The sequence below is a fragment of the Pseudoliparis swirei genome, chromosome 1 (assembly GCF_029220125.1).
Source record: "Pseudoliparis swirei isolate HS2019 ecotype Mariana Trench chromosome 1, NWPU_hadal_v1, whole genome shotgun sequence".
Taxonomy (NCBI): domain Eukaryota; kingdom Metazoa; phylum Chordata; class Actinopteri; order Perciformes; family Liparidae; genus Pseudoliparis; species Pseudoliparis swirei.
Genome location: NC_079388.1, coordinates 21,766,110 through 21,838,198, shown reverse-complemented (window position 1 = coordinate 21,838,198; position 72,089 = coordinate 21,766,110). Strand labels below are relative to the sequence as shown.

General features: G+C 43.3%; 3 protein-coding genes across 3 annotated transcripts; 1 reads left to right on the top strand and 2 right to left on the bottom strand.

Moving 5' to 3' along the window:
• Nucleotides 1-19,410: 19,410 nt before the first annotated feature.
• psmb4 (proteasome 20S subunit beta 4) lies at nt 19,411-24,331 on the bottom strand. The gene is made up of 8 exons (XM_056410841.1): nt 24,195-24,331; nt 23,582-23,708; nt 23,417-23,496; nt 22,495-22,641; nt 20,848-20,929; nt 20,599-20,715; nt 19,715-19,803; nt 19,411-19,550 (listed from the first exon to the last, which is right to left on the bottom strand). The coding sequence occupies exons 1-8, from the start codon at nt 24,314-24,316 to the stop codon at nt 19,538-19,540; spliced, it is 777 nt and encodes a 258-aa protein (XP_056266816.1). The 5' UTR covers nt 24,317-24,331; the 3' UTR covers nt 19,411-19,537.
• Nucleotides 24,332-55,260: 30,929 nt separating this feature from the next.
• LOC130191248 (saxitoxin and tetrodotoxin-binding protein 1-like) lies at nt 55,261-65,633 on the bottom strand. Its single transcript, XM_056410950.1, has 7 exons — nt 65,485-65,633; nt 61,591-61,711; nt 60,910-61,055; nt 60,748-60,827; nt 60,551-60,676; nt 59,259-59,378; nt 55,261-55,370 (listed from the first exon to the last, which is right to left on the bottom strand). Exons 1-7 carry the CDS (start codon nt 65,538-65,540, stop codon nt 55,306-55,308), a joined length of 714 nt encoding a protein of 237 aa, XP_056266925.1. The 5' UTR covers nt 65,541-65,633; the 3' UTR covers nt 55,261-55,305.
• LOC130188422 (involucrin-like) lies at nt 61,864-67,237 on the top strand. The gene is made up of 2 exons (XM_056406817.1): nt 61,864-64,258; nt 65,798-67,237. Exons 1-2 carry the CDS (start codon nt 64,066-64,068, stop codon nt 67,147-67,149), a joined length of 1,545 nt encoding a protein of 514 aa, XP_056262792.1. The 5' UTR covers nt 61,864-64,065; the 3' UTR covers nt 67,150-67,237.
• Nucleotides 67,238-72,089: the final 4,852 nt, after the last annotated feature.

The window sequence follows — 72,089 nt, the reverse complement described above, 5'->3', positions numbered from 1 at the left end:
TGACACACACACACCTGGGCACTGACACACACACAATCTGGGTACTGACACACACACACCTGGCCTGACACAATGGACACCTGGGTACCGACACACACAGCTAATTCTGGGTCCTGACAATAATAATACACCTATCACACACACACACACCTGTCCTGACACACACACACCTGGGTACTGTATTACACACACCTGGGTACTGACACACACACACCTGGGTCCTGACACACACACACATCTTATCCCGAACACACACCTGGGTACTGACACACAGACCTGGCACTGACACACACACACCCAATCCGACACACATACACCCAGCACTGACATACACACCTGTCCTGACACACACCCGTCCTGACACACACACCTGTACCACACACACACACCTGTACTGACACACACACACACACACACCCAATATCCTGACACACACACACCTGGTACTGACACACACACACAATAATAATAATCTGGGTACTGACACACACACACCTGGGTCCCATACACACCCAAGGTCCTGACACACACACACCTGTCCTGACAATAATAATCTGGGTACCGACAATAATAACACCTGGCACCGACAATAATACACACCAAGGCTGGACACACACACACCCAAGCAACACACACACACACCTGGGTCCTGACACACACACGTCTCACCAGGATCTGGTCCACTTTGGTCTGAACACTTTTCCTGCAGCAGAGAAAGACGTCGTCACGTAGATGACACCCACCGGGTGAGATGTGTGTACATCAATGATGTTAGTTTACATGTTTGTTTGTTTACGTGTTTGTTTGTTTACGTGTCCATGTTTGTTTACATGTTTGTTTGTTTACATTGTCCATGTTTGTTTGTTTACATTGTCCATGTTTGTTTGTTTACAGTATCCATGTTTATTTGTTTACATGTTTGTTTGTTTACAGTGTCCATGTTTGTTTACAGTGTCCATGTGTTTGTTTACATGTTTGTTTACAGTGTCCATGTGTGTTTGCTTACATGTTTGTTTGTTTACAGTGTTCTTGTTTGTTTACAGTGTCCATGTTTGTTTTTATACAGTGTCCATGTTTGTTTGTTTACAGTGTCCATGTTTGTTTGTTTACAGTGTCCATGTTTGTATGTTTGTGTGTTTACAGTGTCCATGTTTGTTTACAGTGTCCATGTTTGTTTGTTTACAGTGTCCATGTTTGTTTTTATACAGTGTCCATGTTTGTTTGTAATACAGTTTTTGTCCAATGTGATGTAATGTTTGTTTACAGTGTCCATGTTTGTATGTTTGTGTGTTTACAGTGTCCATGTTTGTTTACAGTGTCCATGTTTGTTTTTATACAGTGTCCATGTTTGTTTACAGTGTCCATGTTTGTTTTTATACAGTGTCCATGTTTGTTTACAGTGTCCATGTTTGTTTTTATTCAGTGTCCATGTTTGTTTGTTTACATGTTTGTACTCTCAGGACTTACGAGATGTTGCTCTTGAGTTTCTGCAGCAGCATGCTGGGCTCAGTGTCACCCTCCCCCCCCTCCAGAGAGCCGTCCCCCCTCCGGGAGGCCTCCACCCGCCGGTCCCAATCTGCTGGTGCGGACGCGCTGATCTCCAAACATCCGGAGCGACTGGTGCTAATCTGAAAGTGAGCGGTCGCGGCATCTGAGGAGAAAGGACAAATGTATATATATATATATATATATATATATATATATACATATACACACCATACTACTACCCAGGGGAGGGGGGCGCTCCCCGTTACTACTACTCGTACCCTGGGGCGCCATTAGCCGCAACTAGTACAAACCTGAGGGGGCGTTACACGTTACCACTACTCCCCGGGAGGGAGGCATGTTTTCTGGGGTGCGAAAGCCAGCCTGCCGCTCTGCCTCCGCAGCTCGTGACAGCCGCCCCCCTCCGCGCCTCATGACGGGCTCCAGCGGGGAGAGCCGGTGCTCATGTGTCACACACAAACACGTTGCTGCAGAGCTAACAGGTTAGCCGACCGACCAGCAGCGTTATGACCGAGCTTTGAATACGAACTGCTGTAACAACAACCGGAAGTGGTAGGAGCGAGAATACTGTGAATCCTGCTAGCTGCTAGCTAGTGTAGCTGGGCTGTTAGCTAGTTTCAGCTAGAAGCCGCCATTAAACGTGTTTTACGCGCTATTCTTGTTAAAAAAAAAATGTCCCGGTGATAGTTTATTTATTCTGTTATTAACGATTCATCAAGTCGGTGAGTCGCGTTTGAGTAATTATTTAAAAAAAGAAAAAGAAAGTACCTGAGCCAAGATACAGCGAAAATCCCCTTCAGATGTTTTTGTGATTGGCCGACTCCGTTATGTCTGCCTGACTACAAAGCTGACGTCTCTTCCGATTGGTCAGCCATCGCAAACCTACCCGGATACCAAAAACCGGTGAAAATCCATTCGCCGAGCGGAATTATTTATCTGACGGGGATTATTTTAATTGGACCCGGTTACGTGGTCTGCCCAGTTACAAAACAGATGAAGCGATTTCGCGTAATCTGCCCAGCAACAGCCACCTGTTCAGACTGCTAAAGCGAAAAGTACATTTCACAAACAAGCCTGTATATTAAATATTAAACATAATTGATATCTACTCTATAAACATATTTATTAAAGACCAATTTATTAATCCATATCATTAAAAAAAGAAGTGATATAACTTGTTCACTATGAGCTCATTTGACCAAATATACATGTCATAGGGTGAATTTAAATGAAAACATTGTGTAATCGCACTACTATGAGACCTGTTAAACCTCGAGCTAATACATAAAGACATGTACATCATTAATGTTTTATCTTGGAAAATTACTTTTTAAATCACAAGATTTTAAAGAGTGGACGACATTCATCTGAACAAAACAAATAAAAAGGAAAAGAAACCACGACATTTCAGGATTTTCCACATTTATTTTCCGTGATACAAAAGTTACAATGAACATCAGAAAAACTAAATAAACTGACAGATAAATTGGCAGGCGTCACTCTAGATGCTGCTCGCCTTCATCAGCTCGTTTCATTCAAACCTGCACAGAAACAAGAGCTCAGGGATTAGGATGCTCGTCAAGCTCGGCTCAGTAGAAATGAGTGTCGGGTTCATGATGCGTTCAAATGTTTCTGAATGAAATATAAACAGTGATATAAAATAGATGGCGCTGGCTGAAGCCCGCCCCCGTGACCTTTGACCTACCTGACCATGTGAGCGATGTCCCAGTTGGTCTCAGAGGACAGAGGACCAACGATCTCCACGCCCGCCTCCGTTACTATGGCGATCTCATGCTGAAATAAAATACGCTCAAGAGTTAGCGTTTAATAATCATGTTATTGATTCGGTGATGTAGTAATCATGTTATTGATCATGTGATGTAGTAATCATGTTTACACACACACATGAGTACTGACACACACACACATGAGTTCTGACACACACACACACACATGAGTACTGACACACACACACATGAGTTCTGACACACACACATGAGTTCTGACACACACACACACATGAGTACTGACACACACACACACATGAGTACTGACACACACACACATGAGTTCTGACACACACACACACACACACACACATGAGTACTGACACACACACACGAGTTCTGACACACACACACACACATGAGTACTGACACACACATGAGTTCTGACACACACACACACATGAGTACTGACACACACACACATGTATATCGACACACACACACATGAGTACTGACACACACACACATGAGTACACACACGTAGTACTGACACACACACCAACACATGAGTACTGACACACACACATGAGTTCTGACACACACACACACATGAGTACTGACACACCATACACATGAGTACTGACACACACACATGAGTACTGACACACACACATGAGTTCACACATGAGTTCTGACACACACACACGAGTACTGACACACACACACGAGTTCTGACACACACACACACACACATGAGTACTGACACACACATGAGTTCTGACACACACACACACATGAGTACTGACACACACACACGAGTTCTGACACACACACACACATGAGTACTGACACACACACACCTGGGTACTGACACACACACACATGAGTTCTGATGAGTACTGACACACGCGAGTGCTCACACACATGAGTACTGACACACACGCGGTGCTGACACACAATACGCGAGGTGCCCCGAGCACACACACATGAGTACTGACACACACACACATGAGCACTGACACACACACACACATGAGTTTGACTGACACACACACACATGAGTACTGACACACACGAGTACTGACATACAATAATATACATGAGTACTATATATTGCACACACGAAGTTCTGACACACACACACACAGCATGAGCATGACACACACACATGACACACACATGAGTGCTGGAGACACACACACACACACGTGACACACACACACACATGAGTACTCGACACACATGGAGACTGACACACACACACACATGAGTACTGACACACACACGCGGAGTTCTGGCACACATGAGGTTCCTGACACACATGAGTGCATGTCATTGCTGAGTATTGACACACACACACACACCTAAAATGGACACACACACACAGCACTGACACACACACACACATGAGCACTGACACACACACATGAGTTCTGACACACACAACATGAGTACTGACACACACACATGAGTACTGACACACACACATGAGTAATCGACACACACACACACACACAGTACTGACACACACACTTGCTCTATTATACACACACACACACACATATGAGTATTGACACACACACATGAGTATTTACACATGAGTACTGACACACACACATGAGTACTGACACACACACATGAGTTCTGACACACACACACACACATGAGTACTGACACACACACACACACATGAGTACTGACACACACATGAGTACTGACACACACACACATGAGTACTGACACACACACACATGAGTACTGACACACACACACACACACACACATGAGTACTGACACACACACATGAGTTCTGACACACACACACACATGAGTACTGACACACACACATGAGTACTGACACACACACACATGAGTTCTGACACACACACACACACATGAGTACTGACACACACACACACACATGAGTACTGACACACACACACATGAGTTCTGACACACACACACACACATGAGTACTGACACACATGAGTACTGACACACACACACACACACACACACACACACATGAGTACTGACACACACACATGAGTACTGACACACACACACACACACACATGAGTACTGACACACACACACACACATGAGTACTGACACACACACACACACACACACATGAGTACTGACACACACACACATGAGTACTGACACACACACACACATGAGTACTGACACACACACACACATGAGTACTGACACACACACATGAGTTCTGACACACACACACACATGAGTACTGACACACACACACATGAGTTCTGACACACACACATGAGTCAGCACACACACACACACACACATGAGTTCTGACACACACACACACACATGACTGACACACACATGAGTTCTGACACACACACACATGAGTACTGACACACACACGTACTGACACACACACACATGAGTACTGACACACACACACACATGAGTACTGACACACACACACACACACACATGAGTACTGACACACACACACACACATGAGTACTGACACACACACACACATGAGTACTGACACACACACACATGAGTTCTGACACACACACACACACACATGAGTACTGACACACACACACACACATGAGTACTGACACACACACACATGAGTACTGACACACACACATGAGTACTGACACACACACATGAGTACTGACACACACACACACATGAGTACTGACACACACACACACACACACATGAGTACTGACACACACACACACATGAGTACTGACACACACACACATGAGTACTGACACACACACACACATGAGTACTGACACACACACACACACATGAGTACTGACACACACACATGAGTACTGACACACACACACATGAGTACTGACACACACACACATGAGTACTGACACACACACACACACACACATGAGTACTGACACACACACACACATGAGTACTGACACACACACACATGAGTACTGACACACACACACACATGAGTACTGACACACACACATGAGTACTGACACACACACACATGAGTACTGACACACACACACATGAGTTCTGACACACACACACACACACATGAGTACTGACACACACACACGAGTTCTGACACACACACACACACACACACACATGAGTACTGACACACACACACACACACACACACACACACACACACACATGAGTACTGACACACACACACATGAGTACTGACACACACACACACATGAGTACTGACACACACACACATGAGTACTGACACACACACACATGAGTACTGACACACACACACATGAGTACTGACACACACACACATGAGTTCTGACACACACACACACATGAGTACTGACACACACACATGAGTTCTGACACACACACACACACACATGAGTACTGACACACACAATAATTGAGTTCTGACACACACACATGAACTGACACACACACACATGAGTACTGACACACACACATGAGTTCTGACACACACACACACATGAGTACTGACACACACACACATGAGTTCTGACACACACACACACACATGAGTACTGACACACACACACCTGGGTACTGACACACATGAGTACTGACACACACACATGAGTTCTGACACACACACACACATGAGTACTGACACACACACACACACATGAGTACTGACACACACACACACACACACACATGAGTTCTGACACACACACACACATGAGTACTGACACACACACACACACCTGGGTACTGACACACACACACACACACATGAGTACTGACACACACACACACACACATGAGTTCTGACACACACACACACACACATGAGTACTGACACACACACACATGAGTTCTGACACACACACACACACATGAGTACTGACACACACACACACATGAGTACTGACACACACACACACACATGAGTCAATACACATGACACACACACATGAGTACTGACACACACACACGAGTACTGACACACACACACATGAGTACTACACACATGAGTACTGACACACACACACACACACACATGAGTACTGACACACACACACATGAGTACTGACACACACACACATGAGTACTGACACACACACATGAGTACTGACACACACACACACACACATGAGTACTGGCCACACACACACACACTTGAGTACTGACACACATGAGTCCTGACACACATGAGTACTGCACGACACACACACACACATGAGTACTGACACACACACACACACACCCTGATGCATACTGACACACACACACTGAGCACTGCACTGACACACACACACATGAGTACTGACACACACACCTGGGTACTGACACACACACACATGAGTTCTGACACACACGAGTTCTGACACACACACATGAGTACTGACACACACACATGAGTACTGACACACACATGAGTTCTGACACACACACACACATGAGTACTGACACACACACACATGAGTACTGACACACACACACATGAGTACTGACACACACATGAGTACTGACACACACACACATGAGTTCTGACACACACACACACATGAGTACTGACACACACACACGAGTTCTGACACACACACACACACATGAGTACTGACACACACACACATGAGTTCTGACACACACACACACATGAGTACTGACACACACACATGAGTTCTGACACACACACATGAGTACTGACACACACACATGAGTTCTGACACACACACACACAGTGCTGACACACACACACGGTTCTGACACACACACACACACATGAGTTCTGACACACACACACATGAGTACTGACACACACGAGTTCTGACACACACACACACACATGAGTACTGACACACACACACCTGGGTACTGACACACATGAGTACTGACACACACACATGAGTTCTGACACACACACATGATCTGACACACACACATGAGTTCTGACACACACACACACATGAGTACTGACACACACACACACACACCTGGGTACTGACACACACACCTGGGTACTGACACACACACACCTGGGTCCTGACAACACACACCTGGGTCCTGACACACACACACACACCTGGTGACACACACACACACATGGGTGCGGTGATACACACACACCTGGGTACCACACACACACACACACACACACCTGGGTACTGACACACACACACCTGGGTCCTGACACACACACACACACACCTGGGTCCTGACACACACACACACACCTGGGTACTGACACACACACACCTGGGTACTGATACACACACACCTGGGTACTGACACACACACCTGGGTACTGACACACACACACACACACACACACCTGTCCTGACACACCTGGGTGCTGATACACACACACCTGGGTACTGACACACACACACACACACCTGGGTACTGACACACACACCTGGGTACTGACACACACACTGGGTACTGACACACACACACACACACACACACACCTGGGTCCTGACACACACACACCTGGGTCCTGACACACACACACGTGGGTACTGACACACACACACACTGGGTACTGACACACACACACCTGGGTACTGACACACACACACCTGGGTACTGACACACACACACACCTGGGTCCTGACACACACACACACATACACAGACACCCACACACACACACACACACACACCTGGGTACCTGACACACACGTACTGACACACACACACACACACACTCTGGGTCTGACACACACACACACACTGGGTCCTGACACACACACCTGGCCCCGACACACACACACCTGACTGCTGACACACACACCTGGGTACTGACACACACACACACACCTGGGTTGCGACACACACACACACACCTGCCCTGACACACACACACCTGTACTGACACACACACTGACACACACCTGGCACACACACACACCTGGGTACTGACACACACGTACTGACACACACACACACACCTGGGTACTGACACACACACACCTGGGTACTGACACACACACACACCTGGGTACTGACACACACACACCTGGGTACTGACACACACACACACCTGGGTACTGACACACACACACGTGCTGACACACACTGGGTGCTGACACACACACACCTGGGTACTGACACACACACACACACACTGACACACACACACCTGGGTCCTGACACACACACACCTGGGTACTGACACACTGGGTACTGACACACACACACACACGCTGGGTCCTGACCCACACACACCTGGGGCCTGACACACACACCTGGGTGCTGACACACACACACACCTGGGTACTGACACACACACACCTGGTGCTGACACACACACACACACACCTGGGTCCTGACACACACACACACAGGTCCTGACACACCTGGGTACACACACACCTGGGTACTGACACACACACACACCTGGGTACTGACACACACACACACCTGGGTCCTGACACACACACACACACCTGTACTGACACACACACCTGGGTGCTGACACACATCTGGTGCTGACACACACACACTGATGGTGCACACACACACACACACCTGGGTACCACACACACACGTTACACACACACACCTGGGTACTGACACACACACACACACCTGGGTACTGACACACACACACACATGAGTTCTGACACACACACACAGTTCTGAGTGCTGACACACACACACACACGAGTACTGACACTCACACACACCTGGGTACTGACACACACACACATGAGTTCTGACACACACACACACACATGAGTACTGACACACACACACACACCTGGGTTCTGACACACACACACACATGAGTACTGACACACACACACACATGAGTACTGACACACACATGAGTTCTGACACACACACACACACTGACACACACACACGGTACTGACACACACACACACTGGGTACTGACACACACACACACACCTGGGTCCAGCACACACACACACACCTGGGCCTGACACACACACACACACACACTGGGTGCTGACACACACCTGGGTACTGACACACACACACCTGGGTACTGACACACACACACACACACCTGGGTCCTGACACACACACACACACCTGGGTACACACACACACACACACTGACACACACACACACCTGGGTCCTGACACCTGACACACACACCTGGGTACTGACACACACACACCTGGGTGACACACACACCTGCACTGACACACACACACACCTGTACTGACACACACACACACCTGGGTCCTGACACACACACCTGGGTCCTGACACACACACACACACCTGGGTCCTGACACACACACACCTGGGTACTGACACACACACACACACACCTGGGTCCTGACACACACACACCTGGGTACTGACACACACACACACACACACCTGGGTCCTGACACACACACCTGGTCCTGACACACACACACCTGTACTGACACACACACACCTGGGTACTGACACACACACACCTGGGTGACACACACACCTGGGTACACACACACACACCTGGGTGACACACACACCTGGGTGCAGCACACACACACCTGGGTACTGACACACACACACACCTGGGTCCTGACACACACACCTGGGTACTGACACACACACACACACACACACCTGGGTCCTGACACACACACACACCTGGGTACTGACACACACACCTGGGTCCTGACACACACACACACCTGGGTCCTGACACACACACACCTGGGTACTGACACACACACACACACACCTGGGTACTGACACACACACACACACACACCTGGGTACTGACACACACACACCTGGGTACTGACACACACACACCTGGGTACTGACACACACACACACCTGGGTACTGACACACACACACACACACACACACCTGGGTCCTGACACACACACACACACACACACACCTGGGTACTGACACACACACACACCTGGGTACTGACACACACACACACACACACACACACACCTGGGTCCTGACACACACACACACACACACACCTGGGTCCTGACACACACACACCTGGGTACTGACACACACACACCTGGGTACTGACACACACACACACCTGGGTACTGACACACACACACCTGGGTACTGACACACACACACACACACCTGGGTCCTGACACACACACACCTGGGTACTGACACACACACACCTGGGTACTGACACACACACACACACACACACACCTGGGTCCTGACACACACACACCTGGGTTCTGACACACACACACACCTGGGTGCTGACACACACACACTGGGTGCTGACACACACACACCTGGTACTGACACACACACCTGGGTGACTGACACACCTGACACACACACACACACCTGGGTGACACACACACACCTGGGTCCTGACACACACACACCTGGGTCACACACACACACACACACACACCTGGGTACTGACACACACACACACACCTGGGTACACACACACACACACACCTGGGTCCTGACACACACACACCACACACACCTGGGTCTGACACACACACACCTGGGTACTGACACACACACACCTGGGTTCTGACACACACACACCACACACACCTGGGTACTGACACACACACACCTGGGTACACACACACACCTGGACACACACACCTGTACTGACACACACACACCTGGGTCCGACACACACACACACACACACACACACACCTGGGTGACACACACACCTGGGCACTGACACACACACACACACACACCTGGGTCTGACACACACACACACCTGGGTACTGACACACACACACCACACACACACACACCTGGGTACTGACACACACACACACACACCTGGGTCCTGACACACACACCTGGGTACTGACACACACACACCTGGGTACTGACACACACACACCTGGGTGACACACACACACACACACACACACACACACACCTGGGTACTGACACACACACCTGGGTACTGACACACACACCTGGGTACTGACACACACACACCTGGGTACTGACACACACACACACACACACACCTGGGTCCTGACACACACACACCTGGGTACTGACACACACACACACACACCTGACACACACACACACCTGGGTAGTACACACACACACACACACCTGGGTCCTGACACACACACACCTGGGTACTGACACACAACCTGGGTACTGACACACACACACCTGACACACACACACCTGGGTCCTGACACACACACACCTGGGTACTGACACACACACACCTGGGTACTGACACACACACCTGGGACACACACACACACACCTGGTGCTGACACACACACACACCACACACACACACACCACACACACACGGTCCTGACACACACCTGGGTCTGACACACACACCTGGGTACACACACACCTGGGTACTGACACACACACACACACACACACACACACCTGGGTGACACACACACCTGGGTACTGACACACACACACACACACCTGGGTCCTGACACACACACACCTGGGTCTGACACACACACCTGGGTCTGACACACACACCTGGGTACACACACACCTGGGTGACACACACACACCTGGGTACTGATACACACACACCTGGGTCCTGACACACACACACCTGGGTACACACACACACCTGGGTGACACACACACACCTGGGCTGACACACACACACACACACACCTGGGTGACACACACACACACCTGGTGACACACACACACCTGGGTACTGACACACACCTGTACTGACACACACACCACACACACACACACCTGGGTGCCTGACACACACACACACCTGGGTGACACACACACTTGGTACTGACACACACACACACACACACACCTGGGTACACACACACACACACCTGGGTACTGACACACACACCTGGGTACTGACACACACACACACCTGGGTACACACACACACCTGGGTGACACACACACACACACCTGGGTACTGACACACACACACACACACACCTGGGTGCTGACACACACACACACCTGGGTCCTGACACACACACCTGGGTCACACACACACCTGGGTACACACACACACACACCTGGGTGACACACACACACACACCTGGGTCACACACACACACACCTGGGTCTGACACACACCTGGGTACACACACACACACACACCTGGGTCCTGACACACACACACCTGGGTACTGACACACACACCTGGGTACACACACACACCTGGTGACACACACACACACACCTGGGTGACACACACACACACCTGGGTGACACACACACACACACTGACACACACACACACACCTGGGTACACACACACACACCTGGGTACTGACACACACACCTGGGTCTGACACACACACACACCTGGGTGCGACACACACACACACCTGGGTCCTGACACACACACACCTGGGTACTGACACACACACACCTGGGTACTGACACACACACACACACAGACACACACACACACACACACACACACACACACCTGGGTCCTGACACACACACACACACACACACACCTGGGTACTGACACACACACACACACACCTGGGTCCTGACACACACACACCTGGGTCCTGACACACACACACCTGGGTACTGACACACACACACACACCTGGGTCCTGACACACACACACCTGGGTACTGACACACACACACCTGGGTACTGACACACACACCTGGGTACTGATACACACACACCTGGGTCCTGACACACACACACCTGGGTGACACACACACACCTGGGTGACACACACACCTGGGTACTGACACACACACACACCTGGGTCCTGACACACACACACCTGGGTACTGACACACACACACCTGGGTACTGACACACACACACCTGGGTACTGACACACACACACACACACACACACCTGGGTCCTGACACACACACACACCTGGGTACTGACACACACACCTGGGTACTGACACACACACACACACCTGGGTCCTGACACACACACACCTGGGTACTGACACACACACACACACCTGGGTCCTGACACACACACACACACACACCTGGGTCCTGACACACACACACCTGGGTACTGACACACACACACACCTGGGTACTGACACACACACACACACCTGGGTACTGACACACACACACCTGGGTCCTGACACACACACACACACACCTGGGTCCTGACACACACACACCTGGGTACTGACACACACACACCTGGGTACTGACACACACACCTGGGTACTGACACACACACACCTGGGTACTGACACACACACACCTGGGTACTGACACACACACACACCTGGGTACTGACACACACACACACCTGGGTCCTGACACACACACACCTGGGTACTGACACACACACACCTGGGTACTGACACACACACACCTGGGTACTGACACACACACACACACACACCTGGGTCCTGACACACACACACCTGGGTACTGACACACACCTGGGTCCTGACACACACACACCTGGGTACTGACACACACACACACACACACACACACACACACACCTGGGTCCTGACACACACACACCTGGGTACTGACACACACACACCTGGGTACTGACACACACACACACACCTGGGTCCTGACACACACACACACACACACCTGGGTACTGACACACACACCTGGGTACTGACACACACACACCTGGGTCCTGACACACACACACCTGGGTACTGACACACACACACCTGGGTACTGACACACACACACACACCTGGGTACTGACACACACACACCTGGGTACTGACACACACACACACCTGGGTACTGACACACACACACCTGGGTACTGACACACACACACACACACACACCTGGGTCCTGACACACACACACCTGGGTACTGACACACACACACACACACACCTGGGTACTGACACACACACACCTGGGTACTGACACACACACACACACACACACACACACACCTGGGTCCTGACACACACACACACCTGGGTACTGACACACACACACCTGGGTCCTGACACACACACACCTGGGTACTGACACACACACACCTGGGTACTGACACACACACACCTGGGTACTGACACACACACACCTGGGTACTGACACACACACACACACCTGGGTCCTGACACACACACACCTGGGTCCTGACACACACACCTGGGTACTGACACACACACACACACACCTGGGTACTGACACACACACCTGGGTACTGACACACACACACCTGGGTACTGACACACACACACCTGGGTACTGACACACACACCTGGGTCCTGACACACACACACACACACCTGGGTACTGACACACACACACCTGGGTACTGACACACACACACCTGGGTACTGACACACACACACACACCTGGGTACTGACACACACACACCTGGGTACTGACACACACACCTGGGTACTGACACACACACACACCTGGGTCCTGACACACACACACCTGGGTACTGACACACACACACCTGGGTACTGACACACACACACCTGGGTACTGACACACACACACCTGGGTACTGACACACACACACACACACCTGGGTACTGACACACACACACCTGGGTACTGACACACACACCTGGGTCCTGACACACACACACCTGGGTACTGACACACACACACCTGGGTACTGACACACACACACACCTGGGTACTGACACACACACACCTGGGTCCTGACACACACACACCTGGGTACTGACACACACACCTGGGTACTGACACACACACACCTGGGTACTGACACACACACACCTGGGTACTGACACACACACACACCTGGGTACTGACACACACACACCTGGGTACTGACACACACACCTGGGTACTGACACACACACACACACACCTGGGTACTGACACACACACACACCTGGGTCCTGACACACACACACACACCTGGGTACTGACACACACACACCTGGGTACTGACACACACACACCTGGGTACTGACACACACACACCTGGGTACTGACACACACACACCTGGGTCCTGACACACACACACCTGGGTACTGACACACACACCTGGGTACTGACACACACACACACACACACACACCTGGGTCCTGACACACACACACCTGGGTACTGACACACACACACCTGGGTACTGACACACACACACACCTGGGTACTGACACACACACACCTGGGTACTGACACACACACACCTGGGTCCTGACACACACACCTGGGTACTGACACACACACACCTGGGTACTGACACACACACACACACACACCTGGGTCCTGACACACACACACCTGGGTACTGACACACACACACCTGGGTACTGACACACACCTGGGTCCTGACACACACACACACCTGGGTACTGACACACACACACCTGGGTACTGACACCTGACACACACACACCTGGGTACACACACACACCTGGCACACACACACACCTGGGTCCTGACACACACACACCTGGGTACTGACACACACACACCTGGGTACTGACACACACACACCTGGGTACTGACACACACACACCTGGGTCCTGACACACACACACACCTGGGTACTGACACACACACCCTGGGTCCTGACACACACACACCTGGGTACTGACACACACACACACACACACACACACCTGGGTCCTGACACACACACACCTGGGTACTGACACACACACACCTGGGTACTGACACACACACACCTGGGTACTGACACACACACACCTGGGTCCTGACACACACACACCTGGGTACTGACACACACACCTGGGTACTGACACACACACACACACCTGGGTACTGACACACACACACCTGGGTCCTGACACACACACACCTGGGTACTGACACACACACACCTGGGTCCTGACACACACACACCTGGGTACTGACACACACACACACACACACCTGGGTACTGACACACACACACACACACCTGGGTCCTGACACACACACACCTGGGTACTGACACACACACACACACACACCTGACACACCTGGGTCCTGACACACACACACCTGGTTTTGACACCTGTGCTGACACACACACACACACACCTGGGTACTGACACACACACACCTGGGTACTGACACACACACACCTGGGTACTGACACACACACACACACACACACCTGGGTCCTGACACACACACGTCTCACCAGGATCTGGTCCACTTTGGTCTGAACACTTTTCCTGCAGCAGAGAAAGACGTCGTCACGTAGATGACACCCACCGGGTGAGATGTGTGTACATCAATGATGTTAGTTTACATGTTTGTTTGTTTACGTGTTTGTTTGTTTACGTGTCCATGTTTGTTTACATGTTTGTTTGTTTACATTGTCCATGTTTGTTTGTTTACAGTATCCATGTTTATTTGTTTACATGTTTGTTTGTTTACAGTGTCCATGTTTGTTTACAGTGTCCATGTGTTTGTTTACATGTTTGTTTACAGTGTCCATGTTTGTTTGTTTACAGTGTCCATGTTTGTTTACAGTGTCCATGTTTGTTTGTTTACAGTGTCCATGTTTGTTTGTTTACAGTGTCCATGTTTGTATGTTTGTGTGTTTACAGTGTCCATGTTTGTTTACAGTGTCCATGTTTGTTTTTATACAGTGTCCATGTTTGTTTACAGTGTCCATGTTTGTTTGTTTGGTGTCCATGTTTGTTTACAGTGTCCATGTTTGTATGTTTGTGTGTTTACAGTGTCCATGTTTTACAGTGTCCATGTTTGTTTTTATACAGTGTCCATGTTTGTTTACAGTGTCCATGTTTGTTTTTATACAGTGTCCATGTTTGTTTACAGTGTCCATGTTTGTTTTTATTCAGTGTCCATGTTTGTTTGTTTACATGTTTGTACTCTCAGGACTTACGAGATGTTGCTCTTGAGTTTCTGCAGCAGCATGCTGGGCTCAGTGTCACCCTCCCCCCCCTCCAGAGAGCCGTCCCCCCTCCGGGAGGCCTCCACCCGCCGGTCCTGGACCCGCTGGTCCTGGACTTGCTGGTCCTCCGACATCTGGAGCGACTAACTGGTGCTGAGCGGTCGCGGCATCTGAGTAGAAAGGACAAATGTATATATATATATATATATATATATATATATATACATATACACACCATACTACTACCCAGGGGAGGGGGGCGCTCCCCGTTACTACTACTCGTACCCTGGGACGCCATTAGCCGCAACTAGTACAAACCTGAGGGGGCGTTACACGTTACCACTACTCCCCGGGAGGGAGGCATGTTTTCTGGGGTGCGAAAGCCAGCCTGCCGCTCTGCCTCCGCAGCTCGTGACAGCCGCCCCCCTCCGCGCCTCATGACGGGCTCCAGCGGGGAGAGCCGGTGCTCATGTGTCACACACAAACACGTTGCTGCAGAGCTAGCAGGTTAGCCGACCGACCAGCAGCGTTATGAGCGAGCTTTGAATACGAACTGCTGTAACAACAACCGGAAGTGGTAGGAGCGAGAATACTGTGAATCCTGCTAGCTGCTAGCTAGTGTAGCTGGGCTGTTAGCTAGTTTCAGCTAGAAGCCGCCATTAAACGTGTTTTACGCGCTATTCTTGTTAAAAAAAAATGTCGGTGATAGTTTATTTATTCTGTTATTAACGATTCATCAAGTCGGTGAGTCGCGTTTGAGTAATTATTTAAAAAAAGAAAAGAAAGTACCTGAGCCAAGATACAGCGAAAATCCTTCAGATGTTTTTGTGATTGGCCGACTCCGTTATGTCTGCCTGACTACAAAGCTGACGTCTCTTCCGATTGGTCAGCCATCGCAAACCTACCCGGATACCAAAAACCGGTGAAATCCATTCGCCGAGCGGAATTATTTATCTGACGGGGATTATTTTAATTGGACCCGGTTACGTGGTCTGCCCAGTTACAAAACAGATGAAGCGATTTCGCGTAATCTGCCCAGCAACAGCCACCTGTTCAGACTGCTAAAGCGAAAAGTACATTTCACAAACAAGCCTGTATATTAAATATTAAACATAATTGATATCTACTCTATAAACATATTTATTAAAGACCAATTTATTAATCCATATCATTAAAAAAAGAAGTGATATAACTTGCTCACTATGAGCTCATTTGACCAAATATACATGTCATAGGGTGAATTTAAATGAAAACATTGTGTAATCGCACTACTATGAGACCTGTTAAACCTCGAGCTAATACATAAAGACATGTACATCATTAATGTTTTATCTTGGAAAATTACTTTTTAAATCACAAGATTTTAAAGAGTGGACGACATTCATCTGAACAAAACAAATAAAAAGGAAAAGAAACCACGACATTTCAGGATTTTCCACATTTATTTTCCGTGATACAAAAGTTACAATGAACATCAGAAAAAACTAAATAAACTGACAGATAAATTGCAGGCGTCACCGTAGATGCCGCTCGTCTTCATCAGCTCGTCTTCATTCAAACCCGCTGCACAGAAACAAGAGCTCAGGGATTAGGATGCGTTCAAGCTCGGCTCAGTAGAAATGAGTGTCGGGTTCATGATGCGTTCAAATGTTTCTGAATGAAATATAAACAGTGATATAAAATAGATGGCGCTGAAGAAGCTCCGCCCCCGGTGACCTTTGACCTACCTGACCATGTGAGCGATGTCCCAGTTGGTCTCAGAGGACAGAGGACCAACGATCTCCACGCCCGCCTCCGTTACTATGGCGATCTCATGCTGAAATAAAATACGCTCAAGAGTTAGCGTTTAATAATCATGTTATTGATCATGTGATGTAGTAATCATGTTATTGATCATGTGATGTAGTAATCATGTTTTTGATCATGTGTAGTAATCATGTTATTGATCATATGTAGTAATAATCATGTTATTGATCATGTGATGTAGTTACTCATGTTTTTGATCATGTGATGTAGTAATCATGTTATTGATCATGTGTAGTAATAATCATGTTATTGATCATGTGATGTAGTGATCATGTTTTTGATCATGTGATGTAGTAATCATGTTATTGATCATGTGTAATAATCATGTTATTGATCATGTGATGTAGTAATCATGTTTTTGATCATGTGTAGTAATAATCATGTTATTGATCATGTGATGTAGTTACTCATGTTTTTGATCATGTGATGTAGTAATGTTATTGATCATGTGTAGTAATAATGATGTTATTGATCATGTGATGTAGTGATCATGTTTTTGATCGTGTAGTAATAATCATGTTATTGATCATGTGATGTAGTTATACTCGTGTTTTTGATCATGTGTAGTAATAATCACGTAATGTAATAATCATGTTATTGATCACGTAATGTAGTAATCATGTTATTGATCATGTGATGTAGTAATCATGTTATTGATCATGTGATGTAGTAATCATGTTTTTGATCATGTGATGTAGTAATCATGTTTTTGATCATGTGTAGTAATAATCACGTAATGTAATAATCATGTGATGTAGTTACTGATGTTGTTGATCATGTGATGTAATAATCATTGATCATGTACCTTGTTGTAGGAGCGAGCGTCTCTGTAGTACAGAACTTTGAGGCATCGCTCCACCAGCTCACGGGCCTCCTGCTGAGAGATCTCCTCCTTGTTCTCCACCACCTCCCTCATCAGAGGCTAGAGATATAGATGGAGGAGAGAGAGAAAGGAGAGACAAGAGAGAAAGAAGAGACAGAAAGGAGAGAGAGAAACATGAATCAGGATTAGTATTTCTTTTAATCTGTAAAGATTTGGATGGCCGGCGCTCACCTGGGCCAGGTACGCTCCAAAGCCCGTGGCCACGGTGGGCGCCTCATAGGCAACGCCCAGCTTGTCCACGTAACCCAGGAAACTAGAGGGAGGCGAGAAGGCACACTGCAGCTCACGACACAACAACAGTTCATTCAGAAAACACAAAATAAAACTCCTGACATCAAAATACAATTAATAAATGGCGTTACAAATAAGAAAAGGTTCAAAATCTTTAGAAATATAAAGTAGAAACGCTTCTCTTGAGGTTCTGGAGTGAAGCAGCGGGACCGAGTCCGTACTTTAATAACTTTAAAGACACGAAGCAGAAGAACGATGACTTCTGTTTGTATATATACGTGATGTTTGAGTAAACACATATATATGTGTACATGTATAACTATATACACATATATATATGTGTGTGTGTACATACAGGACTGTCTCAGAAAATTAGAATATTGTGATAAAGTTCTTTATTTTCTGTAATGCAATTAAAAAAACAAAAATGTCATGCATTCTGGATTCATTACAAATCAACTGAAATATTGCAAGCCTTTTATTCTTTTAATATTGCTGATTATGGCTTACAGCTTAAGAAAACTCAAATATCCTATTTCTAAATATTAGAATATCATGAAAAAGTATACTAGTAGGGTATTAAACAAATCACTTGAATCGTCTAACTCGAAACACCTGGAAACACATTTTCAAATGTTTGATTTTGTTTTGCTGTTATAAATCTTTTTTTTACTTGGTCTGAGGAAATATTCAAATTTTATGAGATAGGATTTTAGAGTTTTCTTAAGCTGTAAGCCATAATCAGCAATATTAAAAGAATAAAAGGCTTGCAATATTTCAGTTGATTTGTAATGAATCCAGAATGCATGACATTTTTGTTTTTTTAATTGCATTACAGAAAATAAATAACTTTATCACAATATTCTAATTTTCTGAGACAGTCCTGTATATATATACACTACCGTTCAAAAGTTTGGGGTCATCCAGACAATTTCGTGTCTTCCATGAAAACTCACTTTTATTTATAAATGAATTGAACATTTCATAGAACATATAATCAAGACATTGACAAGGTTAGAAATAATGATTAATATTTGAAATATTAATTTTGTTCTTCAAACTTCAAGCTCAAAGGAAGGCCAGTTGTAGCTTATATCACCAGCATAACTGTTTTCAGCTGTGCTAACATAATTGCACGGGTTTTCTAATCAGACATTAGTCTTCTAAGGCGATGACACAATGTACCATCAGAACACTGGAGTGATGATGAAATGGGCCTCTATACACCTCTGGAGACATGTCATTAGAAACCAGACGTTCCACCTAAAAGAGTCATTTACCACATTAACAATGTAGAGAGGGTGTTTATGATTAATGTTATCTTTATTGAAAAAACAGCTTTACTTTGAAGAATAAAGACATTTCTAAGTGACCCCAAACTTTTGAACGGTAGTGTACATATATATGCACATATATATATGTGTGTGTACATGTACATCTATAGATATGCACACATATATATATCTATACACATTTGTACACGTGCATACAGATTTATATATTTCACAGATTTCTTAGGAGTTCCGTAGTGATGGAGCTACCTCGCCGCTCAAAGACAGAAGAAGAGTGGCATGAAGCCCCGCCCACCTCGTGCCGCCGTACACGCCCCCGATGACCACGGTGTTCCACAGCGGGTTCATCTTGCTGCGCCGGTTGTACATCACCCTGGTGAGCCAGGAGTGCAGCGCCTTGGGGCTGCAGCTGTGGCCGTCGCCCAGCAGCTCCTCGTCGATGCTGCGCACAGGTATTGATCACACACAGGGTATTGATCACACACAGGTATTGATCACACACGCGTATTGATCACACACGCACAGGGTATTGATCACACACGCACAGGGTATTGATCACGCACAGGGTATTGATCACACACAGGGTATTGATCACACACAGGTATTGATCACACACACAGGGTATTGATCACACGCACAGGTATTGATCACACACAGGTATTGATCACACGCACAGGTATTGATCACACACAGGGTATTGATCACACACACAGGGTATTGATCACACACACAGGTATTGATCACACACAGGGTATTGATCACACACACAGGTATTGATCACACGCACAGGTATTGATCACACGCACAGGTATTGATCACACGCACAGGTATTGATCACACACAGGTATTGATCACACGCACAGGTATTGATCACACACAGGTATTGATCACACACACAGGGTATTGATCACACACACAGGTATTGATCACACACAGGGTATTGATCACACACAGGGTATTGATCACACACACAGGGTATTGATCACACACACAGGTATTGATCACACACAGGTATTGATCACACACACAGGTATTGATCACACGCACAGGTATTGATCACACACAGGGTATTGATCACACACACAGGTATTGATCACACGCACAGGTATTGATCACACACAGGGTATTGATCACACACACAGGTATTGATCACTGACCGATCACAAACACACCGGGTATTGATCACCGATCGCACTAACACGTCTCTGCCGGCTTACACCATCTGCTCGATGATATGCTTCAGGTGCTGGTAGTCGGCGTAGTCCCCCGAAGCTCCCAGGATGGTGTTGTCGTTCACCTGGAAGCACAAAGTAACGCTGTAAACAAACACATCAACAACAACAACACATCTCTAGTAAACAACAAGCACGCGTCCGCCTCACCTTCATGAGGCGCGAGATGTTCCTGAAGCGAGCCAGCGAGCCGTAGGAGCCCAACATGTCGGCCGCGAGGATGACGCCACCGCTGAACTTCACACCGAGCACCGAGGTGCCGGTGACCATGGGGTTCCTGGGGGAGACGGACACGTTTAATGGGCAGGTTATTCACCTGTTTTACATGTCAAATACACAACTGATATTTTATTTAGCTGATGATGAAGTAATCGATCAGTTAGCAGGCACGGCTTCACATGAAGGGATTGATTACGTTCTGCACTATTAAAGATCAATAAAAACGACATATTTTTCTTAAAATTAGCGCCTTCAAAAAAATAAGTCAGCCAACATAAATTCACTTTTAAATATATAAACTGATGTTTAAGTAAATCTTAAACAATAAACATCAATACACATGCTTATATCCACATTATACATCAGCATGTGTTCTTATTAATATAGAGTATACAGGTTGTATTACTCGTTTAATAACCTGCTCTGTTTTGGAGCCGTTCATCTGAAGCGGCAGTTAGCTTAGCAACAGTTAGCTCCTCCGTGATGATGCAGCACAAAACGGAATCTCCGGTCCGCGGACCCGGTTCCCGCTCGGAGGACTCACAGTGTGTGTTTGACCGGCCGGCAGGGGGCGGCCGGCCCGCTGCGGCCGCCGGCCAGCGAGTAGAGCTGCCCGGGCTTCGGTCCGTTCTCCCAGAAACTCAGCTTCAAGCCGCTCGACTCCATGTTGGAAGATGCTTTACCGGAAGTGACGTCCTTGTCTTCTTGTTCGGGTGAACCTGGCTGACGTCACGGAGCGGCACTTCACCGCCCCCTGCTGGCCGGCACGAGTTACACACTGCTGTGTACTCCCCCAGTATCTGAGTAATGTGTTGTATTAGGATACTTATGTATACTATATTACTATGTTGTATAAGTATTCATGAGATTAATATCCATCGATTAATATCCATTAATACGTTGTATTAGTATCTCTCCTCGTACCGCAGAGTAATATGTGGTATTAGTATATCTACTAGTACCCCTAGTACTAATATGTGGTATTAGTATATCTACTAGTACCACTAGTACTAATATGTGGTATGAGTGTACCTACTAGTACCACTAGTACTAATAGGTGGTATTAGTGTATCTACTAGTACCACTAGTACTAATAGGTGGTATTAGTGTATCTACTAGTACCACTAGTACTAATATGTGGTATTAGTGTACCTACTAGTACCACTAGTACTAATATGTGTGTGCCTACTAGTACCACTAGTACTAATAGTGGTATTAGTATCTACTAGTACCACTAGTACTAATAGGTGGTATTAGTGTACCACTAGTACTAATATGTGGTATGAGTGTACCTACTAGTACCACTAGTACTAATATGTGGTATGAGTGTACCTACTAGTACCACTAGTACTAATATGTGGTATTAGTGTATCTACTAGTACCACTAGTACTAATATGTGGTATTAGTGTATCTACTAGTACCACTAGTACTAATATGTGGTATGAGTGTATCTACTAGTACCACTAGTACTAATATGTGGTATTAGTGTATCTACTAGTACCACTAGTACTAATATGTGGTATTAGTGTATCTACTAGTACCACTAGTACTAATATGTGGTATTAGTGTATCTACTAGTACCACTAGTACTAATATGTGGTTTGAGTGTATCTACTAGTACCAATAGTACTAATGTGGTATGAGTGTCTACTAGTACCACTAGTACTAATATGTGGTATTAGTGTACTAGTACCACTAGTACTAATATGTGGTATGTATCTACTAGTACCACTAGTACTAATATGTGGTATTAGTGTATCTACTAGTACCACTAGTACTAATATGTGGTATGAGTGTATCTACTAGTACCACTAGTACTAATATGTGGTATGAGTGTATCTACTAGTACCACTAGTACTAATATGTGGTGTATCTACTAGCACCACTAGTACTAATATGTGGTATTAGTGCCTACTAGTACCAGTACTAATATGTGGTATGAGTGTACCTACTAGTACCACTAGTACTAATATGTGGTATGAGTGTACTAGTACCACTAGTACTAATATGTGGTATGAGTGTATCTACTAGTACCACTAGTACTAATATGTGGTATTGGTATATCTACTAGTACCACTAGTACTAATATGTGGTATGAGTGTATCTACTAGTACCAGTACTAATATGTGGTATTAGTGTATCTACTAGTACCACTAGTACTAATATGTGGTATGAGTGTATCTACTAGTACCACTAGTACTAATATGTGGTATTAGTGTATCTACTAGTACCACTAGTACTAATATGTGGTATTAGTATATCTACTAGTACCACTAGTACTAATATGTGGTATTAGTGTATCTACTAGTACCACTAGTACTAATATGTGGTATGAGTATCTACTAGTACCACTAGTACTAATATGTGGTATTAGTGAATCTACTAGTACCACTAGTACTAATATGTGGTATGAGTGTATCTACTAGTACCACTAGTACTAATATGTGGTAGGTATCTACTAGTACTAGTACTAATATGTGGTATTAGTATCTACTAGTACCACTAGTACTAATATGTGGTATGAGTGTATCTACTAGTACCACTAGTACTAATATGTGGTAGTGTATCTACTAGTACCACTAGTACTATTAGTGTATCTACTAGTACCACTAGTACTAATATGTGGTATGAGTGTATCTACTAGCACCACTAGTACTAATATGGCAGTGTATTCACTAGTACCACTAGTACTAATATGTGGTATTAATGTATCTACTAGTACCACTAGTACTAATATGTGGTATTAGTGTCTACTAGTACCACTACTAATATGGTATGGTATCTACTAGTACCACTAGTACTAATATGTGGTATAGTCTACTAGTACCACTAGTACTAATATGTGGTATTAGTGTATCTACTAGTACCACTAGTACTAATATGTGGCATTAGTATCTACTAGTACCACTAGTACTAATATGTGGTATTAGTGTATCTACTAGTACCACTAGTACTAATATGTGGTATTAGTGTATCTACTAGTACCACTAGTACTAATATGTGGTGGTATTAGTGTATCTACTAGTACCACTAGTACTAATATGTGGTATTAGTGTACCTACTAGTACCACTAGTACTAATATGTGGTATTAGTGTATCTACTAGTACCACTAGTACTAATATGTGGTATTAGTGTATCTACTAGTACCACTAGTACTAATATGTGGTATTAGTGTATCTACTAGTACCACTAGTACTAATATGTGGTATTAGGTGCTACTAGTACCACTAGTACTAATATGTGGTATGAGTGTACCTACTAGTACCACTAGTACTAATATGTGGTATGAGTGTATCTACTAGTACCACTAGTACTAATATGTGGTATTAGTGCCACTAGTACCACTAGTACTAATGTGGTATTAGTGTATCTACTAGCACCACTAGTACTAATATGTGTGGTAGTGGTATCTACTAGCACCACTAGTACTAATATGTGGTATTAGTGAATCTAGTACCACTAGTACTAATATGTGGTATGAGTGTATCTACTAGTACCACTAGTACTAATATGTGGTATTAGTGTATCTACTAGTACCACTAGTACTATTAGTGTATCTACTAGTACCACTAGTACTAATATGTGGTATTAGTGTATCTACTAGTACCACTAGTACTATTAGTGTATCTACTAGTACCACTAGTACTAATATGTGGTATTAGTGTATCTACTAGTACCACTAGTACTAATATGTGGTATTAGTGTATCTACTAGTACCACTAGTACTAATATGTGGTATGAGTGTATCTACTAGTACCACTAGTACTAATATGTGGTATTAGTGTACCTACTAGTACCACTAGTACTAATATGTGGTATTAGTGTACCTACTAGTATATCTACTAGTACCACTAGTACTAATATGTGGTATTAGTGTATCTACTAGTACCACTAGTACTAATATGTGGTATTAGTGTACCTACTAGTACCACTAGTACTAATATGTGGTATTAGTGTATCTACTAGTACCACTAGTACTAATATGTGGTATTAGTGTATCTACTAGTACCACTAGTACTAATATGTGGTATTAGTGTATCTACTAGTACCACTAGTACTATTAGTGTATCTACTAGTACCACTAGTACTAATATGTGGTATTAGTGTATCTACTAGTACCACTAGTACTCAATGTGGTATTAGTGCATCTACTAGTACCACTAGTACTAATATGTGGTATTAGTGTATCTACTAGCACCACTAGTACTAATATGTGGTATTAGTGTATCTACTAGTACCACTAGTACCATGTGGCATAGTGTATCTACTAGTACCACTAGTACTAATATGTGGTATTAGTGTATCACTAGCACCACTAGTACTAATATGTGGTATTAGTGTATCTACTAGTACCACTAGTACTAATACGTGAGTGTATCTACTAGTACCACTAGTACTAATATGTGGTATTAGTGTATCTACTGGTACCACTAGTACCAATATGTGGTATTAGTGTATCTACTAGTACCACTAGTACTAATATGTGGTACTAGTGTGCACCACCAGTACTAATATGTGGTATGAGTGTACTAGTACCACTGGTACTAATATGTGGTATTAGTATCTACTAGCACCACTAGTATTAATATGTGGTATGAGTGTATCTACTAGTACCACTAGTACTAATATGTGGTATGAGTGTGCCTACTAGTACCACTAGTACTAATATGTGCATGAGTGTACCTACTACCACTAGTACTAATATGTGGTATTAGTGTATCTACTAGTACCACTAGTACTAATATTATGTGGTATTAGTGTATCCACTAGTACCACTAGTACTAATATGTGGTATTAGGTATCTACTAGCACCACTAGTACTAATATGTGGTATGAGTGTATCTACTATTACCACTAGTACTAACATGTGGTATTAGTGTCCTACTGGTACCACTAGTACTAATATGGTATGAGTGCATCTACTAGTACCACTAGTACTAATATGTGGCATTAGTGTACCTACTAGTACCACTAGTACCAATATGTGGTATTAGTGTGCCTACTAGTACCACTAGTACTAATATGGTATTAGTGTACCTACTAGTACCACTAGTACTAATATGTGGTATTAGTGTATCTACTAGTACCACTAGTACTAATATGTGGTATTAGTGTATCTACTAGTACCACTAGTACTAATATGTGGTATGAGTGTACCTACTAGTACCACTAGTACTAATATGTGGTATTAGTATCTACTAGTACCACTAGTACTAATATGTGGTATTAGTGTATCTACTAGTACCACTAGTACTAATATGTGGTATGAGTGTATCTACTAGTACCACTAGTACTAATATGTGGTATTAGTGTACCTACTAGTACCACTAGTACTAATATGTGTGTATCTACTAGTACCACTAGTACTAATATGTGGTATTAGTGTACCTACTAGTACCACTAGTACTAATATGTGGTATTAGTGTATCTACTAGTACCACTAGTACTAATATGTGGTATTAGTGTATCTACTAGTACCACTAGTACTAATATGTGGTATTAGTGTCTACTGGCACTAGTACTAATATGTGGTATGAGTGTACCTACTAGTACCACTAGTACTAATATGTGGTATTAGTGTATCTACTAGTACCACTAGTACTAATATGTGGTATGAGTGTATCTACTAGTACCACTAGTACTAATATGTGGTATGAGTGTATCTACTAGTACCACTAGTACTAATATGTGGTATTAGTGTATCTACTAGTACCACTAGTACTAATATGTGGTATTAGTGGTCTACTAGTACCACTAGTACTAATATGTGGTATTAGTCTACTAGTACCACTAGTACTAATAGGTGGTATTAGTGTACCTACTAGTACCACGTACTAATATGTGGTATTAGTGTATCTACTAGTACCACTAGTACTAATATGTGGTATTAGTGTATCTACTAGTACCACTAGTACTAATATGTGGTATGAGTGTATCTACTAGTACCACTAGTACTAATATGTGGTATTAGTATATCTACTAGTACCACTAGTACTAATATGTGCATTAGTGTATCTACTAGTACCACTAGTACTAATATGTGGTATTAGTATATCTACTAGTACCACTAGTACTAATATGTGGTATGAGTGTACCTACTAGTACCACTAGTACTAATATGTGGTATTAGTGTATCTACTAGTACCACTAGTACTAATATGTGGTATGGTATCTACTAGTACCACTAGTACTAATATGTGGTATTAGTGTACCTACTAGTACCACTAGTACTAATATGTGGTATGAGTGTACCTACTAGTACCACTAGTACTAATATGTGGTATTAGTGTATCTACTAGTACCACTAGTACTAATATGTGGTATTAGTGTATCTACTAGTACCACTAGTACTAATATGTGGTATTAGTGTACCTACTAGTACCACTAGTACTAATATGTGGTATTAGTGTATCTACTAGTACCACTAGTACTAATATGTGGTATTAGTGTATCTACTAGTGCCACTAGTACTAATATGTGGTATTAGTGTCTACTAGTACCACTAGTACTAATGTGGTATTAGTGTGCCTACTAGTACCACTAGTACTAATATGTGGTATTAGTGTATCTACTGGTACCACTAGTACTAATAGGTGGTATTAGTGTACCTACTAGTACCACTAGTACTAATATGTGGTATTAGTGTATCTACTAGTACCACTAGTACTAATATGTGGTATTAGTGTATCTACTAGTACCACTAGTACTAATATGTGGTATTAGTGTACCTACTAGTACCACTAGTACTAATATGTGGTATTAGTGTACCTACTAGTACCACTAGTACTAATATGTGGTATTAGTGTACCTACTAGTACCACTGGAACTAATATGTGGTATTAGTGTACCTACTAGTACCACTAGTACTAATATGTGGTATTGGTGTACCTACTAGTACCACTAGTACTAATATGTGGTATTAGTGCCTACTAGTACCACTAGTACTAATGTGGTATTAGTGTACCTACTAGTACCACTAGTACTAATATGTGGTATTAGTGTATCTACTAGTACCACTAGTACTAATATGTGGTATTAGTGTGCCTACTAGTACCACTAGTACTAATATGTGGTATGAGTGTATCTACTAGTACCACTAGTACAAATATGTGGTATTAGTGTACCTACTAGAACCACTAGTACTAATATGTGGTATTAGTGTGCCTACTAGTACCACTAGTACCAATATGTGGTATTAGTGTCTACTAGTACCACTAGTACGTGTGTGGTATTAGTGCCTACTAGTACCACTGGTACTATGTGGTATTAGTGTCTACTAGTACCACTAGTACTAATATGTATGGTGTGCCTACTAGTACCACTAGTACTAATATGTGGTATTGGTGCCTACTAGTACCACTAGTACTAATATGTGGTATTAGTGTATCTACTAGTACCACTAGTACTAATATGTGGTATTAGTGTCTACTAGTACCACTAGTACTAATATGTGGTATTAGTGCCTACTAGTACCACTAGTACTAATATGTGGTATTAGTGTAGTACCACTAGTATAGTACTAATATGTGGTATTAGTGTCTACTAGCACTAGTACTAATATGTGGTAATAGTATATCTACTAGTACCACTAGTACTAATAGGTGGTAGTGGTATATCTACTAGTATCACTAGTACTAATATGTGGTATTAGTGTCTACTAGTACTAGTACTAATGTGTGGTATGAGTGTGCCTACTAGTACCACTAGTACTAATATGTGAGTGTACTACTAGTACCACTAGTACTAATATGTGGTATGAGTGTATCTACTAGTACCACTAGTACTAATATGTGGTATGAGTGTACCTACTAGTACCACTAGTACTAATATGTGGTATTAGTGTATCTACTAGTACCACTAGTACTAATATGTGGTATTAGTGTATCTACTAGTACCACTAGTACTAATATGTGGTATTAGTGTATCTACTAGTACCACTAGTACTAATATGTGGTATGAGTGTATCTACTACTACCACTAGTACTAATATGTGGTATTAGTATATCTACTAGTACCACTAGTACTAATATGTGGTATGGTGTACCACTAGTACTAATATGTGGTGAGTGTCTACTGGTACCACTAGTACTAATATGTGGTATTGGTGTCTACTAGTACCACTAGCACTAATATGTGGTATTGGTATATCTACTAGTACCACTAGTACTAATATGTGGTATGAGTACTAGCACCACTAGTACTAATATGTGTGTGGTATTGGTGCCTACTGGTACCACTAGTGCTAATATGTGGTATTAGTATCTACTAGTACCACTAGTACTAATATGTGGTATGAGTGTATCTACTAGTACCACTAGTACTAATATGTGGTATTAGTATATCTACTAGTACCACTAGTACTAATATGTGGTATGAGTGTATCTACTAGTACCACTAGTACTAATATGTGGTATTAGTATATCTACTAGTACCACTAGTACTAATATGTGGTATGAGTGTATCTACTAGTACCACTAGTACTAATATGTGGTATTGGTATATCTACTAGTACCACTAGTACTAATATGTGGTATGAGTGTATCTACTAGTACCACTAGTACTAATATGTGGTATGAGTGTACCTACTAGTACTAATATGTGGTATTAGTATATCTACTAGTACCACTAGTACTAATAGTGTATCTACTAGTACCACTAGTACTAATATGTGGTATGAGTGTACCTACTAGTACCACTAGTACTAATATGTGGTATGAGTGTATCTACTAGTACCACTAGTACTAATATGTGGTATTAGTGAATCTACTAGTACCACTAGTACTAATATGTGGTATTGGTGCTACTAGTACCACTAGTACTAATATGGTATTAGTGTATCTACTAGTACCACTAGTACTAATATGTGGTATGGTGTGCCTACTAGCACCACTAGTACTACTATGTGGTATGAGTATATCTACTAGTACCAGTACTAATATGTGGTATTGGTGTGTCTACTAGTACCACTAGTACTAATATCTAATATGTGGTATTAGTATATCTACTAGTACCACTAGTACTAATATGTGGTATTAGTGTATCTACTAGTACCACTAGTACTAATATGTGGTATTAGTGTATCTACTAGTACCACTAGTACTAATATGTGGTTGTATCTACTAGTACCACTAGTACTAATATGTGGTATGAGTGTACCTACTAGTACCACTAGTACTAATAGATGGTATGAGTGTACCTACTAGTACCACTAGTACTAATATGTGGTATTAGTGTATCTACTAGTACCACTAGTACTAATATGTGGTATTAGTGTACCTACTAGTACCACTAGTACTAATATGTGGTATCTACTAGTACCACTAGTACTAATAGTGTATCTACTAGTACCACTAGTACTAATATGTGGTATGAGTGTACCTACTAGTACCACTAGTACTAATATGTGGTATTAGTGTATCTACTAGTACCACTAGTACTAATATGTGGTATTAGTGTATCTACTAGTACCACTAGTACTAATATGTGGTATTAGTGTATCTACTAGTACCACTAGTACTAATATGTGGTCTGAGTCTACCTACTAGTACCACTAGTACTAATATGTGGTATGGTGTATCTACTAGTACCACTAGTACTAATATGTGGTATTAGTGTCTACTAGTACCACTAGTACTAATATGTGGTATGGTGTATCTACTAGTGCCACTGGTACTAATGTGGTATGGTGCCTACTAGTACCACTAGTACTAATATGTGGTATGGGTGTACCTACTACCACTAGTACTAATATGTGGTATGTGTGTGTCTACTGGTACCACTAGTACTAATATGTGGTATTAGTGTATCTACTAGTACCACTAGTACTAATATGTGGTATTAGTGTATCTACTAGTACCACTAGTACTAATATGTGGTATTAGTGTATCTACTAGTACCACTAGTACTAATATGTGGTATGAGTGTCTACTGGTACCACTAGTACTAATATGTGGTATTAGTGTACCTACTAGTACCACTAGTACTAATATGTGGTATGAGTGTATCTACTAGTACCACTAGTACTAATATGTGGTATTGGTATATCTACTAGTACCACTAGTACTAATATGTGGTATTGGTATATCTACTAGTACCACTAGTACTAATAGTGTATCTACTAGTACCACTAGTACTAATATGTGGTATTAGTGTACCTACTAGTACCACTAGTACTAATATGTGGTATTAGTGTACCTACTAGTACCACTAGTACTAATATGTGGTATTAGTACTAGTACCACTAGTACTAATATGTGGTATTAGTGTACCTACTAGTACCACTAGTACTAATATGTGGTATTGGTATATCTACTAGTACCACTAGTACTAATATGTGGTATTGGTGTACCTACTAGTACCACTAGTACTAATATGTGGTATTAGTGTACCTACTAGTACCACTAGTACTAATATGTGGTATTAGTGTATCTACTAGTACCACTAGTACTAATATGTGGTATGAGTGTACCTACTAGTACCACTAGTACTAATATGTGGTATTAGTGTATCTACTAGTACCACTAGTACTAATATGTGGTATAAGTGTATCTACTAGTACCACTAGTACTAATATGTGGTATTAGTGTCTACTAGTACCAATTATGTGGTATTAGTGTATCTACTAGTACCACTAGTACTAATATGTGGTATTAGTGTATCTACTAGTACCACTAGTACTAATATGTGGTATTAGTGTATCTACTAGTACCACTAGTACTATTAGTGTATCTACTAGTACCACTAGTACTAATATGTGGTATTAGTGTATCTACTGCCACTGGTACTAATATGTGGTATTGCTAATATGTGGTATGTGTATCTACTAGTACCACTAGTACTAATATGTGGTATTAGTGTACCTACTAGTACCACTAGTACTAATATGTGGTATGAGTGTACCTACTAGTACCACTAGTACTAATATGTGGTATTAGTGTATCTACTAGTACCACTAGTACTAATATGTATTAGTGTACCTACTAGTACCACTAGTACTAATATGTGGTATTAGTGTATCTACTACCACTAGTACTAATATGTGGTATTAGTGTCTACTAGTACCACTAGTACTAATATGTATTAGTGTGCCTACTAGTACCACTAGTACTAATATGTGGTGTGCATCTACTAGTACCACTAGTACTAATATGGTATTAGTATCTACTAGTGCCACTAGTACTAATATGTGGTATTAGTATATCTACTAGTACCACTAGTACTAATATGTGGTATTAGTGTACCACTAGTACCATCAGCTAATATGTGGTATGGTGTCCTACTAGTACCACTAGTACTAATATGTGGTATGAGTGTGCCTACTAGTACCACTAGTACTAATATGTGGTATGGTGTGTACTACTAGTACCATACCACTAGTACTAATATGTGTATTAGTGTACCTACTAGTACCACTAGTACTAATATGTGGTATTAGTACTAGTACCACTAGTACTAATATGTGGTATTAGTGTACCTACTAGTACCACTAGTACTAATATGTGGTATTAGTGTACCTACTAGTACCACTAGTACTAATATGTGGTATTAGTGTACCTACTAGTACCACTAGTACTAATATGTGGTATTAGTGTATCTACTAGTACCACTAGTACTAATATGTGGTATTAGTGTACCTACTAGTACCACTAGTACTAATATGTGTTAGTGTCTACTAGCACCACTAGTACTAATATGTGGTATTAGTGTACCTACTAGTACCACTAGTACTAATATGTGGTATGGTGCCTACTAGTGCCACCACTAGTGCTAATATGTGGTATTAGTGTGCCTACTAGTACCACTAGTACTAATATGTGGTATTAGTATACTGGTACCACTAGTACTAATATGTGGTATGAGTGTATCTACTAGTACCACCAGTACTAATATGTGGTATTAATGGTGCCACTAGTACTAATATGTGCTACTAGTACCACTAGTACTAATATGTGGTAGTGTACCTACTAGTACCACTAGTACTAATATGTGGTATGAGTGTGCCTAGTACCACTAGTACTAATATGTGGTATTAGTGCCTACTAGCACCACTAGTACTAATGTGGTATTAGTGTATCTACTAGTACCACTAGTACTAATATGTGGTATTAGTGTCTACTAGTACCACTAGTACTAATATGGTATGAGTGTATCTACTAGTACCACTAGTACTAATATGTGGTATGAGTGCCTACTAGTACCACTAGTACTAATATGTGGTATGAGTGTACTACTAGTACCAAGTGCTAATATGTGGTATGTGCCTACTAGTACCACTAGTACTAATATGTGGTATTAGTGTATCTACTAGTACCACTAGTACTAATATGTGGTATTAGTGTCTACTAACCACTAGTACTAATATGTGGTATGAGTGTCTACTAGTACCACTAGTACCAATATGTGGTATTAGTGTCTACTAGTGCCACTAGTAATATGTGGTGTACTAGTACCACTAGTACTAATATGTGGTATTAGTGTATCTACTAGTACCACTAGTACTAATATGTGGTATTAGTGTATCTACTAGTACCACTAGTACTAATATGTGGTACCACTAGTACTAATATGTGGAGTGTACTACTAGCCACTAGTACTAATATGTGGTATTAGTATATCTACTAGTACCACTAGTACTATGTGCTAGCACCACTAGTACTAATATGTGGTATTAGTGTATCTACTAGTACCACTAGTACTAATATGTGGTATTAGTGTATCTACTAGTACCACTAGTACTAATATGTGGTATTAGTGTATCTACTAGTACCACTAGTACTAATGTGGTATGAGGCATCTACTAGTACCACTAGTACTAATATGTGGTATTAGTGTATCTACTGGTACCACTAGTACTAATATGTGGTATGAGTGTTCTACTAGTACCACTCCACTAGTACTAATATGTGGTATGTATCTACTAGTACCACTAGTACTATTAGTGTATCTACTAGTACCACTAGTACTAATATGTGGTATTAGTGTATCTACTAGTACCACTAGTACTAATATGTGGTATTAGTGTATCTACTAGCACCAGTACTAATATGTGGTATTAGTGTATACTAGTACCACTAGTACTAATATGTGGTATTAGTGTATCTACTAGTACCACTAGTACTAATATGTGGTATTAGTGTATCTACTAGTACCACTAGTACTAATATGTGGTATTAGTGTACCTACTAGTACCACTAGTACTAATATGTGGCACCACTAGTACTAATATGTGGTAGTGTATCTACTAGCACCACTAGTACTAATATGTGGTAGTGTATCTACTAGTGCCACCAGTACTATGTGATGTGGTATTAGTGTCTACTAGCACCACTAGTACTAATATGTGGTATGAGTGTATCTACTAGTACCACTAGTACTAATATGTGGTGCCACTAGTACTAATATGTGGTATTGGTGTATCTACTAGCACCAGTACTAATATGTGGTATGGTGTATCTACTAGCACCACTAGTACTAATATGTGGTATTAGTGTATCTACTAGCACCACTAGTACTAATATGTGGTATTAGTGCATCTACTAGTACCACTAGTACTAATTATGGTGTACCTACTAGTGCCACTGGTACTAATATGTGGTAGTGTATCTACTAGTACCACTAGTACTAATATGTGGTATGAGTGTCCACTAGTACCACCAGTACTAATATGTGGCATTATCTACTAGTACCACTAGTACTAATATGTGGCATTAGTGCACCACTAGTACTATGTGGTATTAGTGCATCTACTAGCACCACTAGTACCAATATGTGGTGTGTATCTACTAGCACCACTAGTACTAATATGTGGTATGAGTATCTACTAGTACCACTGGTACTAATATGTGGTATTAGTGTATCTACTAGTACCACTAGTACTAATATGTGGTATGAGTGTCTACTAGTACCACTAGTACTAATATGTGGTATTGGAGTGTATCTACTAGTACCACTAGTACTAATATGTGGTATTGGTATCTACTAGTACCACTAGTACTTAATATGTGGTATTAGTGTACCTGCTAGTACCACTAGTACTATATGGTATGAGTGTGCCTAGTACCACTAGTACTAATGTGGTATTAGTGTATCTACTAGTACCACTAGTACTAATATGTGGTATTAGTGTATCTACTAGTACCACTTAGCTAATATGTGGTATTGGGTCTACTAGTACCACTAGTACTAATATGTATGTGGTATTAGTATCTACTAGTACCACTAGTACTAATATGTGGTATTAGTGTATCTACTGGTACCACTAGTACTAATATGTGGTATTAGTGTCTACTAGTACCACTAGTGCTATTGTGTTGTCTACTAGTACCACTAGTACTAATATGTGGTATTGTGCCTACTGGTGCCACTGGTACTAATATGTGGTATTGGTGCCTACTAGTACCACTAGTACTAATATGTGGTATTGCCTACTAGTACCACTAGTACTATTAGTGTACCTGAGTACCACTAGTACTAATATGTGCATGAGTGCATCTACTAGTACCACTAGTACTAATATGTGGTATGAGTGTCTCTAGCACCACTAGTACTAATATGTGGTATTAGTGTATCTACTAGTACCACTAGTACTAATATGTGGTATTAGTGTATCTACTAGTACCACTAGTACTAATATGTGGTATTAGTGTATCTACTAGTACCACTAGTACTAATATGTGGTATGAGTGTACCTACTAGTACCACTAGTACTAATATGTGGTATTAGTACATCTACTAGTACCACTAGTACTAATATGTGGTATTAGTGTATCTACTAGTACCACTAGTACTATTAGTGTATCTACTAGTACCACTAGTACTAATATGTGGTATTAGTGTATCTACTAGTACCACTAGTACTAATATGTGGTATTAGTGTATCTACTAGTACCACTAGTACTAATATGTGGTATTAGTGTATCTACTAGTACCACTAGTACTAATATGTGGTATTAGTGTATCTACTAGTACCACTAGTACTAATATGTGGTATTAGTACTAGTACCACTAGTACTAATATGTGGTATTAGTGTATCTACTAGTGCCACTAATTAATATGTGGTATGAGTGTGCCACTAGTACCACTAGTACTAATATGTGGTATTAGTGTATCTACTGGTATTGGTGTATCTACTAGTACCACTAGTACTAATATGGTATTAGTGTATCTACTAGTACCACTAGTACCAATATGTGGTATGGTGTGCCTACTAGTACCACTTAGTACTAATATGTGGTATTGGTGTGCCTACTAGCACCACTAGTACTAATATGTGGTATTAGTATCTACTAGCACCACTAGTACTAATATGTGGTATGGTGTATCTACTAGTACCACTAGTACTAATATGTGGTATTAGTGTGCTACTAGTACCACTAGTACTAATATGTATGAGTGTCTACTAGTACCACTAGTACTATGTGGTATTAGCATCTACTAGTACCACTAGTACTAATATGGTATTGTATCTACTAGTACCACTAGTACTAATATGGTATGAGTGTCTACTAGTACCACTAGTACTAATATGTGGTGGTGTATCTACTAGTACCACTAGTACTAATATGTGGTATTGGTGTATCTACTAGTGCACCACCAGTACCAGTACTAATATGTGGTATTAGTATCTACTAGTACCACTACTAATATGTATTAGTGTCTACTAGTACCACTAGTGCTAATATGGTATTAGTGTATCTACTAGTACCACTAGTACTAATATGTGGTATTAGTGTACCTACTAGCACTATACTAATATGTGGTATTAGTGTACACTAGTACTAATATGTACTAGTACCACTAGTACTAATATGTGGTATTAGTGTACTGTGTATCTGGTAGTGTGCCACTAGTACCACTAGTACCAATATGTGGTATTAGTGTACCTACTAGCACCACTAGTACTAATATGTGGTATTAGTTTATCTACTAGTACCACTAGTACCAATATGTGGTATTAGTGTATCTACTAGCACCACTAGTACTAATATGTGGTATTAGTGTCTACTAGTACCACTAGTACTAATATGTGGTATGAGTGTATCTACTAGTACCACTAGTACTAATATGTGGCATTGGTATATCTACTAGCACCACTAGTACTAGTATGTGGTATGGGTGTATCTACTAACCACCAGTACTAATATGTATTAGTTGTATCTACTAGCACCACTAGTACTAATATGTGGTATTAGTGTATCTACTAGCACCACTAGTACTAATATGGCATTAGTGTATCTACTAGTACCACTAGTACTAATATGTGGCATGAGTGTCTACTAGTACCACTAGTACATATGTGGTATTAGTGTATCTACTAGTACCACTAGTACCAATATGTGGCATTAGTGTACCTACTAGTACCACTAGTACTAATATGTGGTATTAGTGTATCTACTAGCACCACTAGTACTAATATGTGGTATGAGTATCTACTAGTACCACTAGTACTAATATGTGGTATTAGTGTATCTACTAGTACCACTAGTACCAATATGTGGTATTAGTGTATCTACTAGTACCACTAGTACCAATATGTGGTATTAGTGTATCTACTAGCACCACTACTAATGTGGTATTAGTGTACCTACTAGTACCACCAGTACCAATATGTGGTATGAGTGCACCTACTAGTACCACTAGTACCAATATGTGGTATTAGTATCCACTAGTACCACTAGTACTAATATGTGGTATTGGTGATCTACTAGTACCACTAGTACTAATATGTGGTATTAGTGCACTAGCACCACTAGTACTAATATTTGGTATGAGTGAATCTAGTAGTACCACTAGTACTAATATGTGGTATTAGTGTATCTACTAGCACCATTGGTACCAATATGTGCATTAGTGTCTACTAGCACCACTAGTACTAATATGGTATGAGTGTATCTACTAGCACCACTAGTACTAATATGTGGCATGAGTGCCTACTAGCACCACTAGTACTCATATGTGGTATGAGTGTATCTACTAGTACCACTAGTACTAATGTGTGGTATTAGTGTGTACCACTGTGTATCTACTAGTACCACTAGTACTAATATGTGGTATTAGTGCCTACTAGTACCACTAGTACCAATATGTGGTATTAGTGTACCTACTAGTACCACTAGTACTAATATGTGGTATTAGTGTATCTACTAGTACCACTAGTACTAATATGTGGTATTAGTGTATCTACTAGTACCACTAGTACTAATATGTGGTATTGGTATATCTACTAGTACCACTAGTACTAATATGTGGTATGAGTGTATCTACTAGTACCACTAGTACTAATATGTGGTATGAGTGTCCACTAGTACCACTAGTACTAATATGTGGTATTAGTATCTACTAGCACCACTAGTACTAATATGTGGTATGAGTGTATCTACTAGTACCACTGGTACTAATATGTGGTAGTGTATCTACTAGTACTAGTACTAATATGTGGTATTAGTATCTACTAGTACCACTAGTACTAATATGTGGTATTGGTGTATCTACTAGCACCACTAGTACTAATATGTGGTAGTGTGCCTACTAGCACCACTAGTACTAATATGTGGTATTAGTGTACCTACTAGTACCACTAGTACTAATATGTGGTATGGTGTATCTACTAGCACCACTAGTACTAATATGGCAGTGTATCTACTAGTACCACTAGTACTAATATGTGGTATTAGTGCATCTACTAGTACCACTAGTACCAATATGTGGTATTAGTGTATCTACTAGTACCACTTACTAGCACCACTAGTACTAATATGTGGTATTAGTGTACTAGTACCACTAGTACTAATATGTGGTATTAGTGCATCTACTAGCACCACTAGTACTAATATGTGGTATTAGTGTATCTACTAGTACCACTAGTACAATATGTGGTATTAGTGTATCTACTAGCACCACCAGTACCAATATGTGGTATTAGTGCATCTACTAGCCACTAGTACTAATATGACTAGTACCACTAGTACTAATATGTGGTATTAGTGCCTACTAGTACCACTAGTACTAATATGTGGTATTAGTGTATCTACTAGTACCACTAGTACTAATATGTGGTATTAGTGTATCTACTAGTACCACTAGTACTAATATGTGGTATTAGTGTACCTACTAGTACCACTAGTACTAATATGTGGTATTAGTACTAGTACCACTAGTACTAATATGTGGTATTAGTGTACCTACTAGTACCACTAGTACTAATATGTGGTATTGGTGTACCTACTAGTACCACTAGTACCAATATGTGGTATTAGTGTCTACTAGTACCACTAGTACTAATATGTGGTATTAGTGTATCTACTAGTACCACTAGTACTAATATGGTATTACTAGCACCACTAGTACTAATATGTGGTATGAGTGTATCTACTACCACTAGTACTAATATGTGGTATGAGTGTATCTACTAGTACCACTAGTACTAATATGTGGTATGAGTGTATCTACTAGTACCACTAGTACTAATATGTGGTATTGGTATATCTACTAGTACCACTAGTACTAATATGTGGTATGAGTGTATCTACTAGTACCACTAGTACTAATATGTGGTGTACCCACTAGCACCACCAGTACTAATATGTGGCATTAGTGTATCTACTAGTACCACTAGTACCAATATGTGGTATTAGTGTATCTACTAGCACCACTAGTACCAATATGTGGTATTAGTGTATCTACTAGTACCACTAGTACCAATATGTGGTATGAGATCTACTAGTACCACTAGTACTAATATGTGGCATAGTATCTACTAGCACCACTAGTACTAATATGTGGTATTAGTTACTAGTACCACTAGTACTAATATGGTATTAGTGTATCTACTAGTACCACTAGTACTAATATGTGGTATGAGTGTATCTACTAGTACCACTAGTACCAATATGTGGTATTGGTGTATCTACTAGCACCACTAGTACCAATATGTGGCATGAGTGTATCTACTAGCACCAGTACCAATATGTGTGAGTGCATCTACTAGTACCACTAGTACCAATATGTGGTATGGTGTATCTACTAGTACCACTAGTACTAATATGTGGTATTAGTCTACTAGTACCACTAGTACTAATATGTGGTATTAGTGTATCCACTAGCACCACTAGTGCGTACTAATATGTGGTATTAGTGTATCTACTAGCACCACTAGTACTAATATGTGGTATTAGTGTATCTACTAGCACCACTAGTACTAATATGTGTTAGGTGTATCTACTAGTACCACTAGTACTATTATGAGCACCACTAGTACTAATATGTGGTATTAGTGTATCTACTAGTACCACTAGTACTAATATGTGGTATTAGTGTATCTACTAGTACCACTAGTACTATTAGTGTATCTACTAGTACCACTAGTACTAATATGTGGTATTAGTATATCTACTAGTACCACTAGTACTAATATGTGGTATGTATCTACTAGTACCACTAGTACTAATATGTGGTATGAGTGCATACTAACTAGTACCACTAGTACCAATATGTGGTATTAGTACCACTAGTACTATGTGGCAGTGCACTAGTACCACTAGTACTAATATGTGGTATTAGTGTATCTACTAGTACCACTAGTACTAATATGTGGTATGAGTGTACCTACTAGTACCACTAGTACTAATATGTGGTATGAGTGTACCTACTAGTACCACTAGTACTAATATGTGGTATTAGTGAATCACTACCACTAGTACCAATATGTGGTATTAGTGCCTACTAGCACCACTAGTACCAATATGGCATTAGTGGCCTACTAGCACCACTCAGTACTAATATGTGGTATTAGTGTACCTACTAGCACCACTAGTACTAATATGTGGTATTAGTATCTACTAGCACCACTAGTACTAATATGTGGTATTAGTGTCTACTAGTACCACTAGTACTAATATGTGGTATTAGTGCCTACTAGTACCACTAGTACTAATATGTGGTATTAGTGTATCTACTAGCACCACTAGTACTAATATGGTATTAGTGTGCCACTAGCACCACCAGTGCTAATATGTGGTATTAGTGCACCTACTAGCACCACTAGTACTAATATGGTATTAGTGTATCTACTAGCACCACTAGTACTAATATGTGGTATGGTGTGCCTACTAGCACCACTAGTACTAATATGTGGTATTAGTGTACCTACTAGTACCACTAGTACTAATATGTGGTATGAGTGTACCTACTAGTACCACTAGTACTAATATGTGGTATTAGTGTACCTACTAGTACCACTAGTACTAATATGTGGTATTAGTGTACCTACTAGTACCACTAGTACTAATATGTGGTATGAGTGTACCTACTAGTACCACTAGTACTAATATGTGGTATTAGTGTACCTACTAGTACCACTAGTACTAATATGTGGTATGAGTGTATCTACTAGTACCACTAGTACTAATATGTGGTATGAGTGTACCTACTAGTACCACTAGTACTAATATGTGGTATTAGTGTATCTACTAGTACCACTAGTACTAATATGTGGTATTAGTGTATCTACTAGTACCACTAGTACTAATATGTGGTATTAGTGTATTCAGTACCACTAGTACTAATATGTGGTATGAGTGTACCTACTAGTACCACTAGTACTAATATGTGGTATTAGTGTACCTACTAGTACCACTAGTACTAATATGTGGTATTAGTGTACCTACTAGTACCACTAGTACTAATATGTGGTATTAGTATCTACTAGTACCACTAGTACTAATATGTGGTATGAGTGTACCTACTAGTACCACTAGTACTAATATGTGGTATTAGTGTATCCACTAGCACCACTAGTACCAATATGTGGTATTAGTGTATCTACTAGTACCACTAGTACCAATATGTGGTATTAGTGTGCTACTAGTACCACTAGTACTAATATGTGGTATTAGTGTATCTACTAGTACCACTAGTACTAATATGTGGTATTAGTGTACCTACTAGTACCACTAGTACTAATATGTGGCATTAGTGTATCTACTAGTACCACTAGTACCAATATGTGGTATTAGTATCTACTAGCACCACTAGTACTAATATGGTATTAGTGTACCACTACCACTAGTACCAATATGGTATTAGTGTCTACTAGTACCACTAGTACTAATATGTGGTATTAGTGTACCTACTAGCACCACTAGTACTAATATGTGGTATTAGTGTATCTACTAGTACCACTAGTACTAATATGTGGTAGTGTATCTACTAGTACCACTAGTACTAATATGTGGTATCTACTAGTACCACTAGTACCAATATGTGGTATGTGTATCCACTAGTACCACTAGTACTAATATGTGGTATTAGTGTATCCACTAGCACCACTAGTACTAATATGTGGTATTAGTGCATCTACTAGCACCACTAGTACCAATATGTGGTATTAGTGTACCTACTAGCACCACTAGTACTAATATGTGGTATTAGTGTATCTACTAGCACCACTAGTACTAATATGTGGCATTAGTGTATCTACTAGTACCACTAGTACTAATATGTGGCATTAGTATCTACTAGCACCACTAGTACTAATATGTGGTATGAGTGCATCCACTAGCACCACCAGTACTAATATGTGGTATGAGTGTACCCACCAGTACCACCAGTACCAACATGTGTATTAGTGCATCCACTAGCACCACTAGTACTAATATGTGGTATTAGTGTATCTACTAGCACCACCAGTACCAATATGTGGTATGAGTATCTACTAGCACCACTAGTACTAATATGTGGTATGAGTGTATCTACTAGTACCACTAGTACTAATATGTGGTATTAGTGTACCTACTAGCACCACTAGTACCAATATGTGTACTAGTACCAATATGTGGTATTACACTAGTACCACTAGTACCAATATGTGGCATTAGTGCACCCACTAGCACCACCAGTACCAATATGTGGTATTAGTGTCTACTAGTACCACTAGTACCAATATGTGGTATTAGTGTACCTACTAGTACCACTAGTACTAATATGTGGTATTAGTGTATCCACTAGCACCACTAGTACTAATATGTGGCATTAGTGCACCTACTAGCACCACTAGTACTAATATGTGGTAGTGTATCTACTAGCACCACTAGTACTAATATGGTATTAGTGTATCCACTAGCACCACTAGTACTAATATGTGGTATTAGTGTATCTACTAGCACCACTAGTAATATGTGGTATTAGTATCTACTAGCACCAATTAGTACCCACTAGTACCACTAGTACTATGTGGTATTAGTGCCACCAGTACCACTAGTACTAATATGTATTAGTGCATCTACTAGTACCACTAGTACCAATATGTGGCATGAGTGTATCTAGCACCACTAGTACTAATATGTGGCATTAGTGTACCTACTAGTACCACTAGTACTAATATGTGGTATTAGTATCTACTAGTACCACTAGTACTAATATGTGGTATTAGTATCTACTAGCACCACCAGTACCAATATGTGGCATTAGTGTACCTACTAGCACCACCAGTACCAATATGTGGTATTAGGCACCTACTAGCACCACTAGTACCAATATGTGGCATGAGTGCACCTACTAGCACCACTAGTACTAATATGTGCACTAGTACCACTAGTACTAATATGTGCCACTAGTACCAATATGTGGTATGAGTGTATCTACTATCACCACTAGTATTAATATGTGGTGTGTATCTACTAGTACCACTAGTACTAATATGTGGTATTAGTGTCTACTAGCACCACTAGTACTAATATGTGGCATGAGTATCTACTAGTACCACTAGTACCAATATGTGGTATTAGTGTATCTACTAGTACCACTAGTACTAATGTGGTATTAGTGTATCTACTAGCACCACTAGTACTAATATGTGGTATGAGTGTATCTACTAGTACCACTAGTACTAATATGTGGTATTAGTGTTCATCTACACCACTAGTACTAATATGTGGTATTAGTGTATCTACTAGCACCACTAGTACTAATATGTGGTATGAGTGGTGTATCTACTAGTACCACTAGTACCAATATGTGGTATTAGTATCTACTAGCACCACTAGTACCAATATGTGGTATGAGTGTATCTACTAGTACCACTAGTACTAATATGTGGTATTGTGCATCTACTAGTACCACCAGTACTAATATGCAGCACCAGTACCAATATGTGGTATTAGTGCCCACTAGCACCACTAGTACCAATATGTGGTATTAGTGTATCTACTAGCACCACTAGTACTAATATGTGGCATTAGTGCATCTACTAGTACCACTAGTCACTAGCACCACCAGTACCAATATGTGGTATTAGTGTATCTACTAGCACCACTAGTACCAATATGTGGTATTAGTGTACCTACTAGCACCACTAGTACTAATATGTGGCATTAGTGTCTACTAGCACCACTAGTACTAATATGTGGCATTAGTGTATCTACTAGCACCACTAGTACTAATATGTGGCATGAGTGTACCTACTAGCACCACTAGTACTAATATGTGGTATTAGTGTACCACTAGAGTACCACTAGAGTACTAATATGTGGCATTAGTGTATCTACTAGCACCACTAGTACTAATATGTGGTATGAGTGTATCTACTAGTACCACTAGTACCAATATGTGGTTACCACTAGTACCAATATGTGGTATGAGTGTATCACTAGCACCACTAGTACTAATGTGGCATTAGTGTCCACTAGCACCACTAGTACTAATATGGTATGAGTGCATCTACTAGCACCACTAGTACTAATATGTGGTATTAGTGTATCTACTAGCACCACTAGTACTAATATGTGGTATGAGTGTCTACTAGCACCAGTACTAATATGTGGTAGTGCATCTACTAGCACCACTAGTACTAATATATATGTGGCATTAGTGTATCTACCAGTACCACTAGTACCAATATGTGGTATTAGTGTCTACTAGTACCACTAGTACTAATATGTGGCATTAGTATCCACTAGTACCACTAGTACTAATATGTGGTATTAGTGTATCTACTAGCACCACTAGTACTAATATGTGGTATTAGTGCCTACTAGTACCACTAGTACTAATGTGGTCTAGTACCACTAGTACCAATATGTGGCATTAGTGTACCTACTAGCACCACTAGTACTAATATGGTATGAGTGTACCCACTAGTACCACTAGTACTAATATGTGGCATTAGTGTCTACTAGTACCACTAGTACTAATATGTATTAGTGTATCTACTAGTACCACTAGTACCAATATGTGGCATTAGTGTATCTACTAGTACCACTAGTACCAATATGTGGTATGAGTGTACCTACTAGTACCACTAGTACTAATATGAGTGCATCTACTAGCACCACTAGTACTAATATGTGGTATTAGTGTATCCACTAGCACCACTAGTACTAATATGTGGCATGAGTGCATCTACTAGCACCACTAGTACCAATATGTGCATTAGTGTACCCACTAGCACCAGTACCAATGTGGTATTAGTGTCTACTAGCACCACTAGTACTAATATGTGGCATTAGTGTACCTACTACCACTAGTACCAATATGTGGTATTAGTGCATCTACTAGCACCACTAGTACCAATATGTGGCATTAGTGCATCTACTAGCACCACTAGTACTAATATGTGGTATTAGTGTATCTACTAGCACCACTAGTACCAATATGTGGCATGAGTGCATCTACTAGCACCACTAGTACTAATATGTGGTATTAGTGTATCTACTAGTACCACTAGTACTAATATGTGGTATTAGTGTATCTACTAGTACCAATATTTGGTATTAGTGTATCTACTAGTACCACTAGTACTAATATGTGGTATTAGTATACCACTAGCACCACTAGTACTAATATGTGGTATTAGTGCATCTACTAGTACCACTAGTACCAATATGTGGTATTAGTGTATCTACTAGCACCACTAGTACCAATATGTGGTATGAGTGCACCACTAGCAATTAGTACTAATATGTGGTATTAGTGTACCACTAGCACCACTAGTACCAATATGTGGTATTAGTGTACTAGCACCACTAGTACTAATATGTGGTATTAGTGCATCTACCAGCACCACTAGTACTAATATGTGGTATTAGTGCATCTACTAGCACCACTAGTACTAATATGTGTATTAGTGTATCTACTAGTACCACTAGTACCAATATGTGGCATTAGTGCATCCACTAGCACCACTAGTACTAATATGTGGCATTAGTGTATCCACTAGCACCACTAGTACTAATATGTGGCATGGTGTATCTACTAGTACCACTAGTACCAATATGTGGTATTAGTGTATCCACTAGTACCACTAGTACTAATATGTGGCATTAGTGCACCTACTAGTACCACTAGCACTAACATGTGGTATTAGTGGCAACATGTGGCATTAGTACCCACTAGCACCACTAGTACCAATATGTGGTATTAGTGTATCTACTAGCACCACTAGTACTAATATGTGGTATTAGTGTACCACACCAGTACCAATATGTGGTATGCGTATCCACTAGCACCACTAGTACCAATATGTGGTACCAATAATTAGTACCAGTGGCATTAGTGCATCTACTAGCACCACCAGTACCAATATGTGGTATTAGTGCATCTACTAGCACCACTAGTACCAATATGTGGTATTAGTGCATCCACTAGCAATTAGTACTAATATGTGGCATTAGTGTATCTACCAGCACCACCAGTACCAATATGTATTAGTGTACCCACTAGCACCACTAGTACCAATATGTATTAGTGCACCTACCAGCACCATTAATATGTGGCATTAGTGCCTACTAGCACCACCAGTACCATTAGTGTATCCACTAGCACCACCAGTACCAATATGTGGTATTAGTGTACCACTAGCACCAATATGGCATTAGTGCACCCACTAGCACCACTAGTACCAATATGTATTAGTGCATCTACTAGCACCACTAGTACTAATATGTGGTATTAGTGTATCTACTAGCACCACTAGCACCAATATGGTATTAGTGTACCTACTAGCACCACCAGTACTAATATGTGGTATTAGTGTATCTACTAGCACCACTAGTACCAATATGTGGTATTAGTGCACCACTAGCACCAATATGTGGTATTAGTGCATCTACTAGCACCACTAGTACTAATATGTGGTATTAGTATCCACTAGCACCACTAGTACCAATATGTGGTATTAGTGTATCTACTAGCACCACTAGTACCAATATGTGGCATTAGTGTATCTACTAGCACCACTAGTACTAATATGTGGTATTAGTGTATCTACTAGCACCACTAGTACTAATATGTGGTATTAGTGTATCCACTAGCACCACTAGTACCAATATGTGGTATTAGTGTCTACTAGCACCAATTAGTACCAATATGTGGTATTAGTGTACACTAGCACCACTAGTACCAATATGGCATTAGTGCATCTACTAGCACCACTACTAGCACCACTAGTAATATGTGGCTACTAGCACCACTAGTACTCCACTAGTACCACCAGTACCAATATGTGGCATTAGTGTATCTACTAGCACCACCAGTACCAATATGTGGTATTAGTGCATCTACCAGTACCACCACTAGTACCAATATACTAGCACCACTAGTACTAATATGTGGTATTAGTACCCACTAGCACCACCAGTACCAATATGTGGTATGTGTATCCAGCACCACTAGTACCAATATGTGGCATTAGTGCATCCACTAGCACCACCAGTACCAATATGTGGCATTAGTGTATCTACTAGCACCACTAGTACTAATATGTGGCATTAGTATCCACTAGCACCACTAGTACTAATATGTGGTATTAGTGCATCTACTAGTACCACTAGTACTAATATGTGGTATTAGTGTATCCACTAGCACCACTAGTACCAATATGTGGTATTAGTGTATCTACTAGCACCAATTACCAATATGTGAGTACCACTAGTACTATTAGTGTATCCACTAGCACCACTAGTACCAATATGTGGTATTAGTGTATCTACTAGCACCACTAGTACCAATATGTGGTATTAGTGTATCTACTAGTACCACTAGTACTAATATGTGGTATTAGTATCCACTAGCACCACTACTAGCACCACTAGTACCAATATGTGGTATTAGTGTATCACTAGCACCACCAGTACTAATATGTGGTATTAGTGTACCCACTAGCACCACCAGTACTAATATGTGGTATTGTTCATCAGCACCACTAGTACCAATATGTGGTATTAGCCACCAGTACTAATATGTGGTCACCACTAGTACCAATATGTGGCATTAGTGCATCCACTAGCACCACCAGTACTATGTGGTATCACTAGCACCACTAGTACCAATATGTGGTATTAGTGTATCTACCAGCACCACCATTAGTGCATCTACTAGCACCACTTACTAATATGTGGTATTATATCTACTAGCACCACCAGTACCATATGTGGTATCTACTAGCACCACCAGTACCAATATGTGGCATTAGTGTACACTAGCACCACCAGTACCAATATGTGGTTAGGCATCTACTAGCACCACTAGTACCATGTGGTATGAGTACCACTAGTACAATATGTGGTATGTACCTACTAGTACCACTAGTACCAATATGTGGCATTAGTGTATCTACTAGCACCACTAGTACCAATATGTGGTATTAGTGTATCTACCAGTACCACTAGTACTAATATGTGGTATGAGTGCACTACTAGCACCACTAGTACCAATATGTGGTATGAGTGCATACTAGCACCACTAGTACCAATATGTGGTATTAGTGTATCTACTAGTACCACTAGTACTAATATGTGGTTAGTGTATCTACTAGCACCACTAGTACCAATATGTGGTATTAGTGCACCTACTAGCACCACTAGTACCAATATGTGGCATTAGTATATCTAGCACCACTAGTACCAATATGTGGCATTAGTGTCTACTAGCACCACTAGTACCAATATGTGGCATTAGTGCATCTACTAGCACCACTAGTACCAATATGTGGCATGAGTGTTCACTAGTACCACTAGCACTAATATGGTATTAGTATCTACTAGCACCACTAGTACTAATATGTGGTATTAGTGTATCTACTAGTACCACTAGTACTAATATGGTATTAGTGTACCACTACCACTAGTACTAATATGCATTAGTATACCACTAGCACCACTAGTACTAATATGTGGCATTAGTGTATCTACTAGCACCAGTACCAATATGTGGCATTAGTGTATCCACTAGCACCACTAGTACTAATATGTGGTATTAGTGCATCTACTAGCACCACTAGTACCAATATGGTATTAGTGTATCTACTAGCACCACTAGTACCAATATGTGGTAGTATCCACTAGCACCACTAGTACCAATATGTGGTATTAGTGCATCTACTAGCACCACCAGTACCAATATGTGGTATTAGTGCATCTACTAGCACCACTAGTACCAATATGTGAGTGCATCTACTAGCACCACCAGTACCAATATGTGGTATTAGTGTATCCACTAGCACCACTAGTAAATATGTGGCATTAGTGTATCCACTAGCACCACTAGTACCAATATGTATTAGTGTACCTACTAGCACCACTAGTACTAATATGTGGCATTAGTGCATCTACTAGCACCACTAGTACCAATATGTGGTATTAGTGTATCCACTAGCACCACCAGTACCAATATGTGGCATTAGTATCTACCAGCACCACTAGCACCAATATGTGGCATTAGTGCATCTACTAGCACCACTAGTACCAATATGTGGCATTAGTGCATCTACTAGCACCACTAGTACCAATATGTGGTATTAGTATCTACTAGCACCACTAGTACTAATATGTGGTATTAGTATCTACTAGCACCACTAGTACCAATATGTGGTATCACTAGCACCACATGTGGTATTAGTGCATCCACTAGCACCACTAGTACCAATATGTGGTATTAGTGTATCTACCAGCACCACTAGTAATATGTGTTAGTGTGCTACTAGCACCACTAGTACACTAGCACCACCAGTACCAATATGTGGTATTAGTGCATCTACTAGCACCACTAGCAATAATATGTGGTATTAGTATCCACTAGCACCACTTAGTACCACTATGTGGCATTAGTGCACCTACTAGCACCACCAGTACCAATATGTGGTATTAGTGCATCCACTAGCACCACTAGTACTAATATGTGGTATTAGTGTATCTACTAGCACCACCAGTACTATTAGTGCATCACTAGCACCACTAGTACCAATATGTGGCATTAGTGCATCTACTAGCACCACTAGTACCAATATGTGGTATTAGTGCATTCAGCACCACCAGTACCAATATGTGGCATTAGTGTACCTACTAGCACCACTAGTACCAATATGTGGCATTAGTATTCACTAGCACCACTAGTACCAATATGTGGTATTAGTGTACCTACTAGCACCACTAGTACTAATATGTGGTATTAGTGTATCTACTAGCACATTAGTGCATCTACTAGTACCACTAGTACTAATATGTGGTATTAGTGTATCTACTAGCACCACCAGTACCAATATGTGGTATTAGTGTACCTACTAGCACCACTAGTACTAATATGTGGCATTAGTGTACCTACTAGTACCACTAGTACTAATATGTGGTATTAGTGTATCTACTAGTACCACTAGTACTAATATGTGGTATTAGTGTACCTACTAGTACCACTAGTACCAATATTAGTGCATCCACTAGCACCACTAGTACCAATATGTGGCATTAGTGTAGTACTAATATGTGGTATTAGTGTATCTACCAGCCACCAATTAATATGTGGCATTAGTGCACCCACTAGCACCACCAGTACCAATATGTGGCATGAGTGTATCCACTAGCACCACCAGTACCAATATGTGGCATTAGTGCACCTACTAGCACCACTAGTACCAATATGTGGTATTAGCACCTACTAGCACCACCAGTACCAATATGTGGTAATAGTACCACTAGCACCACCAGTACCAATATGTGGCATTAGTATCTACTAGCACCACTAGTACCAATATGTGGTATTAGTGCATCTACTAGTACCACTAGTACTAATATGTGGTATTAGTGTATCTACTAGCACCACCAGTACCAATATGTGGTATTAGTGCATCCACTAGCACCACTAGTACTAATATGTGGTATTAGTGTATCTACTAGTACCACTACCAATATGTGGCATTAGTGTATCTACTAGTACCACTAGTACCAATATGGTATTAGTGTATTCACTAGTACCACCAGTACCAATATGTGGCATTAGTGTATCTACTAGCACCACTAGTACTAATATGTGGTATTAGCACTAGCACCACCAGTACCAATATGTGGCATTAGTGTATCTACTAGCACCACTAGTACTAATATGTGGTATTAGTGCACCACTAGCACCACTACTAATATGTATTAGTGTATCTACTAGCACCACTAGTACCAATATGTGGCATTAGTGTATCTACTAGTACCACTAGTACCAATATTTGGTATTAGTGTATCTACTAGTACCACTAGTACTAATATGTGGTATTAGTATATCTACTAGTACCACATAGTAACATTACATTTCATGTGCCCTTCATGTGCTTCCTTCTTCCTCATTGGCTACGCCTCCTTCTTTATGCCTCATTGGTCCGGCCTCTTGAGCCTGGACCAGAGCCTGGACCAGAACCTGGACCAGAGCCTGGACCAGAGCCTGGACCAGAACCTGTGCCACCTTCTGAGTAAGAAGAGGACGTGTTCTCAGGATGTTGTGTAGCATGGAGCTACATGTTGTGTAGCATGGAGCTACATGTTGTGTAGCATGGAGCTACATGTTGTGTAGCATAGAGCTACAGGATGTTGTGGAGCATGGAGCTACAGGATGTTGTGTAGCATGGAGCTACAGGATGTTTAGCATGGACCTACATGTTGTGTAGCATGGAGCTACATGTTGTGCTTTACCAGGATGTTGTGTAGCATGGAGCTACATGTTGTGTAGCATAGAGCTACAGGATGTTGTGTAGCATGGAGCTACAGGATGTTGTAGCATGGAGCTACAGGATGTTGTGTAGCATGGAGCTACAGGATGTTGTGTAGCATGGAGCTACAGGATGTTGTGTAGCATGGAGCTACATGTTGTGTAGCATGGAGCTACATGTTGTGTAGCATGGAGCTACATGTTGTGTAGCATAGAGCTACAGGATGTTGTGTAGCATGGAGCTACAGGATGTTGTGTAGCATGGAGCTACAGGATGTTGTGTAGCATGGAGCTACATGTTGTGTAGCATGGAGCTACAGGAAGTTGTGTAGCATGGAGCTACATGTTGTGTAGCATGGAGCTACAGGAAGTTGTGTAGCATGGAGCTACATGTTGTGTAGCATGGAGCTACAGGAAGTTGTGTAGCATGGAGCTACATGTTGTGTAGCATGGAGCTACAGGAAGTTGTGTAGCATGGAGCTACATGTTGTGTAGCATGGAGCTACAGGATGTTGTGTAGCATGGAGCTACAGGATGTTGTGCAACACCCCTCAGCGTCACCATCTTGTTTCTGGATGAGCAGATACCTCGTCTTTCAAACGTAATCTACCTCGAGTACACACAAAGTACACACACAAACACACACTTGCAGGTTTGAGTTGTTGTTGTTGTTTTATTGGTTATTTGTTGACACGTCGTCACTCAGGAAGAACCGGCGCCGCGGCGTCATCCGCCGCCGGAGACGACTTCCTGTGACAGAAATCTGAGAAGAGAAGACGCTTCATTTACCTGGACTAGTGATGGACTAGTGATGTACTAGTGATGTACTAGTGATGGACTAGTGATGGACTAGTGATGTACTAGTGATGTACTAGTGATGGACTAGTGATGGACTAGTGATGTACTAGTGATGTACTAGTGATGTACTAGTGATGTACTAGTGATGGACTAGTGATATACCAGTGATATACCAGTGATGGACCAGTGATGGACCAGTGATGGACCAGTGATGTACCAGTGATGGACCAGTGATGTACCAGTGATGGACCAGTGATATACCAGTGATATACCAGTGATGGACCAGTGATGGACCAGTGATGGACCAGTGATGTACCAGTGATGGACCAGTGATGTACCAGTGATGGACCAGTGATGGACCAGTGATGTACCAGTGATGGACCAGTGATGTACCAGTGATGTACCAGTGATGTACCAGTGATGGACCAGTGATGTACCAGTGATGTACCAGTGATGGACTAGTGATGTACTAGTGATGTACTAGTGATGGACTAGTGATATACTAGTGATGGACTAGTGATGTACTAGTGATGGACTAGTGATGTACTAGTGATGGACTAGTGATGTACTAGTGATGTACTAGTGATGGACTAGTGATGGACTAGTGATGTACTAGTGATGTACTAGTGATGGACTAGTGATGTACTAGTGATGTACTAGTGATGGACTAGTGATGTACTAGTGATGTACTAGTGATGTACTAGTGATGGACTAGTGATGTACTAGTGATGTACTAGTGATGGACTAGTGATGTACTAGTGATGTACTAGTGATGTACTAGTGATGTACTAGTGATGGACTAGTGATGTACTAGTGATGGACTAGTGATGTACTAGTGATGTACTAGTGATGTACTAGTGATGTACTAGTGATATACTAGTGATGGACTAGTGATGTACTAGTGATGTACTAGTGATGGACTAGTGATGGACTAGTGATATACTAGTGATGGACTAGTGATGTACTAGTGATGGACTAGTGATGTACTAGTGATGTACTAGTACTAGTGATGTACTAGTGATGTACTAGTGATGGACTAGTGATGGACTAGTGATGTACTAGTGATGGACTAGTGATGTACTAGTGATGTACTAGTGATGGACCAGTGATGGACCAGTGATGTACCAGTGATGGACCAGTGATGTACCAGTGATGGACCAGTGATGTACCAGTGATGGACCAGTGATGGACCAGTGATGGACCAGTGATGTAGTAGTGATGGACTAGTGATGTACTAGTGTTGTACTAGTGATGGACTAGTGATATACTAGTGATGGACTAGTGATGGACTAGTGATATACTAGTGATGGACTAGTGATGTACTAGTGATATACTAGTGATGGACTAGTGATGGACTAGTGATGGACTAGTGATGGACTAGTGATGTACTAGTGATGGACTAGTGATGTACTAGTGTTGTACTAGTGATGGACTAGTGATATACTAGTGATGGACTAGTGATGGACTAGTGATATACTAGTGATGGACTAGTGATGGACTAGTGATGGACTAGTGATATACTAGTGATGGACTAGTGATGGACTAGTGATATACTAGTGATGTACTAGTGATGTACTAGTGATGGACTAGTGATATACTAGTGATGGACTAGTGATGGACTAGTGATATACTAGTGATATACTAGTGATGTACTAGTGATGTACTAGTGATGTACTAGTGATATACTAGTGATGGACTAGTGATGGACTAGTGATATACTAGTGATGGACTAGTGATGGACTAGTGATATACTAGTGATGGACTAGTGATGGACTAGTGATGGACTAGTGATGGACTAGTGATGTACTAGTGATGGACTAGTGATGTACTAGTGTTGTACTAGTGATGGACTAGTGATATACTAGTGATGGACTAGTGATGGACTAGTGATATACTAGTGATGGACTAGTGATGTACTAGTGATGGACTAGTGATGTACTAGTGATGGACTAGTGATGTACTAGTGATGGACTAGTGATGTACTAGTGATGTACTAGTGATGGACCAGTGATATACCAGTGATGGACCAGTGATACCAGTGATGGACTAGTGATGTACTAGTGATGGACTAGTGATGGACTAGTGATGGACTAGTGATGTACTAGTGATGGACTAGTGATGTACTAGTGATGTACTAGTGATGTACTAGTACTAATGATGTACTAGTGATGTACTAGTGATGTACTAGTACTAGTGATGTACTAGTGATGTACTAGTACTAATGATGTACTAGTGATGTACTAGTGATGTACTAGTGATGTACTAGTGATGGACTAGTGATGGACTAGTGCTGTACTAGTGATGGACTAGTGATATACTAGTGATATACTAGTGATGGACTAGTGATATACTAGTGATGGACTAGTGATGGACTAGTGATGTACTAGTGATGGACTAGTGATGTACTAGTGATGTACTAGTGATGTACATGTACTAGTGATGTACTAGTGATGTACTAGTACTAATGATGTACTAGTGATGTACTAGTGATGTACTAGTGATGTACTAGTGATGTACTAGTACTAGTGATGTACTAGTGATGTACTAGTACTAATGATGTACTAGTGATGTACTAGTGATGGACTAGTGCTGTACTAGTGATGGACTAGTGATATACTAGTGATGGACTAGTGATGGACTAGTGATATACTAGTGATGTACTAGTGATGGACTAGTGATGGACTAGTGATATACTAGTGATATACTAGTGATGGACTAGTGATGTACTAGTGATGTACTAGTGATGGACTAGTGATATACTAGTGATGGACTAGTGATGTACTAGTGATGGACTAGTGATGTACTAGTGATGGACTAGTGATGGACTAGTGATATACTAGTGATGGACTAGTGATGGACTAGTGATGTACTAGTGATGGACTAGTGATATACTAGTGATGGACTAGTGATGTACTAGTGATGGACTAGTGATGGACTAGTGATGTACTAGTGATGTACTAGTGATGGACTAGTGATATACTAGTGATGGACTAGTGATGGACTAGTGATATACTAGTGATGGACTAGTGATATACTAGTGATGTACTAGTGATGGACTAGTGATGGACTAGTGATGTACTAGTGATGTACTAGTGATGGACTAGTGATGTACTAGTGATGTACTAGTGATGGACTAGTGATGGACTAGTGATATACTAGTGATGGACTAGTGATGGACTAGTGATGGACTAGTGATGGACTAGTGATGTACTAGTGATGGACTAGTGATATACTAGTGATGTACTAGTGATGGACTAGTGATGTACTAGTGTTGTACTAGTGATGGACTAGTGATGTACTAGTGTTGTACTAGTGATGGACTAGTGATATACTAGTGATGGACTAGTGATGGACTAGTGATGGACTAGTGATGTACTAGTGATATACTAGTGATGGACTAGTGATGTACTAGTACCAGTGATGTACCAGTGATGTACCAGTGATGTACCAGTACCAATGATGTACTAGTGATGTACTAGTGATGTACTAGTACTAGTGATGTACTAGTGATGTACTAGTACTAATGATGTACTAGTGATGTACTAGTGATGTACTAGTGATGTACTAGTGATGTACTAGTACTAATGATGTACTAGTGATGTACTAGTGATGTACTAGTACTAGTGATGTACTAGTGATGTACTAGTACTAGTGATGTACTAGTGATGTACTCGTGATGTACTCGTGATGTACTAGTGATGTACTAGTGATGTACTCGTGATGTACTAGTGATGTACTAGTACTAGTGATGTACTAGTGATATACTAGTGATGTACTAGTGATATACTAGTGATGTACTCGTGATGTACCGGTGTACTCGTGGAGTACTCGTGTGCTAGTGTGTATCGTAGACCTGCGGCTCCGTCGTAGCTGAAGTGTTGGTCGTGACTGATCCTCAGACACTTGGCGAGTCGCTCGTGGGCGTTGTGGTGAGACGTCATCTCCTCCACGTCCCGGTGACGCCCCTCCCTCTCTGACACACACACACACACTGGTGAGGCTCTGGAGGCGTGTAGGAGGTGTGTAGAAGGCGTGTAGGAGGCGTGTAGGAGGCGTGTAGGAGGCGTGTAGGAGGCCTGTAGAAGGCGTGTAGGAGGCGTGTAGGAGGCGTGTAGGAGGCCTGTAGGAGGCGTGTAGAAGGCATGTAGGAGGCCTGTAGGAGGCGTGTAGGAGGCCTGTAGGAGGCATGTAGAAGGTGTGTAGGAGGCGTGTAGGAGGCGTGTAGAAGGTGTGTAGGAGGCGTGTAGGAGGCGTGTAGAAGGCGTCTAGGAGGCGTGTAGGAGGCCTGTAGGAGGCGTGTAGGAGGCATGTAGGAGGCGTGTAGAAGGTGTGTAGGAGGCCTGTAGGAGGCGTGTAGAAGGCGTGTAGGAGGCGTGTAGGAGGCGTGTAGAAGGCGTGTAGGAGGCGTGTAGGAGGCGTGTAGAAGGCGTGTAGGAGGCGTGTAGGAGGCCTGTAGGAGGCGTGTAGAAGGCGTGTAGGAGGCGTGTAGGAGGCCTGTAGGAGGCGTGTAGGAGGCCTGTAGGAGGCGTGTAGGAGGCATGTAGGAGGCCTGTAGGAGGCGTGTAGGAGGCGTGTAGAAGGCCTGTAGGAGGCGTGTAGGAGGCGTGTAGAAGGCCTGTAGGAGGCGTGTAGAAGGCGTGTAGGAGGCGTGTAGAAGGCGTGTAGGAGGCGTGTAGGAGGCGTGTAGGAGGCGTGTAGGAGGCGAGTAGAAGGCCTGTAGGAGGCGTGTAGGAGGCGTGTAGAAGGCCTGTAGGAGGCGTGTAGGAGGCGTAGAAGGCGTGTAGGAGGCGTGTAGGAGGCGTGTAGAAGGCCTGTAGGAGGCGTGTAGGAGGCGTGTAGAAGGCGTGTAGGAGGCGTGTAGGAGGCGTGTAGAAGGCGTGTAGGAGGCGTGTAGGAGGCGTGTAGGAGGCCTGTAGGAGGCATGTAGAAGGCGTGTAGGAGGCGTGTAGGAGGCGTGTAGGAGGCATGTAGAAGGTGTGTAGGAGGCGTGTAGGAGGCGTGTAGGAGGCGTGTAGGAGGCCTGTAGGAGGCGTGTAGGAGGCATGTAGGAGGCGTGTAGGAGGCATGTAGGAGGCGTGTAGAAGGCGTGTAGAAGGCGTGTAGGAGGCGTGTAGGAGGCGTGTCTGAGGCGTGTGGAGATCTCACTGTAGTTGAGCAGGTATCGGCCCGCTGGCGACGTGTAGACCACCATCAGACACTCGGAGCAGCTCTCGTAGAAATCTATCTGTATCGATTGGTTCAAGTCACTGCCAACGCCGTCCTTCTCCAACGCTGAGACACAAACCACACACGTCAACAACAACAACAACAACAACAGTCACTGGACCAGGAGGCGGGCTCACTGGCGGCGATGACGTCCAGCGTGTGGTTTCCTGCGTCGGCCACCGTGAAGTTCATGAAGTAGTTGGAACACGACTCGTCCCTGAAAGAGACAAACCAGAGCACCTCTGCGACTACAGTTCCCAGGAGGCTTTGCGGGACGAGGAGGCGTCGCCGTGTCTCACCGGTACAGGTTTCTCTCCTTGAGCTGCACCGTGCGGTTGCCATGGAGAAGTCTGAACTCCACGTGGGAACTGGAGATGTTGGGCAACAGGTCCCAGCCCTCTGCGTGGTCCGTCACAGACCAGACCAGCACCCAGTCCCCCATGACCTGAGGGGGACACAGAGGCACTGAGGACACAAGGACACTGAGGACACAAGGACACTGAGGACACAAGGACACTGAGGACACTGAGGACATTGAGGACACTGAAGACACTGAGGACACTGTTATTCTAATAGTATTTGTCCACTCATGTTTACATAACAAGTCCAATTCGTTTTGTGTCCAACTCAAATAAAGCCGGTCCGCTCAGTTCCCCTTTAAATCTGTGAATGACGTGAGAACAGAAACATCTGAGACCCGAGAGACACTTTGAATATGACCTCGTCCGTCTGTCCAAGGTCGAAGTGGAACGAGCCAAACAGAAAAGGTCAAATACTGAGAGCTTCTAGTTGGGACACTCGCTGTTAAAGTTGACTGAACCAGAATCCAGACCGGATCCAGACCGATCCAAACCGATCAAGACCGATCCAGACCGATCCAGACCGATTCAGACCGATCCAGACCGATCCAGACCGATCCAGACCGGATCCAGACCGATTCAGACCGGATCCAGACCGATCCAGACCGGATCCAGACTCACCTCGTGCAGGTTCGACGTGGACAGCTTCTTCACACCGTCGCAGTCCTCGGTGCCCGGGGTCGCCGTGGTGACGGCCGCCAACAGCAGCAGCAGCAGCGCTGCCTTCAGGGAACTCATCCTCCTGGAGACAGAAATCACACTGTGTGATCTGTGATGCGGCAGGTCGGCTTATAAAGGGGCCCAGAGGGTCCACAGGGTCCAGAGGGCCCAGAGGGACCCCACAGGACCTTCCTCCAGGACAAAGTGTGTGTGTGCTCAGCGTGTTCTTGGAACCTGTGACGCCCTCGCTTCACGTTCTCTTGGTGGTCGTGGAGACCAGAAGAAGAGCGCCAGGCCTGCTGACTGAAACCGTCTGTGGAGATTCTGGGATACTTCAAAGAAATGTAGTATAGGAGTAGATGAAATCAAGCCTTCTGATTGGTTAAGAGTCACAAGGTGTACATTATTCAGCCATAATGCCTGACAGCTGTTTACATTTATCTGAGCCAATAAGATCCTTCAGGTGGACGTCAAGCAGAGAAAAGAAAGAAAGGGACACCACTAAAGGGTGACCACTAGGGGGCAGCAGTTGCAGTATAAAGGGTGACCACTAGGGGGCAGCAGTTGCAGTATAAAGAGTGACCACTAGGGGGCAGCAGTTGCCGTATAAAGGGTGACCACTAGGGGGCAGCAGTTGCCGTATAAAGGGTGACCACTAGGGGGCAGCAGTTGCCGTATAAAGGGTGACAACTAGGGGGCAGCAGTTGCAGTATAAAGGGTGACCACTAGGGGGCAGCAGTTGCCGTATAAAGGGTGACCACTAGGGGGCAGCAGTTGCCGTATAAAGGGTGACCACTAGGGGGCAGCAGTTGCAGTATAAAGGGTGACCACTAGGGGGCAGCAGTTGCAGTATAAAGGGTGACCACTAGGGGGCATCAGTTGCAGTATAAAGGGTGACCACTAGGGGGAATCAGTTGCAGTATAAAGGGTGACCACTAGGGGGCAGCAGTTGCAGTATAAAGGGTGACCACTAGGGGGCATCAGTTGCAGTATAAAGGGTGACCACTAGGGGGAATCAGTTGCAGTATAAAGGGTGACCACTAGGGGGCAGCAGTTGCCGTATAAAGGGTGACCACTAGGGGGCAGCAGTTACAATATAAAGGGTGACCACTAGGGGGCAGCAGTTACAATATAAAGGGTGACAACTAGGGGGCAGCAGTTACAATATAAAGGGTGACCACTAGGGGGCAGCAGTTACAATATAAAGGGTGACAACTAGGGGGCAGCAGTTACAATATAAAGGGTGACCACTAGGGGGCAGCAGTTGCAGTATAAAGGGTGACCACTAGGGGGCAGCAGTTGCAGTATAAAGGGTGACCACTAGGGGGCATCAGTTGCAGTATAAAGGGGGACCACTAGGGGGCATCAGTTGCAGTATAAAAGGGGACCACTAGGGGGCAGCAGTCGGTGTAGACGTCGGGGACACGACTAAACAAAGTCCGGTAAAGGTGGAAAGATATTCACAGATTGGGACTTCCTGTGTGTTGGTCTGTTGTCATGGCAACAGACCAACACACAGGACCGTGTTCTCTCGGCTCCTGAAATGTGATACTCAACGTTTGGCTCACTGATTACTGACTATTTATAATGTCGCACAAAACCGTGTTATAACAAGTTTGCCTTTGAAGTGGACATTATTGACGATACAGTCCTGCCTCTCGTACCTTATTGTTTGAATATATATCAATGTGTGAGACGTGTTTGAATCACAACTCTTGGTTTTAGGGGGCAGTGCCTGTAGACGTGGGGGGGGGGGGGGGGGGGTCACGAACTCTGGGTCAGGACTACAGATGAGGACCAGACCAGCACCCAGTCCCCCATGATCTGGAGGAGGGAAGGGGGCGGAGTCTGACTGAACTTAAGTTGACTGAGGACACTGAGGACACTGAGGACACTGTTATTCTAATAGTATTTGTCCACTCATGTTTACACAAAAAGTCCAATTCGTTGTGTGTCCAACTCAAATAAAGCCGGTCCGCTCAGTTCATGGTCCGGTCACTGTTTCATTCACAAAGGTCGGGGAGGTCGATGCGTGCAGCTCGTCCCTCTGAGGGGAGGTTGTGTTTCTGGGATCGACAAAATAAACTGAATTGAATCAACATATTTTATTAAATATAGCCTGAAAGTAATGTAGAGCATACATGGAACAGGAATCAACGTTTAATGAAGTAGATTCATTAAAAATAGAAAACATTTAACTTCAGTCACATTTTGAGACTTTTATTTTGAAACTCCGCGGCTCATCGGTTCCGGAAGCTGTATTCTTCACTGAGGCTAATTCACAGTATTCAAGATGGCGTCTACCAGGAACCTGCGAGTCCGCGGAGTGTTAGCTTAGCACGTTAGCCACAGGCTAGTCCGAGGGCCTGTTGATGGAGAGCAGCGGGCTTTGTGACGGAGTTCGTGTGGACAACAAGTGTGTGTCGTTGTGTGAACATGTGTAAAGTCCACATGCTGAGAGCCTTGGTGAAGCAGCGACTCACTGCGGCTGCGCAAGAGATATTTGGGCTGTTTGAAAGAGCGATAGCAGAGTACGAGGAGGAACTGTGTGCTTCTAGAGAGGAGAACGAGCGACACCGGGAACTACTGGACGCTGTGCTCAACCCTCAGCTGCGGCTCCACAGAGCAGGTTGGTTCTGTTCATGGGTACACTGACCTCAGATCAGCAGCGTGGTTCTGTTCATGGGTACACTGACCTCAGATCAGCAGCGTGGTTCTGTTCATGGGTACACTGACCTCAGATCAGCAGCGTGGTTCTGTTCAGGGGTACACTGACCTCAGATCAGCAGCGTGGTTCTGTTCATGGGAACACTGACCTCAGATCAGCAGCGTGGTTCTGTTCATGGGTACACTGACCTCAGCTCAGCAGCGTGGTTCTGTTCATGGGCACACTGACCTCAGATCAGCAGCGTGGTTCTGTTCATGGGTACACTGACCTCAGATCAGCAGCGTGGTTCTGTTCATGGGTACACTGACCTCAGATCAGCAGCGTGGTTCTGTTCATGGGTACACTGACCTCAGATCAGCAGCGTGGTTCTGTTCATGGGTACACTGACCTCAGATCAGCAGCGTGGTTCTGTTCATGGGTACACTGACCTCAGATCAGCAGCGTGGTTCTGTTCATGGGTACACTGACCTCAGATCAGCAGCGTGGTTCTGTTCATGGGTACACTGACCTCAGATCAGCAGCGTGGTTCTGTTCATGGGTACACTGACCTCAGATCAGCAGCGTGGTTCTGTTCATGGGTACACTGACCTCAGATCAGCAGCGTGGTTCTGTTCATGGGTACACTGACCTCAGATCAGCAGCGTGGTTCTGTTCATGGGTACACTGACCTCAGATCAGCAGCGTGGTTCTGTTCATGGGTACACTGACCTCAGATCAGCAGCGTGGTTCTGTTCATGGGTACACTGACCTCAGATCAGCAGCGTGGTTCTGTTCATGGGTACACTGACCTCAGATCAGCAGCGTGGTTCTGTTCATGGGCACACTGACCTCAGATCAGCAGCGTGGTTCTGTTCATGGCACACTGACCTCAGATCAGCAGCGTGGTTCTGTTCATGGGTACACTGACCTCAGATCAGCAGCGTGGTTCTGTTCATGGGCACACCGACCTCAGATCAGCAGCGTGGTTCTGTTCATGGGTACACTGACCTCAGATCAGCAGAGTGGTTCTGTTCATGGGTACACTGACCTCAGATCAGCAGCGTGGTTCTGTTCATGGGTACACTGACCTCAGATCAGCAGCGTGGTTCTGTTCATGGGTACACTGACCTCAGATCAGCAGCGTGGTTCTGTTCATGGGTATACTGACCTCACATCAGCAGCGTGGTTCTGTTCATGGGTACACTGACCTCAGATCAGCAGCGTGGTTCTGTCCAGGTCCAGCTGGTCTGCACCGGACCTCCATCTGGACCCCTGGACGTCCTCTCGTCTCTCAGAGGAGACACACGTCCACCACTGAGTCTGGATCGGTTTATCTGTTAAATAAAGATAATAATAAGTTATAATATTAATATTATTAATAATAGTAATAACAATAGTAACAATAATCATAATAATAATAATAATCTCTTCTTCTGTTGCCGACACAGACATGTGGTCGTCGTCATGGTGACGGTTTAGTGAGCGCTGCTCAGTAATGTGAGAACTTCATTCTCTCCTCAGACGGCCAGCAGCTGGTGGGTCAACACGAGGGTCCTGAGCAGGACTGGAGCTCCAGTCTGAACCAGCAGGACCAGGAGGACCAGGAGGACCAGCAAGACCAGCAGGACCAGCAAGACCAGGAGGACCAGAAAGACCAGGAGGACCAGAAAGACCAGGAGGACCAGCAAGACCAGGAGGACCAGAAAGACCAGAAAGACCAGGAGGACCAGCAGGACCAGCAGGACCAGCAAGACCAGGAGGACCAGGAGGACCAGCAGGACCAGCAGGACCAGCAGGACCAGCAAGACCAGGAGGACCAGAAAGACCAGAAAGACCAGCAGGACCAGCAGGACCCTCATATTAAAGAGGACCAGCAGGACCAGGAGGACCAGCAAGACCAGGAGGACCCTCATATTAAAGAGGACCAGGAGGACCAGCAAGACCAGCAGGACCAGGAGGACCAGCAAGACCAGGAGGACCAGAAAGACCAGAAAGACCAGCAGGACCAGCAGGACCAGCAAGACCAGGAGGACCAGGAGGACCAGCAGGACCAGCAGGACCAGCAAGACCAGGAGGACCAGAAAGACCAGCAGGACCCTCATATTAAAGAGGACCAGCAGGACCAGGAGGACCAGCAAGACCAGGAGGACCCTCATATTAAAGAGGACCAGGAGGACCAGCAAGACCAGCAGGACCAGGAGGACCAGAAAGACCAGGAGGACCAGGAAGACCAGGAAGACCAGGAGGACCAGCAGGACCAGGAGGACCAGCAGGACCAGCAGGACCAGCAGGACCAGCAGGACCAGCAAGACCAGCAGGACCAGGAGGACAAGCAAGACCAGGAGGACCAGCAGGATCTAGAGCCCCCTCATATCAAAGAGGAAGAGGAGGACCTCTGGACCAATCAGGAGGGAGCGCAGCTTGAAGGTCTGGAGGAGGCTGGTGTCAGGTTCTCATTCTCTCCTGTGAAGAGTGAAGATGATGAAGAGGAAGCTCAGTCCTCTCATCTTCATCAAAGACGAACTGAACACATGGAAACAGAAGCTGATGGAGAGGACTGTGGAGGACCAGAACCAGACAGGAAGTCAGGACCAGAACCAGACAGGAAGTCAGGACCAGATAACGAGACTGGAGACTCTTCTGGGACTGAACACAGTGACGGTTTGAAGGCGACCAGAGACCCTCATTCAGGTCTCAACTCTCATGCTCGTTGTGTGAGAAGTGGAACTGGGGAGAAACCGTTCAGCTGCTCCGAGTGTGGGACACGTTTTAGGACCAAGACGAGTCTGAAGAGACACAAACTAATCCACACGGGAGAGAAACCCTTCGGCTGCTCAGCGTGTGAGAAAACATTTCTTCTTCCACACATCTGAAGAGACACATGATATCTCACACAGGAGAGAAACCCTTCGGCTGCTCCGTCTGCGAGAAACAGTTCACACAGAATAGTGATTTACAGATTCACAAGAGGAGCCACACAGGAGAGAAACCCTTCAGCTGCTCCATGTGCGACAAACGATATTTAAGAAACACACATCTAAGGACACGCTTGTTAACGCACACAGGAGAGAAACCCTTCAGGTGCTCCGCTTGTGAGAAGTCTTTTCCACTCAATGGAGATTTACAGAAACACATGAAGATCCACACAGGAGAGAAACCGTTCCGATGCGCCATATGTCAGAAGTCTTTTACACAGAGTGGACATTTACAGCTACACACGAGAATCCACACAGGGGAGAAACCGTACAGCTGCTCAGTGTGTGAGAAAAGATTTTTGAGAAACACACATCTTAAGTCACACTTGAGAACTCATGCAGGCGAGAAGCCATTTCCTTTGTAGTAAGAGACATCTGAAGAGACTTATGAGAGGCAATTATGCAGAGAAAGTGTTCCTTTAGTTGGTTGCAAAGGATTCTCTTCAAGAAAACAGTCGTCCAACACTTGTTAGCACACACAGAGGAGAAACCACGAAAGAGGCGGGGCCAATGAGGCAAAAAGAAGGAGGCAGGGCCAATGAGGAAGAAGGCCAGGGGTGTTGGGGAGAATCATATAACCTTGGTTGAACTTGGAGTGAGCCAACATGAATAGTGATGTCCCTTGCTATGACTCTGTTACGTAACATATGTTCTCCTGAATGCGACTACGATCCCTGGTTATCTGGTGCGGTCGGGTCACCTTGATCCAACCAGAGTCAATCATGTGCCCGGCTCTTCAAATAATTGATGTGATTGGTTAAGAGGTCTGATGGGAGGGGCTACATTTACACTCCACATATGTGCTAAATATTCTAGAAAGACGGACTTGTTCACTAGTTGGATGTTGCCTTGTGCTCATCAATACAGTCCCAATGGGTTGCTCCATAGAATCATCGTCTCTCTGCTCTTCATTTTGCCACAACATATTGGAGCCCAACGTGTGTTCGAGTCGAGGCCGAGGCATTTCCATTACGTCATCCAACTGACGACCACGCTAAAGGCCTTCAGGTAGGAGATCTTCATATCTCACCATAGTTTATGTATAGTGTGGTTCTCACTTGTATGACAGACTGGGAGTGTCTGGGGTCCCCTCAACCAGAAGCCACGTCTTATAGGCGGAGGAGGAGAGAGACAGATTTTGTGTTTGCGGATAAAAAACAATAAATTTGAATGGCGTTGTGATTTAATTGGACCTCCAGCTTTAGAGAGATCTCTCAAAGTATTTTCGGCGTGTGCGGCACTGTTGGCCGAATGCCTGGTTTTGTGTGTTAGCAAAAACTCGGACGCGTCCGTGAAATCCCTCAAGCTCAAGAGATTTATTATGTGTGCGGTTGATAACGCAGATTCTGTAAAAAAGGTTGAAATAGCTCCAGTAGGAGCGGGATAAGTAGGCCCTAATATACTCAATAGGAGGCCTTCTTTGAGTTAACAAGATCCTACATAAATACAGAACTAACTATACTCGGGAATCTGTTCAGAGTGGTTTCTGTCTTCTGACAGGGAGCTACGCTGACGAGAGACTCAGAAACGTTGCGCAGAAACACGAATGAGCAGGAAAAGCAAAATCTAACTAATAGACCATAAAGTATTTGAAAAGTGTATACACTGAAATAACGTTTATATGAGAGTGATTCATATCGGCGATACAGAGGAGGAGACATAACTTCCAATAATAGCTTCTAGTGGGATAAAGAGGACTTTGTAAAACAGCAAGAACAATGAGATAAACACTCAAGTATAAGCAATTAAAGGTAAAGACAACACAGTCAAAGTCTGACACTAGGAGAAGAAGATAAAAACATAAACCTGAATAAAAAACTGACTGACGAATACACCCGGGTGGCTTTGCATGATTATAAACTAATAGCTTTGTTTTACAATTTGTTTTTGTTATTATTATTTTATTTTAGAATTATTTTAAGAATGCAGCAGTGCGCATAATTTAAACCATGATTAATGAGAAATAGCCTGCTTGGACTTTACAAAATAAAATAGAGGGGGGAAATGAGTGTGACACCAGTGGAACGTGTAAAGAAGAGAGGTAGAACCAAAAACAATGTACTTGTTTAAGGTTGAAGGTCAGGGAGTTAGGAAAGAGTGTAAGAGACGGGTTAGTGGAGTTAATAGAAAGACAAAGCAAGTCAGAGAGAGCAGAGAGGGGAGTTAGTTCAGACACATTAAACACGGCATGACATGTCAACAGGCACACCGATGCCAGCACCTCAACTCAGGGGCCCGACAAGGGACCCCCACTTGAGAAGCTGCAGCTAAAAGACGATATGGAGCAACTCACTGCCATCCAGAGATCTATCTCCAGGAGAAGGGAAAGGAACCGAGGTCCAACCAGAGACCTGAGAAACCAGTGGGACCAGTGGGACCACCAAGATCTTCTGACCAAAGTGGCACGAGCCAAGACGGAAGGTCCCTCCAGAGCGGTGCGAGCAACGGCGGTCCAGGTGGAAGGAAGAACAACGTGGTCTCACTGGAGTCTTTGCACGAAGGACAAACCAAGGATGCTGAAAGCAGAGGACAAGGACCCACAAGGTGAGCCGGGAACATGTCGAACTAATGAGCTTCCTGTTGTGGACGCTGACGATGGGGGAACCTGTGACGACATCAGAGAGCATGCCGGACGGCAGCCACATGACGACCCTTCATCTTGGAGAGAAGCCAGAGCCATGAATCAGTCGAGTCAATGCAACCACATCTATTCAAACCCATGATAGACCAGGACCGATGCCAGCGTTGTCAGAGCTTACACTGAGAAATGCTGGCAAGGGGGGATGGTTATGGGATTGGCTAGACCACATGTTTGGAGAATGGAGGTCTGTCTTGGTAAATACGGCATGAAGGCATTGATGGGACTAATTGTAGCTTTTCTCTTGGCATGTTGCATCGTACCCGTCCTGAGGAGGCCGTGTCGGAGAGCTAAGGTCAAACAGACGGGTTACGGCCTCCAACTGGATCAGGTGATGAACATGAGGACCGTCGAGGGACAAAGGCCCAGTTGGCTCAAATGGTGATTGGACTACAGGACCCGTTCCCGTTTCGGACTTTCTGAAGGACTCAGACTGCATGGAGGAAACGGGACTAGAAGGCATGTCAGCCAAGACGACAACCTGCTGGAACAACAAGTCCAAGATCACCGCGTCACATGTTGGATTATCTGTCCAGAAGGACGAAGCGCCAAATTTATACAAATAAGAGTATGTTACTATAAAATGCATGTATTAATCAAATGACTCCCAGAGCAAAAACACATGTTGAATTGAGGTGTATTCTAAACTGTGCATCTAATAAGTTCAGGTCTAGGGTTAAATAATGAGCAGGAAGTACAATGTGTGGTGAATCAGTTAACGTTTGTCTCAACAGGTTCACTTCCTGCAGAGCGGAGGTCGCTTGGCGGATAAGGACCAGGAGGACCAGAAGGACCAGGAGGACCAGGAGGACCAGGAGGACCAGAAGGACCAGGAGGACCAGGAGGACCAGAAGGACCAGGAGGACCAGGAGGACCAGAAGGACCAGGAGGACCAGAAGGACCAGGAGGACCAGGAGGACCAGAAGGACCAGGAGGACCAGGAGGACCAGAAGGACCAGAAGGACCAGGAGGACCAGGAGGACCACAAGGACCAGGAGGACCAGAAGGAAGCTTCTCCTGTGGCAGCAACCTTTGGGTTTTTCGTCCTTATATGAAAGTGAACCTTTAATATTGCATCATGCATTTGAAATTATCTTGTTAAATTAAAATGTTATGTATTCTTATATAATCAGGCTTATATAATTTACATAACCACTCAGCCATGGATTCTGTACAGAGTGTATAACCACGACGTTGTTATCATGCTGTAAGAGATCAATACTTTGGGTTACATGTCCTATCAGACCAATGTTATATGAAATTAGGATGGGGGTCCAGAAACCCCCAGAGGGGGGATGTGTTGGGGAGAATCATATAACCTTGGTTGAACTTGGAGTGAGCCAACATGAATAGTGATGTCCCTTGCTATGACTCTGTTACGTAACATATGTTCTCCTGAATGCGACTACGATCCCTGGTTATCTGGTGCGGTCGGGTCACCTTGATCCAACCAGAGTCAATCATGTGCCCGGCTCTTCAAATAATTGATGTGATTGGTTAAGAGGTCTGATGGGAGGGGCTACATTTACACTCCACATATGTGCTAAATATTCTAGAAAGACGGACTTGTTCACTAGTTGGATGTTGCCTTGTGCTCATCAATACAGTCCCAATGGGTTGCTCCATAGAATCATCGTCTCTCTGCTCTTCATTTTGCCACAACATAGGCAGGAAGCAGGACTTCAACACCTGTGGTGTCCCCCCTTGTATAGACTCCCATTCTTTCCCTCATCCCCTGCCAGCTTGTTGCCATGGATACCTGTTGTTTAGTCCTGCTGTTATTTCCTGTTGTTAGTCGCTTGTGTGACTTTACCTTCTACCTGAGTTCCATGGTCGACTTTTTCCTCATTAAAGAGTTTTTTTGCCTGGACTCCTGCGTGTTGCTGCTGCACCGGAACCTTCACCCCACCAGAGAGGAGCTCAGTGTCTCCTAAGCGTCCATAAGGAGAGAGGAGAGAGGAGCTCAGTGTCTCCTAAGCGTCCATAAGGAGAGAGGAGAGGAGAGGAGCTCAGTGTATCCTAAGCGTCCATAAGGAGAGAGGAGAGAGGAGCTCAGTGTCTCCTAAGCGTCCATAAGGAGAGGAGAGAGGAGCTCAGTGTATCCTAAGCGTCCATAAGGAGAGAGGAGAGAGGAGAGAGGAGAGAGGAGCTCAGTGTCTCCTAAGCGTCCATAAGGAGAGAGGAGAGAGGAGCTCAGTGT

Coding starts and splice junctions, on each gene's coding strand:
- psmb4 (XM_056410841.1), bottom strand. CDS start 24,316: ATGGAGTCGAGCGGCTTGAAGCTGAGTTTCTGGGAGAACGGACCGAAG. Junction 23,709..24,194: donor CGGCCGGTCAAACACACACT/GTGAGTCCTCCG, acceptor CGTCTCCCCCAG/GAACCCCATGGTCACCGGCA. Junction 20,716..20,847: donor TTGGAGCGTACCTGGCCCAG/GTGAGCGCCGGC, acceptor CTATATCTCTAG/CCTCTGATGAGGGAGGTGGT.
- LOC130191248 (XM_056410950.1), bottom strand. CDS start 65,540: ATGGAGGTCCGGTGCAGACCAGCTGGACCTGGACAGAACCACGCTGCT. Junction 61,056..61,590: donor CCACGTCGAACCTGCACGAG/GTGAGTCTGGAT, acceptor TGTCCCCCTCAG/GTCATGGGGGACTGGGTGCT. Junction 60,828..60,909: donor AAGGAGAGAAACCTGTACCG/GTGAGACACGGC, acceptor TGTCTCTTTCAG/GGACGAGTCGTGTTCCAACT.
- LOC130188422 (XM_056406817.1), top strand. CDS start 64,066: ATGTGTAAAGTCCACATGCTGAGAGCCTTGGTGAAGCAGCGACTCACT. Junction 64,259..65,797: donor GCTGCGGCTCCACAGAGCAG/GTTGGTTCTGTT, acceptor TTCTCTCCTCAG/ACGGCCAGCAGCTGGTGGGT.